The sequence below is a fragment of the Eretmochelys imbricata genome, chromosome 14 (assembly GCF_965152235.1).
Source record: "Eretmochelys imbricata isolate rEreImb1 chromosome 14, rEreImb1.hap1, whole genome shotgun sequence".
Taxonomy (NCBI): domain Eukaryota; kingdom Metazoa; phylum Chordata; order Testudines; family Cheloniidae; genus Eretmochelys; species Eretmochelys imbricata.
In genome coordinates, this window is record NC_135585.1 from 47039873 (window position 1) to 47110869 (window position 70997).

The 70997-nt window shown below is 51.5% G+C and overlaps 1 protein-coding gene across 1 annotated transcript; it reads left to right on the top strand.

The window, feature by feature from the left end:
* The first annotated feature begins 32730 nt into the window (after positions 1 to 32730).
* On the top strand, positions 32731 to 60288 carry LOC144274274 (butyrophilin subfamily 1 member A1-like). The gene is made up of 8 exons (XM_077832939.1): positions 32731 to 32893; positions 34268 to 34384; positions 40066 to 40413; positions 41419 to 41700; positions 45526 to 45642; positions 51927 to 51947; positions 52052 to 52078; positions 58535 to 60288. The coding sequence occupies exons 2-8, from the start codon at positions 34279 to 34281 to the stop codon at positions 59092 to 59094; spliced, it is 1461 nt and encodes a 486-aa protein (XP_077689065.1). The 5' UTR covers positions 32731 to 32893; positions 34268 to 34278; the 3' UTR covers positions 59095 to 60288.
* Positions 60289 to 70997: the final 10709 nt, after the last annotated feature.

Here is a 70997-nt window from a genome sequence, read left to right on the forward strand (position 1 = left end):
AGCAACGGGACTCCGAGTCCAGCGCTCTAGGCCTCGCTGCCTCCTTAGTACAGAAAAGGGTGAGAAAAATGATGAGGGACGTGGAGCAGCTTCTGTGTGAGGAGAGATTAATAAGACTGGGACTTTGCACCTTGGAAAAGAGATGACTAATGGGGGATAAGATAGAGGTGTATAAAATCATGACTGATGTGGAGAAAGTAAATCAGGAAGTGTTGTTTACTCTTTCTCATAACGCAAGAACCAGGGGTCACCCAATGAAATTAATAGGCAGCAGGTTTAAAAGAAACAAAAGGAAGTATTTCTTCACACAATGGAGAGTCAACCTGTGGAACTCCTTGCCAGAGGATGTTGTGAAGGCCAAGACTATAAGAGGGTTCAAAAAAGAACTAGATAAGTTCATGGAGGACAGGTCCCTCAACTGCTATTGGCTAGCATGGGCAGGGATGGTTTCCCTAGTCTATATTTTCAAGAAGCTGGGAATGGGTGACAGGGGATGGATCACTTGATTACCAGAGCTCCTGTGATTCTGGGTTGTTTTTTTTTTAAATCTCTCCACAATTTTGGTTGCAATTGAAACTTCTAGTTAAAGCGATCAGTGTGGGGGGAGGGCGGGGGCTGGACTCTCTGTTGCCTTGCACTTTGTTTGTGTCACCTTTACACTGATGCAAAGTGAGCATGAAATACCAAAAGAACTGCAGACACTAGTGTAAATGACACACACCAGGATCAGGGTATGGCTGGATTGGGGCCCAGAACTCTTCCCTCACCCACCCATCATGGCACAAGGAGTTTGATCCTGGGGCTCATGCCAACTGCCCATAAGGGGCAGCTTAGAAATTCTTCGGTTGCACAAAGCTGGTGTGTCTCCCTATGTCACCTGCCTCCTCCCAATCTTTAGTCTGGGGACTTGGTGTGGTAGCAAAGAGAGTGTGGTGCATAATGCTGGCTCAGAACTGCTGCCACGACAGCCAGTGTAACTTAGAGCAGCCTCAACGGTGCTCTAAGTTTTATGTCAGGTGCTATTTCAGGCACCAGCCAGCCGAATCTTGGGGGAACAAAAGGGTGACTTCAAGCCCCCTTTTCCCATCCCTCTCTGCTGAGCCAAGTGAAAACTTGGCACTGCTGAGAATTCAGACCCAGGCATAAGGCAATGGAGAACGCCAATCTTTCTTCTGCTGTGAAGAGCTGGTAAAACTCAAAGCCCAGATGACACCGTTATTAAGCCCATTATTTTTTTCTCTTTGCTATTTAAAAATAATGAGATGCAAAACCAATATGAGTGCAGCAGTAATGTTGTATGGTTCGGACACACAAGTTTCCTATGACAACATGAACTTGATCAACTTGCATGTGTGGAGCATATTTTTCCTCTTCCTGTTGTTCTTGTTGTATTTCAAAATTTACCACCCAGGGTTCTTTGTGGCACGTAATGCGGCTTGTATTAAAAATGCCACAAACGCAAACTTACAGGAATGGGCCAGAACTTGACAGCTTACAGGAGTGGCCGCTACAGGGATCAGGGCTGATTTTAGAGGGCACAATTTTCAAAAGCACCGAAGTGACTTAAGTGCACTTGGAAATTTTACCTCTAGTCTTCCTTATGAATTAATTTTTTATTTTATTTCTTTTTTTAAGGGAGCTGTAGCCTGTTTTCCACAGGGTCAGTCTGAGTTCAAGCCAATGCCGTAGGGCATTTCAGGCTGCTGTCCTGTCTGGTCCAGCCCAGGGGACAATAACTGATGCTTCCAGGAAAAGCAAGAACCCGCTGTAACATACATGGCTAGTTTTACCATGCTGTAAATGGAGGTGGGGAATTCATTACTGACCTCCGTGGCATTCAGACTATGTCCTGAAGCATGGGATTGGGCCAGAGGGACAGCTAGCGCTGGACACAGTGTCTAGGGTCTCAGAGTGGGAAGTTCCTTGGAGAATTCCACTGGGTGGGAGACTCAGCTGTGAAGGGAGGGGGCGGGCAGGAGCATCTCATAAAGCCAAGATTGGAATAACTGAAGTAATGTTCCTTTTACATGGAGCCTCAGCTCTCTGGAACCTCTGCAAACGCTTTAGCCACGTGTTTAACTCCATCCATAGGAGTAGCCTTGGATCGCAGTGGGAGGGCTCAGGTGCGTACGTGTTTGCAGGATGGGCGCTCAGGGCAGTCCCTGACGCCAGGGCAAAGTGGATGTGAAGTGCCACTGTCTGGATTTGGGAGCCTGCCTGCACAGCAAATCCACTAGCCGCTGGGTGCATGACTGCAAGGCGCTGGGATGGGGAAAATCAGCCCTGGGTGATTATTTCGAGTAGAAAACCAGAGCCATTTCTGGGGTCTTTCAGCTTCTAATGCCCTTTCCCTTCTGCAGCTGGATTTAAGCCTATGATAAAATCCTTCTCAATGCCCAGTCAGTGCCATAAATCACTGGACTGGGTGCAGGAATCAGTAGGCGACGTTCTCTGGCCTGGGTTATGCCAGGGCTCAGACTAAATTATTCTTCCCAAAACTTTTAAAAGCTGAGACCCCTCCTCAAGGCAAAGAAACCAATCATGCCCCTCACCCATCAGCAATGTGTCAGCGACCCCACCCCCCATTTTCATGGATACATCTTCAAACCCCACCCCTCCCAACACGGCTAGCCTTTCCCCACGCTTCAGGAGACGCTGGAGGAGATGATCCTAACCGTCCCCTCTAACCTTAAGAGCTGAGGGACCCCATCCTGGAGCATCTTAAAAATCACGGTTCCCAGACTCTGTAACGGGGCTGCTTTGCCGGGCTCACCTTTCTCCCTCCGTCAGGTTGGCCGATGGGGATAATGAGCCTGGAGATCTCATTCCCGCTGCTCTGAGTGGTGCCCATGTGCACACGAACCAGCTCAGCTCTTCCTGTATCCCAGGAACGTCTTCATCTTCTGGGATCCTCATGGCAGCAGTGGGATGATTTAATGGAGTCCCTTAGTCATGGAGCCTTTCTCTCTCTTTTGTTTCAGAGCCAGCGTCCTGGAATCGTCTCCTGGTGCGTGGAGTGGTGGCAGAGGTGGGGGTGCTAGTCTCACTATACCGATGTGGGGTTTGGAAAGGTAGAGGGAAAGTGTTTGCCTACTCGCGACTCGTCTTCAGGAAGCTGCTGACTCATCCCTCCCCGCAGCCTGGAAGTCGGCAGGATTCCCAGGAATCTGAGCTCCCCGCAGTGTGTGACAGGGACGGGGACCAGGCCCAGGGAACCAGAAACAGGAATCGAGACCCAGCCCTGGAGAATGGGGAAGGAGACCTGTTTGCAAATTCGTATCCTGTCTGCTGAATTGTTCACGTCCAGACCCTCCCCACAGTTCTAAAAAAGTCGAAGCATTTAATTTAGACGCTTTCCAAACAAACCATTTTGATTTTTCAGTTTGAAATAATTTTTTGTTTAAAAATGTCCTTCAATTTTATTTTAAAAATTCAAAAAGTTACAACCCTTGAAATGTGCCTGGGTCTCTTTGTTTTGTTTTTTTTTTTAAAGCTTTTTGGTTCATCAAAAATTTGGAAAAATGTTAGTTTTGTTCAACCTGAAACCGTTTTTTTCCATCCCTTTTTTGGAATTGTCAGGAACCAAAAAATTCTGTTTGCCCAGCTCGAGGGGCAGGTGAGGATTTTGGCTGTTATATTGTGGGTCTCTAAGTCTCCTTGTTGCTCAAAGTTTTCTTACTGCAACAAATTAATTTGGGATAAGGGCAGGATGGGCAAAAGCTTCCTAAAAGTGGGGGGGGGGCTGCTGGCACCCAAAATGTTGCCCAGCCCCTGTGCCATCCCTTCTCCTCGAGGTCCTGCCCCCTCAAACCGCCCCTTTCCCTGAGGCCCCCCCTCACACCGCCTTTCTCCTGAGCTCCCACTTCACGCCACCCCTTGCCCCCAAAACAGTGCCCCCCCACTCCCTTCTCTCCCCCATCATCCAGTCGCTCACACTTATGGCCAGTAAAAAGTGGTGGGCCCTGGTCTCCCCTGTTCCGGCACCCCTGGGTGAGAGTGGGAGAGGATGAAGAACTCCTTTCAAATATAACTCCCCCCCACCTCAAAACAGCACAATTTGCCAGCAACAGCAAAACATGCACCTAACCAACCCGGGCCAGTCACGCTGTGTTGTGTGTTACATTCCCGTCCTGGGGCGATTTATGTCTTTCAGAATATGAACCCTGCAGGCATGGGTGTTTCTCTGCGTAATGTGACCTCAGTGCTCCTCATGAGAGCCGTTGTTTGTAAATGTTTCAGTAGCAGACATATTTATCATTCATGTACAGACAGACATTTATTCACAATTAGAACTGGTCAAAAATAGCGAGGGTGGAGAGGTTCATGAAAATTGAAGAAGAAACCACTCCCCCCCCCATATTCTTCAAACTTATTTGGAAATGTTTTTAATTATCAAATTTTTGTTTCGTTTTGGTGGGAAAAACTCCATGTTCTCTCTGAAATGGGCAGAGAAATCCAAAATGTTTTTTTTAAAGAGGTAACTTTTTTCAAATGATCAATGTAATCCAAAGTGGCATTTTTAGTTAAAAGGTTGCATTGTCAGTGTAAAACCCTTTTGAACCAGCTCTGTTACTGTATAACAAGATGAGTTTATTTTCGTGATGCATTGTTTGGGCCAGGTTCCCAGTGGCATTTCAGTTTTTGCACAGCCCTTCTCTTCTTGCGTCTGCACCTCTCATAAGCTGTGGCCTTAATCTTGGCCCTGGAAACACTTACGTGCATGTTTCACTTTAATTACTGCTGTGAATAATTCCATTTCAATGGGACAACTCTGAGGTCGGGTTTATGCTACGGCCCTATATCGGTGTAACTATGTCATTTCTTTAATTTTCTTTCTTTTATATGTGAAAGTTCTTGAGAGGTTAAAGCAGGTAAAATACATGAATAGGTTCGGACAGACCGAGTTTGTCAGTGCAAAGTGACAGCAGAGATGTGGGATCTGCTAATTTTCCATAAGTCTCTCAGCGTTACCCAGGATAACTTTGGGGATCTCTGTCTCGCATCGGGAATGTTCCCTGAAAGTGTCCAAACAGCTCAGAGATACAGAACCATTTCCTGGATCCATTCTTATAGCTGTCTTCCCCGGAAAGCAGTCTGGCAAGTGTTCCTGTCAGCTCATTGCTAAGTTATCTGTCAAAACACTAGAGTTTTCAGGTGCCTAAGTAGCCCCTGGAATCAGGGTGAAATTATCCTCCCCGCCACCACCAAAATTTGAAATGGTGCCCCTGAGTGCACGGTACCCTACCGTGCTTCCCCCATAGGAACTGCATGAACAGGCAACTCTGCAAGTTATCTGCATGCCTCTGCAAGTGACCCCCATGCCTCTCCATTTCCTTGGCCACATGTATCTTGTCCCCATGCTGGCGGCTAATCCAGAAAAAGAGGGAAAGAGCTCACCACTGCGACCACCTGAGGGAGGTGTTGGGTTGAGATCAGCTGGTCAAAGCAGGCAATAGGGACAGAATCTGAGACTTGAAGCTCCTCGAGTGACCTCTGCCCTTTCTAGACCTGCCCTTCAATCACACACAGCGATTGTAAAGTTGAATGTGATAGTAACTACACCCATTTTAAACCCTTCACCACACAAGACAAAGCCCGTAGGATTCATCGTGAACTATTTATTTCTCCTCCCCTGGCTCCCTGCAGCCACCAGCCACCCTGGAGCTTTCCCTCCTCTCTCCCAGGCTGGGCTCACTTGATCACACGAGCTCAGCGGAGGGTCCAGCTTTGCTCTTTCGCTTCCATTCTTCACGTCTTTGGGTGGCTGCATTGGCAGCTGAGCAGCCTGATGGAAACACTGAGTCCTCTGTCTCAGCAGGCAGGCCCAGCCGCCAAAGCCAAAGACTCCCTGAGAACAGGGGGAGGTTCGCCTGAACTCTCAGGAGTGGAGGCTGGGCCCATAGGGTAGGGTTACCATATTTGAACTTTCAAAAAAGAAGACACTCCGAGGGTGCAGGGGGAGTGGTAGCCCTGCCACCTATCTACTCCCTCCCACTTCCTGCCCCCTGACTGCCCCCCACAGAACCGCCAACCCATCCAACCCCCCCTGCTCCTTGTCCCCTGATCACCCGCTTCCAGGACCTTGCCCTCTATCTAAGCCTTCCTTCTCCCTGTCTCCAACTGCCCCCTCCTTAGACCCCTCCACCCTAACTGCCTCCCTAGAACTCCACCCCCTACCTGTGCCCTGACTGCCCTGCCCCCATCCGCACCCCCGCCCCCTGACAGACCCCCGGCTCTCCCACACCCATCCAACCACTCCCTGTCCCTTGACTGCCCCCGCAGAACCCCCAACCCATCTAATCCCCCCTGTTCCCTGCCCCTGATTCCCCCCCTCGAACCTCCGCCCCATCCAACCCCCCCACTCCCTGTCCCTTGACTCCCCCGACCCCTCTTCATATGCCCACCCCCTGACAGGCTCCCCTCAGAACCCCTCACCCATCCAACCCCTCCTGCTCCCTGTCTCCTGACTGTCCCTTGGGACCCCATGCCCCTTCTCCAGCCGCCCCGGCCCACGTACCCTGCTGCTCAGAGCAGTGTGTCTGGGGTGCGGAGCCAGACACAGTGCCATGCTCCCCTGCAGAGTGCGCAGCTCCCCCCCCCGCCCCCAGAGTGCTGCATTGGGAGGGAAATCCTCAACCTTTGGAGAGTTTTACAAATTCCTCCCGGAGGGCGATTTAAAACCCAAAAAGCCGGACATGTCCGGGAAACTCCGGACGCATGGTAACCCTACCCCAGGGACTCCAGGATCTGCAGCTGCTGCCACCTGTATGGTGAATCCTCGGACTCATCACCAACCAGCTCTTCCCCATTCTGCAACCTGGCCCCACGGTCTGACCGTGCAGGAGAACAGAAACCCTTTGGGACGGCAGGAGAGTCTCCTCAATGCCGCACTCTTCGCATGGCTTCCCGCGGTCACCGGGAAACAGGACTGCCCTGCCCCAGGAGTCTCTCAAGGAGCTGCCGGCGCAGTCACTGGGCACCCACTCGTAATGGTCTCGGGCAGTGGCATTGCAGAGGGAGCTGAGCAGACCGTCCCTTCTGTGACTTCCTGAATTGCTGCCAGGACGGATTCTCCTCTGCGCTAGGGAGAGTCCCCAAGGACAAGCAGCTGTGGTGGGGGAGGGAGCAAGACAAGCACTCCCCCTGAGCCCTTGACTAGCAGGCAAGCAGGACTCTGGGAGCCAAGGCATCGGTGTGTCTTGCTGGGAGAGCAGAGCTGGAGAGCAGAAAAGGGCATTGGAGGAATTGTAGAAAAGTCAGTGTCATGGCTGGGTCATGGGCAGCCAGACCTAGTGGTCAGAGGCAGAGTCCACACTCACAAGACAGGAGTCGAGAGTCAGCTGGGTCACGACACTGGAAGAGCAGAAGCAAAAGACCAAATTGTGTTCAGAACCTCAAGTCAGGTGAGTCACCCTGAGTCCGGATGCCAGGAAATCAAGCCTGGGGAGTGGGAGCAGGAACAGCCAACACACAGTCCAGAGCCGGGGAGGAGCTCGGCTGTTCAGACAGCTTCTTCTTTCTGCTGCTGGTTTAAGGAGGTCCCGGGGACCGATTAGCTGCTCTGGGACTCTGCCAATAGGAGCCTCAAACTGGGTCTGGACTTCGTCAGTCCTAGGTAAGCAGTTTTTCGTAGGCTTCCAGGTGGCGTGCTGGAGGGTGGCTGCTCCCAGGAACCCTGCAGACCCGGGTTAATGACCCATGGGTCAGGACAGTGAGTGATCTCTCCCCGCTCAAACCTCCTGCACGAAACAGTCTCCAGGGTCCCGGATGCATCCTCTGAGAAGAAAAAAACACAGTCATGAGGACAAATAGGCTATGGAACAGGAGCCCCCTCTTTCTTGCAACAGCCCCAAGTGTCCAGAAGAGTGGATGGTTCTTACCTCCAGGAGATGCCTGGGATCTTCCATCTAAGCCTTAATGGGACCCCTGTTGCTTGGTCTGACAGGAGGAGATCATCTGTCCCCACTGCTCCCTGCGCTGGGCTGGCTGCAGCACACATCTGTGTAAGAGGCTGAGCCAGAGAGATGTTACAATCAGGGTCCAGGCAGCCCAGAAGGAGAACAGAGGGTCTGAAACCAGAAGACGAAGCAATCAAATCAGCGGATTCGACAGAGAAGTTTTCTACCCTACAGGGACATCAAAGAAGGTCTCTTAGGAAAGCTGAGATGTTAGTCTGGAAACTTCTGAGGCAAAGATTGTGACTTGTTAAGATTCAGTTTTAGTCACTACAAAGTGTGTTGTGTTTTGTTTCTCTCTTTGAAATGTGTCTCTTTCTCTTGCTTAGTATCACTTAAATCTCTTCTTTGTTATTATGCTTCCCAAACCACCTCAGTGTTGTGTGTTCGAGTGAAGTGTGAGTCTCCAGCCTACCCAACAGGCTGAGCTGTGCCCTGTCTCTCTGAAGGTAGGGAATAATTTCTGAGCGGTGCTGGGCCCAGAGTCCAAGGGCAGTTCACCAGACATCTCGTGGGAAGCCCAAAGAGACCAAAGGAGCAGGAGAGATTCCGGCCCCACTGACCCATGGCAACTTCCCACAGAAGAGCCTACACAGGGCTCTAGACACAGCCAATTTGGGTGTGTACCAGAGTTCACTCACCGCTAGATGCTGGCCAGGCCTCGTGTCATTGCTTTCTCGCTGGGCTAGCAACCCCACTGATACTCACTCTTGCAGTTTGTTGGCTGGGAACTCAGCCCTCCAACCAGGTGACTGTCCTTTACTCCACTCCTTCCTGGGTCGTGCTCCTTGCAAACAAAGTCCCAAAATGTCTTGAACAGAAACAAGGCCTTCCACCCTCGTGGGGAGTTCTTCCTCAGCCTGATTTCGGTTCGGCCTGCCCTTCTTGGGTTTCTAGGGTCTTCTATGTCCCCTTCCTTAGGGACGGTGAGAGAAGCCAGTCCTACCCTGGACTCCAGGGTTTGGCCCAAGGCCATCTCCTGAACAGCTGGCTCTGCTTCTGGACTTTTGCTGCTGTTTTCCCTTGTTTCCTCTCAGGTGGGGCTCACTTGGTCATCAATTTGGCCTAGCCCCAGGCTAGGCAGCCATAGGCCAAGCCACCCTGTTAGATACCCTCCTCCTTCAAATCCGGTCCAGCCCGGCTGACAGGTTTGCTGAGGGGATGGTGAAACCCCATTGCTGATCAGAAGGAGGTCAGAGTCTGTTCTCTAGGAGCTGAAGGTCCGTTTGTCCTGCTGCGGGAAGTGGAGCTGGAGAGCGGAGATGTTAGGTGAAAGAGACTGCATGATGGAATTGGAGACTGAGGGACGGGAGCCTCCTCCCAGAAACGCTCCCAGGAGAACAGGTTTGAGGAGGAGTTCTCTGGGGAGCCTCTTGCTTGGAAAAAAACAAGGGTGGCACATTGATGAAGATGTCTCTGTCCCAGGGATGGGGGAAGCTCCCTGCCAGGCTATGCAGCAGGGATCCCATTTCTCCCCAAGAAACCCATTTTGCCCAAAGAAGTCAATGGCTCTTACCTCCAAGAGGGAGCGGGCTCTTCCCTCTCAGCCTCTTTGAGAACTACCACTGCTTGGCTTCCTAGGACAAGGGACCTGTCCCCACTGCTCCCTGAGGTGCTTCAGCTTCTGACTGCACCCATCTGGGAGGCTGTCACATATGCCAGGGCCTAGAAGACATGCGGGGAGGAAGCTCCTCTTCATGTCAGACTCTGAGAGCCCAGAGAAGGGCCAAAGGAAGAATAAAGGGCAGGAGATGAAACTAGCCCGGAGCCTCTGTCCCATCCTCACCTCCTCAAATGTGGAGCTTCCTGAGCTTCAGTTGGGCAGACAGTCTGTAGCCCTGACGCAAAGGTCCTTCTGCGCCATATGGGGCAGGAAGATCTCTGCCTGGGGGAGCACGGGAAATGGGATGGGGGTGAGATCAAGGAAAGAGGGGAGGGATATGGGTGTGAGGGAAAGAGCTCCTGCCCCAGATGAAGGAATTCGGGGGGCCGCGGGAAGGACACAGCTCCACAGAGAGGGGAGAGAGTTCCTGTGAGTGCCAGGGGCCTCCATTTCCACTTCCACTAGCCCCCCATTTACAGTAAGACAGAGCAGTACCTGCAGCAGGGAGCGGGACTTGCTGAACAGGGAGGGGAACCTTGAAGAGCATCAGATGAGCCACAGCCCTTGCAGCACCTCGGGCATCTGGTGCAAGTGCCGGATCATGTGAAGCTGGCACATGACCTTGGCTGTGACATCCTCGTGCTGCAGGGGAACGAGAACATGTCAGAGACTGAGACACTCCCCAGGAATCAAGAAGGATGAAGGGCACCTGGAACCAGCACCATCATTTCCACCCAGCAGCTGCTCATGACTGAGTGGTAGATTCACCCTCCTGACCCCCAGGATGGAGGCTTGCTGTCCTCTCTAGTGACCTTCAGTGCCAACCCCCCTCCTTGTAGGGTGAGCTCCTGCCACTTCCCCATCAGTGTCCCTGACAGCTGTTCCACCTCCAACCTACCTGGGGACACCGCTCAAGTTCGGAGAACCCTCTCTTCCATCCCTACCTCCATCCCCACCCAGGTAGGGCAGGGAGGGGGCTCTAGAAGGATGGCGGGGGGAGGGAGGGATTCTGGCAGCAGTGAAGTGGGATGGGGAGAGCTTGAGACCTTTCCCCAAGACACCCCAGTGACAAAAGCTGAAACCACAGGATGGCAGCCCTGGTGAATGGGGCAGGTCAGCAGCCCCTGACGACTGAATCCTCCCAATCTCTCGAGAGCGGGTCCAGCCCTACCAGCAGCAAGACCAGCTTTCCACGCCCATGTGCCTCAGTCAGTCACCATCACCACTCAGTCCTTGGCCTCCCAGGATGCCAGGGATGGGAGCAACTCTCGATGGTGGCTCGGGTGACATGGACACTAGGCCATGGGGAAATGGGTGCAGCTCTGTGGGGTAGGAAAGGTTCCCAGAGGGCACTTAGGGGACTCTCCTGTCCTTCCCAGGAGTGATAGCAGAGCACCACATCCTAAGAACAGAAGTCCATGAAGGCCAGAAGTCCCCACTAGGCTCCTTGCTACCAGGCCAGCAAATGGCGAGAGGATGGGAAAGAGGCCCTGGGCCCCACTCCAAGCTTCTGAGTCGATTGCAGCTGCTTACCGTGTCCCCCATCAGTTGCTGGGCTTCCCCCAGGAGGGAGTAGACCAGCACCAGCCCAGCCTGGCTGACACGCAGCAGGGGGTCGTGGATGGCCAGCAATGCTGTCTGTACGAAGGATCTTCTCTGCCCGACGGAGAAGAATTTTCCAAAGACCTAAAACCAAGAGGACATGAGGCTCGAGTAGATTGCCCAGAGCCAGCCTCCAAGTCCTGGCGGTACAATGGCGTCTAGTGCCCCAAAGGGCGGGGAAGAGAGCTGCTGTGGCCAAGGCACTTCATTCCCAGGGCTCAGGGAAGCCCCTTTATTAAAAGGTGGCAGATGCTGAGGGACCAAAGCCTCCAGTGGCTCTTTCGGGAAGGCAATTTAGGGCAGGGGCCAGGATGGGCTGGAAATGGATCTCTAATGTGTGTGAGCAGGCCCACTCTGCTGTGCAGGGCACAGAGACGACAGGGGACTCTGTCTTGCTTCCAGCAGAGAGATCTCCTGCACCTCAGCAGCTAGAGGAGTGTGCGTGTGTTGTTGAGGGGAGGAGGGGGTTGGAGCTGACAGACCAAAGGTCTCTTCCCCCAGCTAAGTGATTTCTCTAGTTGCTGGCTATGGCCTCTGCAGCTCCTTGGTTTCTTCAAGGGGAATCCAACCTGCAGCCTGACAAGAACAAGGAGACTCATGGCCCAGTCCCAGTGTGGGACCTTTAGCACCAGCTGGTTGCTGGATGAGGAACTCTGAGCTGGAAATAAGGAGCGGGCTCTTTTCCTGTCTCCAGGAGGCATCCACTGCAGGGAGCCCAGCCAGCCCCACTCCCTGAGCTGTGTCATGCCCTGGCACAGTGCCCTTACCTCCCCCACTCTGGCTGTGTTCTTGTAGCCCAACAGCCTGCTGTCCTGGTGCCAGTCATAGCACCAGAGATCCTCCACGTCATGTATGGTCAGGCCTGGAAGAGAGAGAGAGAGAGAGAGACTTTTCTCCTCATTCTGGTTGCAGTTTCTGTGTCCTTCCAATCCCATTGGTGGCTGCACAGTGGAGTGGAGAAGAACAGAGGCAGAGAGAGACTTGTCCTCTGGCTGGGGTCAGTCTGAGAGAAATGGTCTAGGGTCCCATTATCCACCTGTGGTCACTCTCAGTCCCCTATTGGGTTCCGTGTCCCAGTTGGGTTCCTTACCCCTCTGTTGGAGCAGCAGTTGGTAGAGCCGGTAAGTCCCCTCCCTGGCCTGCCGGCTGATGTCCTTGTCTGGATCGCTGACCAATAGAGCCAGCTGGGCCACATGGCGACCCATCTGAGGGAACTCGGCTGAGATCTAATGGAAGGGAGAGCAGAGGGGACTCCATAAGCATTTTCCTTTCAGCTCCCTGTCCCCCCTGGGCCAGAGGGCTCCTTCTTCTTAGCCCCTCTGCAGGAGATGCTGGGGGAGAGGAGCTTGAGATTGACCCTTCATTTGCTCTGCTGCCAAGGGAGCCTGCAGCTGCTTTGGGATGCCAAGCAGGGGCTGGAGCATGGGTCCCTTAAAGGCCCAGAGACAACACTGAACCAGGACAAGAAGAACTTGACTCAAGCCGAGCTCAGTTCTGCTCTGACTCTGCCTCCCCATGAAGAACCCTCCTAACCCACAGCCCCGGCGGCAGCAGCAGATCCTGCAGCCCACTGGAGCCAGACCGTCTCCGCGTGGAGCCAGCAAGCTGGGCTCGGAGCTCACTTACATCAAACTCAGGGAGGGTGACTGTGTATCTCAGCAGGGCTGTGCTGCTCCTGATAGCCCTGGCTCGCTCCTGCGACACCCTGGACACGACCCAGAGGTTGACATGCTGTGGGGAAAGGAGGCAGGTCAGACTCGGTGGCCAGCTGCTCCTGCTTTGCAAATTAGCCCCATGCCCCCAACCCCAGGGACCTGAGACATTCTGCGCAGGGGGGAATAGCTGAGTCATTGATGGCAGAGCTTTAGAAGGGGATTCTTTCCCCCAGGACGCAGCTTGTACCCTTCAGGTCACAACTTGTCAGCGTCTCTTTAGATTGGGACAATGTTCGGGGTCGGGGCTGGTCCCATCCTCCCAGAACTCCTGATTCCTAAACAGTTCACCAGAGAGAAGACTGAACCCTTGCCCCTTCCCTGCTACGCAAATCCTTGGGGGGATGTAGGGAGTGACTGAGAGCACAATCCCCCCAGGAATTTCAGAGCACATCAGAGGGAAGGGCTGATTCCCTGGGCTCCTCCTCTTTCTCTAGGAAGGAGCATGTGCCTCTTCTCTGAGAACCATCTCCCCAATCTCATGGGCTCTGTGTGTTGGAGGGGTGGGGGAAGGGTGGATTTTCAGACTCTCACTCCCCAAGACAGCCAGGAGCCCTGTGCTTAGTGCTCAGCAGAACCAGGCAGAGCTCTGGCTTGGAGTCCCAGCTCCTTCCTCTGTCCCTCAAGAAGGAAGGACCTGACACTACATTGCACTGACCTCCCCAACCAAGGACGGCCCACTGGGGACCCAGCTAGGAGGACAGAGTAGAAAATGCATCTTCCAGTCTCTCCTTACCAGTCCCCCAAAGAGTTACGGTCAAATGGGGCTCACCTCCAAGATGAAGTGGAGCCTGCCTGTGTCTGGGGACTCTGCCAGCAGGTTCCCCAGCATGGCATCCAGGACCTCTGGGATGACTTTGTGCAGAGCCTGCAAAGCATGGGTCAGAGTTAGGGAATCTGGGCCTACACCTGCCACAGGATGGGAAGAGGGGTCTCTGGGAAGCACTGGGGAGACTCCCAAACACATCTCCCGGCCTTTCTCCTTCACATCCCACTGCAGGCAATTTGCAAGAATTGATGACCCCTGGACCTTTGATCCATGAGCTTAGCAGGTCTCTGCAGAGGGCCTTGTAGGCAGAAGAGTATGAAACAGCCAAGTTGCTATGGATGGAAGCTGGGCTTCTGGGCCAAACACGGCTTATGAAAGAAAGAAAGAAAGAAAGAAAGAAAGAAAGAAAGAAAGAAAGAAAGAAAGAAAGAAAGAAAGAAAGAAAGAAAGCAATCCCCCAGGGAGGGGTAATCTCTTCCCTGCTGGAGGGAAGGATCCAACCCTGAAGCTTGTTCCATCTCTGCTACCCCACCCCTAAATCTGGAGCTCCAGCGAATCAAGGGAGCAGGGACCAAAGACTACTCTGGAAGAGGAGGAGGATGGAGGAGGTACCTGGATGCCGGTGGTGTCCTTCTCCGTGCCCAGGGTGAAGACAGAGAGAAGGGCAGCTCGCAAGAGGTGGGTCTCTAGGGCTGGCTCCAGGGCAGGTTTCATGGTGCTGGCAAGAGAGAGGAGCTGGTATTAGACTGTGCAGTACGGGGGTGCGACTGTCGCCAACACGGACACCAAGCCACAGGGATAGAGGCACAGGCTGGCGAGAATGGAAACTGAGGCACTGAGCTCGGGAATGACAAGGCCAAGGCGTCACAGACAGACAGTGGCAGGACAGGAATAGCTCCTGTTCCCTGGAGCCTGCTGCCCCTCCTGTATCGGAGCCCGGGAGTGAGCCCCTCCCCAAGGCCCCTGTCATGTTCTGGGAGTGAAAAGAAGAGCCCCGCCAGGAGAGAGTGACCCTCCCCACCCCACCATCTCTGCCAGAGGCGCCACTCTTGGGAGGTGACCTGGGCGGGACAGTGACGGTGACTCCCAGCCTTGGGCCTGAGCAGCACTGGGGTGAGGGGAGTCGGCGGGGTGTGGGGGGTGGGGCTGTCTCAGTACCAGAGGTAGCCCACTGCAGCCAGGGAGTGGGCGAGGACGGCGCTGGGTGACGAGTCATCGGGAAGCTCCTCGATGAGCTCCTGTGAGACGCGAAGGAGACAAAGGAGCGTGTGAGATTCAGGCCCAATTGATACCTCCCAGTGAGGAGATGACACAGCCAGTGTCCCATATGGCCAGCAGGATCCCCCACCACCTCCCGCTCCTCCCATTCCTTTCTCCCCATTAGACTTGTCCCCCTTCCCGGATTCCTGCCCAGCTCACTCCCAATCCCCTTCTCTCCTCCTCCCTGTCAAAACTGCCCCCATTCAGCCTCATCCCGACGACCGAGCTGGGACCATGAGATTCCTTGTCCCCCACTCTCAGCTGCCCCCCAGCCCCACAATTCTCCCCCTCCCTCCAGCTGCCGTATGGCGTGTCTCACTCACCACGATCCTCTTCACCACAGCCGCCTTGCAGCAGCGCGGCTCCAGCGTGTCCTCTCCTCTCTCACGTGCAGCCAGACATGCGGGGTAGATGGCCTGAAGGAACAGGAGCTGCTGCCCCTCATCCTGGACCCACCAGGAGTGGGGTATAGCGAGAGAGAACCTGTTAGCTAGGGACCTTCCTGCCCCACCCACACCAGCTCCAGGGCTCAGGCCTCAATGGCGGATTGTGGGGGCCCGCCTATTTTCCAAATCCCCCACCGCTCCTACACAAGCAGGATCAGGAACTGGGACAGTGCCTGTGGCGGGGGATAACTTTGGCAGTTGTGGGACAAAGACCCCCATCTTGGGGGTCCCACATCATGGATGTAAAAGGGCCCCATTAGGGGTGGTGGATCTTGAGGGACAAGACCCTGGGCAGGGGGTGGGGATGCTGGGAAGGGACAGGGCAATCTTGGTTCCAGCCCAGGTGGGGAACATTTGTACCTTATCTCTGCACTGGAGCTGCTCTCGGATGACCTTGAGAGCAGCTTCATCTTTGGCCATGTCCACCCCTTCCTCCTGCTCCGAATCCAGGGGGGTCCCTGCACCAGGGAGGGAAGGACAGGGGCATGGTGGGCAGAGCAGGATTCAAGACCCCCCTTCCCACCTCAGGCACCCAGGGCAGATGGGGCCCCAAACCTCCCTCTCAGGGATGCCTTCAGCCCCCAACAGCTTCAGAAGCCTAGAGCAGAGCCCCCCTCCACTGGACAGGACTCCAGGGGAGGTGCCGATTCCCCCAGCCCCGGAGCAGCAAGGACCAAAGTGGCAGCAGCTCTTCACACCCCCACCCCCAGGTCCCCGTGCAGAAGGGGCAGCTGTGTGACGGCTGCTGCTGTCCGTGGGGTTCGCGGGGCTCAGGCCAGACACCTGGGTTGGGGACCCCCCCCCCATATCCCTCGGAGAGCGTCTGGGCCCAGGATGTTCACATCCCGTCCTCACCCCTCCCGCAGCCCAGCCTGGCTCCTCACCTGGAACAAAGCAGTGGCCTCCATCGGCCTGGCTGCTGCCAGAGGCCCAGGTGCTGCTGCTGTCCCAGGCTGAGCTGCCGGTGCTCGGACAGGGACCTTCCGCCTCCTGGCCTGCGGGGGCTGGAAGGTCCTCAGAGACCGGGCAGGGCGATGCCTCCTGATGGGAAGGAGGGCTGGGCTCCTGGGGCCGCTGCTGCCCACACAACAAGCCCCAGAGCCACCCTGCCCGGCGCCCCTCCTGGGCTGGGTCCTGTCTGCAAAACCACAGCCTGGGCCAGCTCCACTGGGGCCTGGTCGGGGCCTCTCCCAGCTCGGCGCCTGCGCCGGGAGCCGGGGTCCTTTTCCAGAAGGCCGGGCACTTCCGCCGTCTGGCCTGGACGGGACCTGCTTCCCCGCCAGCAGGGACGCAGGGCTTGCTCTGCCCCTTGGGAAGACGGCAGCTGCTTCCCTCAGGCTCTGGGGCCACCTGCAGAGCCTTCCTCCGCAACATCCGCAGGAGCCTGGCCATCCTGGAACCGAGCGGGGAGCAGGGGTGAATCTGGGCTCAAGGCAGCCTTTCACTCATGGGCCTTTTCCGTCCCTCCTCCTCCCTGCTCCAACCACAGCAGCCCCTTCTGCCCCCACAGGAGTGCAGGGAGTGCCATCTACACACACGAGCAGGAGTTCATTGCATGATCCGCTCCCAACGTTCCCCCTCGTAATCCCTGCTGCTGCAATATCCAGGAAGTCTCATCCTTTTCCAGCAATGGGGTCAGTCCCAAAGACCATCGGTTCCTCTGGACAAGCAGCCCCCTCCTGTCGTCCCAGGCCACTCTCCCACCCAGGCTAGAGAAGGAACAGAACCCAGGAGTCCAGACTTCTCCTGGGAAACCATTCCCCACGTCAAAGACACAAAGACCCTAGGCACAGGAAGACCAGGGCCCTCCTCGTTCCCCATTGATTTCCAGACTCAGCAGCTCACAGGGTCTGGCCCAGCTCCGAGACTCTCAGCCTGGGGAACAGTGTCCCACAAGGGAAGGGCTGGGAGCCCCATTGCTGGAACCTTTCCAAACACACTGGAGACGGCTCTGGAGAAGCCCCTGCCTGGCCTAAGAGTGAGGGGCTCTTGGGGGCTGTTTGCAAAGGAAATCCCCCTTTGGAGACAGTCTCTCCCCGTTTCTGCCTCTCCCCAGACAGACAGAGGAAGCCACCGAGGAACCCAAATGCCACTCACGTGCTCTCAGTGATGGGATTATGGATGGCGGATGTTCAGGGTCAGCAGACGTCCCACGCCCTCCTCCTCACTCTCCAAGCCCAAGGCAGGCTGGAGAGGGTGGTGACCTCTGGAGTTACCCTGCCTAGCCAGCAGGCAGGGTGATGACACGAGGGCGATCGACCGGCTGTGAAAACAAGAGTCTGTCTTATTGCCAAGGGATGGAGAAACTCAGCCAGCAGCAGGGGGGCGCAGAACACTGCCCTAGGGCGGAGGTGACAGCGCCTCCAGGATCCTGACATCCCAGCACTTTACACACCTTCCTGGAGCCTCCCAAACCCACTGGGCTGTAGCCATGGGACCCCAACCCTACTGACGGCAAACGGGCCTCAGCTACAAGCATAGGGTCACAATGAGTGTCAGAGCCATGGATGGACCCCTTCACTAACCACTGCCGCACACTCCCTCCCACAGCTGGCAATTGAAACCAGGCCCTAATGTTTGGTCCCCCTGCCTTTGAGAGAGAGTGTCACTCCTGCTTCCATTGCTGCTTATTGATCTGTGGGACTTTGGGCAAGTTGCTCCCCCTCTCTATGGCTCTCTGGGACTTACATCCCTGAAAGGGCTTTAAAAAAAACAATGGTTCAAGTTTGGCCCCAACTAGTTCTTGTTTCTCGAGACTAGCCATTTCAGCAAAGTTTAGAATTCTTGACATTCAACACCTGGAAACATCCCTTTCTCCTTCGCAAACGGCCTTAACATCCGTTATCTCACCCAGGCTCCCTGCTGCCTGGAGTTAGAGAATTGACCCTATTCCCATTGGACCTACCCAAGGTGTCACACAGCAAAGCGGTGACGGAGCCAGAAAGAGAAGACAACAGTCCTGACTCCTGTTCTGACTAACAGACAACAACCCCCCGGAGGCAGGGATAAAGCCCAGGAAATCAGGTGTGAACATTTTCATGGAAACCATTTTCTGTCAGAAAATCGATTCAGACAAAACCACTTTGTTTCTTGAAATCATAACAAGTAGGATGAAAATTCTTTGAAAAAATATTTGTTTGCAAAACAAGAGAATCTCCTGTTTGTCACAGTGCATTCAACTGTCTCGTCGTACACAAAGGGGAGACACTATGATCTAGCAAAAAGTAAAAGGAGTACTTGTGGCACCTTAGAGACTAACGAATTTATTTGAGCATAAGCTTTCGTGAGCTCCAGCTCACTTCATCGGATACATCTGTAGCTCTCAACAGCTGTAGCTCACGAAAGCTTCTGCTCAAATAAATTGGTTAGTCTCTAAGGAGCCACAAGTCCTCCTGTTCTTTTTGCAAATACAGACTAACATGGCTGCTACTCTGAAACCAACTATGATCTAGAAAATTGGATGAGATGCTTCAGTCTGAGCTAAGTAGTTGCTGCTCTTCACAATTTCAAAAGAATAAAATACAAATAAAAGAGAATATTAGGTCATAATCGGATATGGCTCAGTGTGATCGGACACCTCCTAGTCTGCACTGCTCCGAGTGACACTCTTTAGTGGATCCCCAGCATCCACCCATGGCGAGGTAGGTGGGAGAGGATTGTTCTTCGTACTTGACAGAAGGAGAAATGAAGGCTGAGAAAGGAGCAGGGAATTGTCTTAGCTGATGCAGCCAGTCAGTAGCAGAATTGCTCTCAAATGAGCTACAGACCAGCAATTGTTCCTAGTAATTATGCAGGAAGCATTTGAGAAGAATTGGAATGTTCGAGAGGATCATGAACTGCTCCGAGACAATGAATGGAGAGCAGCATCCACATTGGTCAGACATATAACTGGTTGTGACTTATTTGCTTGGTCATAAAAAAGAACAACAAAGACCAGAGTTTCCTCCCTGTCAATAGCCCCCTCCTCAGCTGATCAAGGTTGAGACTTTGAGGGGTGGGAGGCTAAGGGTTCTCATCAAATAGCCCAAAGAATGGCCCTGATCACCACCGAGGCGATCACTCTCGGAGCCCTATTCCAGTCTCCTCTCTGTGAGGGCCTCCCAGAACCCACCCGGCCCCCGCTCCACAAACAGAGCTGGTGGTGGGAGGAGAGCAGAGGAAAAGGACAAAGAAAGCAAGAAGAGAAAGGTAGGAGGGACAGAGGAAAAGGGAAAACAAAAAGGACAAACCCCAATGTCCCCAGTGATTCTAAGGGACAAAGTCCTAGGTCGGAAATAAAATGCTGCCCCCACAATCGAGTCTTTTCGTTTCCTAAAAATCAGCCGGCACCTGATGGATCAGACTGAAGAGGTTCCAAACCTCTCCGAGGCTCTTACCTTCTATACAGGACGTCTGTTTTTGAGCAAAACCACTACAAGAAAAGGAGAAAACTCCAAAGAGGGTCCTCCTTGCGCTCACGAATGTGAAAGTGAATGCTCTCTCAGTCCTCCAGGAGAGACCTCGAGAAGGAGACGTGCTGAAGCAAAGCCACAGGGATCTCCGAGGTGGCCCCTGTCCTGCACCCCTGTCCTGCCTGGCTGATGTCAAGATCTCTCTGTGAGGTCATCGCCTCCCCACCACCTTTGTCCAATAGGCTGAGGTCCTGCCAAAGGCCCTTGTCATGTCACTGCCACACCCACCCCTCCCCTGCAGTGCTGATGTCCTGCCCCTGTCCAGCCACATTGGATGTTTCAGCTGCTTCCCCTGGATCACCCCACGCAATGAGCGTTCATTGTGGGTTCAAGTCGAACAAAGTAAAACATCAGAGGCTTCTCCCCATGCTATGCTCAGTTTTTCATAAATTAGCAGACTTTATGGACAGAAGAGACAATTAGAGCATGTCATCTGACCCCCTGCCTATCACATGCTTTCTGGAGAGCATAGTAGCTAGTTTTTGACTACACACGTTCCAGAAAGGCATCTAGTCTTCATTAGAAGAGATCAAGAGGTGGGGTATTCCCACCACTTCCCTTTCTAGTTTCTTCCTTTGGTGATTCATCCTCACGGTTGAATATGTGTACCCTCTTTCTAATATGAATTGGTCTCTTTTGAGTTTCCAGCCACTGGGTCTTGTTATTCTTTTCTCTGCTAGATTAATGAGCCCTTTCATACCCGATATTTTCTCTCCATGAAGTCACTTTGACACTTCAATGACGTCACCTCCCGATCTTTTTTATCATCTAAACAGGCTGAACTCTTTCAATAGCTCGTGAGCAGGCATTTTTCTCCAGCCCTCAAAACGTTTCATTGCTTTTTGCTGCCCCATCTCCAATATTTCCAAATCTTTTTTCAAAGGTGGACGCCAAAACTGGATGCAGGATTCCATGATCAGTCTTCCTCATGGTGTTTCACCCATAACTATTTCACATTTGGGGACAATGTATAGCTTCAAACCAGCGGCACTGCTTTGGGTACCCGCATGGCCTCACAGTATGCCCATATTTTTATGGCTGACTTAGAATAACGCTTCCTCAGCTCTCGTCCCCTAATGCCCCTACTCTACTTGTGCTACATTGATGACACCTTCATCATCTGGACCCATGGAAAAGAAGCCCTTGAGGAATTCCACCATGATTTCAACAATTTCCATCCCACCATCATCCTTAGCCTGGACCAGTCCACACAAGAGATCCACTTCCTGGACACTACGGTGCTAATAAGCGATGGTCACATAAACACCACCCTATACTGGAAACCTATTGACCGCTATACTTACCTACATGCCTCCAGCTTCCATCCAGGACACACCACACGATCCATTGTCTACAGCCAAACTCTACGATACAACCGTATTTGCTCCAACCCCTCAGACAGAGACAAATATCTACAAGATCTCTACCAAGCATTCTTACAACCACTATACACACCTGCTGAAGTGAAGAAACAGACTGACAGAGCCAAAAGAGTACCCAGAAGTTACCTACTACAGGACAGGCCCAACAAAGAAGATAAGAAAACGCCACTAGCCATCACCTTCAGCCCCCAACTAAAACCTCTCCAATGCATCATCAAGGATCTACAACCTATCCTGAAGGATGCCCCATCACTCTCACAGATCTTGGGAGACAGGCCAGTCCTTGCCTACAGACAGCCCCCCAACATGAAGCAAATACTCACCAGCAACCACACACCACACAACAGAACCACTAACCCAGGATCCTATCCTTGCAACAAAGCCCGTTGCCAACTGTGTCCACATATCTATTCAGGGGACACCATCACAGGGCCTAATCACATCAGCCACACTATCAGAGGCTCGTTCACCTGCACATCTACCAATGTGATATATGCCATCATGTGCCAGCAATGCCCCTCTGCCATGTACATTGGCCAAACTGGACAGTCTCTACGTAAAAGAATAAATGGACACAAGTATTATAACATTCAAAAAGCAGTCGGAGAACACTTCAATCTCTCTGGTCACTCGAACTCAGACCTAAAAGTGGCAATTCTTCAACAACAATAAACTTCAAAAACAGACTCCAAGGAGAGACTGCTGAATTGGAATTAATTGGCAAACTGGATATAATTAATTTAGGCTTGAATAAAGACTGGGAGGGGATGTGTCATTGCACAAAGTAAATCTATTTCCCCTTATTTCCCCCCCTACTGTTCTTGTCAACTGCTGGAAATGGCCCACCTTGATTATCACTACAAAAGGTTTTCTTCACCCCTCGCCCCCTCCCCCCCAGCCCCCGCTCTCCTGCTGGTAATAGCTCACCTTTCCTGATCACTCTTGTTACAGTCTGTATGGTAACACCCATTTTTTCATGTTCTCTATGTATATAAAATCTCCACGCTGTATTTTCCACTGCATGCATCCGATGAAGTGAGCTGTAGCTCATGAAAGCTTACGCTCAAATAAATTTGTTAGTCTCTAAGGTGCCACAAGTCCTCCTTTTCTTTTTGCAGATACAGACTAACACGGCTGCTACTCTTCCATGCCTCCACCCACTTTAACCCAAAACAAACTCAGGTTTTGGGTCAAAGGGGGTAGAGGCATGGAAGAGAGTATACAGTGAACAAAAGATTGATTTTAAAAGTGTCAGAACAATATTGTGAAACCAGGAAATTCCTACCATCTTGACAATCTTTCCTGAAAAACCCTTGCATTCCAAAAATAGTCACTTTTCTGCAGACAATCCTTCCTTTGGAAAAGATTTTCAACCGTGTTTAGAAATCGCTCCCAGGTCAGTGTCTCTCTGAGTGTGGGGTGCACTCATTTGCCCTCCCCTTCCCCTGGGGATGTGTATGAAGCACTAGTTAGAGGGGTACAGAAGAGGTATAAATAAAGATGATTAGGTCTTGACGAATACACATGTGGAGGGTGTGTGGGGAGAGAGACATGACTGATTGTATTGCCCTGAAGCAGTGCACAGCTTCTGAAGGTTTGGTGAATGCTTCTGTGGGGATCTGATTCTGCAAACCAACTTCCAGGAGCATCAGATGTGCATCTGACAAGGCCCTGCTCCCTCCTCATGTCCAGGCCTCCTGGCCAGTGGCTTGGCATGAGCAACTCTAAGGCTGGACTGCCATTTTCCTACCCCTGCCTCTATGGGCATTGTGAGCAGCTGCACTGCAGCACATCCAAGTGGCTAAAGAACAATCAACAGGCTTCACTCTTCTTCACTCTCTCATGTCTGTAATCGCGTGACCAAAGTTGCAATTTTACAACAGAAAAACTTCAGAAACAGACTCCAACGAGAGACTGCTGAATTGGAATTCATTTGCAAATTGGATACAATTAACTTAGGCTTGAATAGAGACTGGGAGTGGTTGAGTCATTATACAAGGTAACCTATTTCCCCTTGTTTATTCCTCCCCCTGGTTCCTCAGACATTCTTGTTAAACCCTGGATTTGTGCTGGAAATGGCCCACCTTGATTATCATACACAGTGTAAGGAGAGTGATCACTTTAGATAAGCTATTACCAGCAGGAGAGTGGGGTAGGGGGAGAGAAAACCTTTTGAAGTGATAAAACACCCATTTTTTCATGGTCTGTGTGTATAAAAACATCCTCACTGTATTTTCCACTTTATGCATCCGATGAAATGAGCTGTAGCTCATGAAAGCTTATGCTCAAATAAATTGGTTAGTCTCTAGGTGCCACAAGTCCTCCTTTTCTTTTTGCGAATACAGACGAACACGGCTGCTACTCTGAAACCTGACTACACAGAGTGCTGTCAATTGCACAAAGATAAAATGGAGAAATGTTGTGTGTGTTTAATCTCTTTCAGTCAGTGGGCTCTTAAATGTTGCAAATAATTTCTAGCTCAACCAGAAGTTAGGGGCTTGAGGTAGGAGTCTCCCAGGCATGGTCTTCACTGCAAAAGCGTGTTTATTCATTTCAACAGCAGATGTAGTTAAGGCTCTGGTGCCTTGTCCAATCCAGGATCAGGATGCTAATAGAGTATATGGCCACGCCCCTGTGTGTATTGCAGTCCCCTTGCAGAGGGCTTTTTTCCCGGGTTTTTCCTTGGCCTAGCAATGGGGGAAGACATGATGTGTGTGAAGAGGGGAGTTCGGGCTCCCCGCTCAGCTAATGTACAGAGAGGGGGAGATGGAGCAGGGACCTGACCCGCAAGGAGTGCTGCAGCCATGAAGTCCCTGGACGAGGTAAGCTGTGATCTTCCTACATAGCAGTGGCTTGTGAAACTGACTCCCAACCCCCTGCTCTGCAAAGGGGGACACGGGCTTGGGTGGAGATCAGAGGTTATTTGGGAGACCCTGATATTGCAGCAGCCCTATTGTTGCTTTTACAGCCCCCAAAGGTGGGCTAACGGGCCTCCCAGGACACATGAATGTTGTACTATTATTTGCAGATTTAATAATTTTATTAAGATGATGTTGAAGTAAAAAGAAAACGGTACAGAATTTAAGCATAGAAGTTTCTGGTTATCAGGGAATAAGGTACAGATTCTCAAGGGGTGCGAAATTCGGTTTAGGAACAGATGGCGTAAGGAATACATAATCTGCAATCTCCCCGATTGGGGGTAAAAGTTTAACGGGTCAAAGTACAGACATTGAGATATGGGGTCATGTTGTTCATATAATGGCTATGTTCAGGTGTGGAGTATAATGAGTGGATATGATGATGAGGATGGATTTACCCTCATTTGGTGGGATTTAATGTTCAGTGATGTGTGGCTCCCACAGAACAGAATCCCATTGTGCTCGGTGCTGTATCTGTGTGTAGTAAGAGACTGTCTCTGCCCTGAAGAGCTGTGCTAGGTGCTGTAGAGACACTTAGTGGGAACTGCATGGTCTCTATCCTTAAGTTGGTATGATCCAGTTTCACGTGTCACCAGGAAAGGGATGAACAAAATACCTGAAAGGAGGATAGGTGTGTTACTGCCTCAGTTTCCATAGATACAGGTTTTTAGGTCTACTTCTGAGTCTTCAGCTTGCCTAATCCCTATGGTATATCACAGCCCCAGTGCATGAAATGCAGCCACCTCTGGGTTGGGGCAGCTGGCAATAGCCATGCAGCAAGGTTGCCCAGGGATTGTGTAGGCATATTCTTAATATTTGTGATTCTGTTCATAATAAATTGTAAGCCTGCAATATTGATTTATAGTATTTGAAAATCTGCATTTATAACATTTATAATTCTTCCATTTGACATAATTGTAAATCTGCAATATTGATTTACAATTCTGTATTAAAGCTTGCAAACCGTACCTTGCAAACCGCTCAATTGGCTCTGCTTTCTCTGAAGTGATACTTTCTCTCACTGGTTATTAAGATTCACGCTTGTAAAACTAAACTGCTCAATTGATTCTGCTTTCGATGTATTGTGACAGGTTTCAGAGTAACAGAGTAACGTTAGCCGACGTTAGTCTCTAAGGTGCCACAAGTACTCCTTTTCTTTCTCTGTATTGACGCTTTCCCTTGATTGTAATTGAGATTGACGCTTATAAATGTAAACCAATCAATTAACGTGACTTTCTTAAATGGTTATGTTCAATTGGCTCTACTTTGCAAACGGATACTTTGTGATGGAGATTGGCATGCTTTTTTGTAACGCCTGCGAAGAGCCGAAAATCGGAGAGGCGCTCATAGAAATGTCAGATAGAGACTCCCACCCTCTATAGTTTGGATCAGGAATGTTAAAAAACGGGGAGTCTCAAATAAATAACACCTTTGTATGATAAAAGAAAGTCAATACCGAAGGAATGTTAAGAGACAGGGAATCTCAAATAAAATAACAATGCTCAGTGCAATGAGAAATGTGTTTTTATTAAAGTAAGGAATGTATGTGAATGAATGGTGGGTTTTGAATAATCAGGGAAGTGCCAGCCTAGGAATTTAACATCAATTGGCCGAAGAAGACGCCAGGTGGAGACAACCAGAGAACCCCACCGGAGGGCAAACTGGGATCCATCCGACCAATTCAAAGGATGAAGAAAGCTGATGAGCACCTGACAGCCGTCCTGGAGCCGTCATGACTAACAATATGACAAAGCAAATTCCACGGACTGGCACAGGAAGAAATTCCTATGAAAATGGACACTAAGGACTGAGAACTTTGAGTCTCCAGTTCTGCCACTACCCTTCAGGAGCATCGGATGCGCATCTGACACGGACTCGGCTCCACTCTCGTGTACAGGTTACCTGGCCAGTACTCTGTCACCAGCAACTTCTAGGCTGGTAACTAGAACTCCTATGCAGAACTGGTATGAATGAATGAATGAATGAACGAACGAATATATATATATATAGTTAAGTAAGGAATAAGTAACAATACGACAGTGTGAATTTCTTTTTATTATATTTACAATAAATGTGGCATTTTGCCTGGTCCCTTTAATAAGATCCTGCTGGTTTTTATTTTATTGGTACGACACTTGCCCAGGGGTAGCAGATGGTGGGGGATGGGGGTCATTCACTCCTGTCAAAATTTCGACCCCTGTGAAATCTCAATGTAAACTATGGAGAGGACAAAATAAAAAGAGATCTTGTTCTAATTTAGAAAATGTGATGATCTAAGGTGTAAATATCAGAATATTTTAATTTACATTTTAACAGTATTTCAAAAAACAAGCATCAAGACATACTTTAAGAAGTAGAATTATTTACATTTATTTTGTGATTCTTCCCTGAAATCTCCATTCAAGTTGAACTTCTGTAACTAGCATCATTTATATTTCAACTGCGTCATTTCAAGAAATTCAAAATAGTTATGCTAACAAAATAATTATTAAACTGTCAGACTGGTTTGCTCAGTTACAATGTACAACATGTGTCATAAACATCACAACTACACAACACACATGTGCAGCTGCTCTCTCTCCTCATTGTCTGGGCTGGTTCCCTCTGGAAGGCAGGGCACATGCACCCACCTCCCACAGGACTGGCACTGCACATTTGAAAAGTAACAGGTGAAAAAAAAAATGGTGCCACAGAATTAAGCAAAATATTTCAGTTAACGCTCACCAGGTTCTACAACAACGTTCCTGTTCATTGACGTTATTTTTAACATTCTGGCTACATACAGTCGGTAATCAAGTTATGACCCTCCCTTTCTTCTTCTCACATCAATTAACAAAACAAGGTCCCCAACCCCAAATGCTATTTTCCTATATATAGAAATCTCTTCTACCATATTGTTTTTTGTTTGATTTTTTTTAGAAATATTATTTGCAACGAACATGCTGTCAATGTCCACTGTTGATTTCAATGTACTGCAGGGCTCTTTGTGTTCTTTGTTATAAAGACACAACAAATTTAGTCTGGTAAAGAAATAGAGAAGGGATTGTGTTCCTTAACTGAATAATTACAAATTAACTTAATTGTATTAAAGACTCTGGGACTTAAAGACACTTACCATGCAATTCCGTGAAAGTTCATTGGGAAACCTTTCTTCTCAGCCATACATCAGTCCAAAGGGTGTTATTTCTGTTGTCATGTGAGTTTTAGAGTACAAAAAAACAAAAGTTGTTCCAGGAAATTCATCACAATTCCTCTGGGTTCTGTCCACCACCTTCTGGAATGCTCTGTAAGAATAGTGATTGATTGGTCTAATTCCTTGAAATTAGTGATTTCGCCTAACTTCTTGAAGAGAGAGTTGAGCAAAGTATGAGAGGAGGCACATCACATGGCATTGCCAGGACTACTGTTTGTTTTAAATGTGATGTCATATGAACATTTTCAAAGTAACAATTTAATTTTGAAGATTATTCGTTATATGCAATTTATGGCAGAGCGCCCTCTCCTTACTTTGATTATTTGAAAATAAACACCCTTAAATTATCTTGTGATGGAGTCATTTGGCTTTTCATCCAGTCTGCTGATTTCTAGGTGGCCTGAGCCGGTGAAGCTACATATTATCCCCAGTTTTTCACACAGGGAAAGGTTAAAATGAAAATACACGATTTTTCCATAAAAATTCCTTCAGAAATACCTGTGTTCTTTTCCCTATTTCCCACTGAAATTATGGGTAATTACTGGGGTTTTTGATCCAATCGTATTGTGTTATTACATGGGAAAATATGTCTGTAAGCAGGTTAATGTACAAAACAATTGTTAGTATCTGAGGAGCCATAATAATGTGTTGTCACTAACAATTTACAGCACAAACTATCCCGACGACAATGGTGGTCATGTTCATTGGTAAATATCTGACTGTGAATGGGCTCCTCCTTCAGCTCCTGGAGCCCGTGGCTGGCAGGCCTCTTTGGGAATTAAGCAGCCTGCACAGACCACCACCAAGCTACTTGCACCAAGGGTCTTTATTACTGCAGAACTACTAACTGTGGTTTATAACCTATTATTTAAATCAGCTTCTGTACCAAATGACTGGAGCATACCTAACGTGATGCCAATTTTTAAATAGGGCTCCAGAGGTGATCCCAGCAATTACAGGCCAGTAAGCCTGATTTCAGTACCAGGCAAACCATATTAAAAAACAGAATTATCAGACACATAGATAAACATCATTTGTTGGGGAAGAATCAACATGGATTTTGTAAATGGAAATCATGTCTCACCAATTTACCAGAGTTCTTTTAGGGGGTGTCACCGTGCCTCCATGGGTCACAATTGAGGATACCAAATTCAGGACAAACTACTGAAAAATAGGGCAGATACACCCAAAAACTGGTGGTTATTCTCCCATAAGATATACCAAACCAGCGACAAAAGCAAACTTCTGTTTCACCACACTGGCTAACAATTCAGAAAAGCAGTTTCCTTAGGTATTCTAGTCCTTGTGTCACCACCCAAAAAAAAAAAAAAAAAAAAAAAATAGATTTAAAGATGAGTGGGTCTTTAAAACCAATTTAATCAAATAAAAGGTTCTTCTGGTCCCAAAGAGCCAGCCACACACACAGGTTAATATACAACACATATCTTACCCAATAATCACACTGTTGCCAATTCTTTAGTAACTAAAATCTAAAGGTTTATTTATAAAAAGAAAGAAAGGTGTCAGTTAAAATTGGTTAAAGGAATAAAATACACACAATAATTGCAAAGTTCTTGGTTCAGGCTTGTAGCAGTGATGGAATAAACTGCTGGCTTGTTAAGTCTCTGGTTGCTTCCAAATCATGGGAAGGTCCTCAGTCCTTTGGTTAGAATGCTTCCATTCGAATCATAGGACTGGAAGGGACCTCAAGAGATCATCTAGTCCAGTCCCCTACACTTATGGCAGAACTAAGTATTATCTAGACCATTCCTGACAGGTGTTTGTCTAACCTGCTGTCAAGGTTTCTTCCCCACTCTGAACTCTAGGGTACAGATGTGGGGACCTGCATGAAAACCTCCTAAGCTTACTTTTGCCAGCTTAGGTTAAAACTTCCCCAAGGTACAAACTATTTTACCTTTTGCCCTTGGACTTTATCACTGCCACCACCAAACGTCTAACAGGGATATAATTGGGAAAGAGTCCATTTGGAAACGTCTTTCCCCCCAAAATCCTCCCAAACATTACACCCCCTTTCCTGGGGAAGGGTTGATAAAAATCCTCACCAATTTGCATAGATGAACACAGACCCAAACCCTGGGATCTTAAGAACAATTAAAAAAGCATTCAGATTCTTAAACGAAGAATTTTAATAGAAGAAAAAGTAAAAAGAATCACCTCTGTAAAATCAGGATGGTAAATACCTTACAGGGTAATTGGATTCAAAACATAGAGAATCCCTCTAGGCAAAACCTTAAGTTATAAGAAGACACAAAAACAGGAATCTCCATTCCATTCAGCACAGCTTCTTTTCTCAGCCATTTAAACAAAACAGAATCTAACGCATATCTAACTAAGTAGATTGCTTATTAGCCCTTTACAGGAGTTCTGACCTGCATTCCTGCTCTGGTCCCGGCAAAAGCAACACACAGACAGAGACCCTTTGTTTTCACGCCCCCCCCTCCAGCTTTGAAAGTATCTTGTCTCCTCATTGGTCATTTTGGTCAGGTCCCAGCGAGGTTATCCTAGCTTCTTCATCCTTTACAAATGAAAAGGTTTTTCCTCTGGCCAGGAAGGATTTAAAGGCGGTTCGCCTTCCCTTTCTATTTATGACAGTAGCAGAATAAGGAAAATGGACTCTGAAAGCAGACTTTAACAAACGCAGAGAACTAGCAACTAAGGTCCCATGCAGGGGTGAAAGTAGGCCGGTATAGGCCGGTACGGCATACCGATAAAAAGTGGCCGTTGGTACCGGCCCATATGCAGCTGACATTAAAGCACAGCTGCTGCAGCGCTTTAAGGAACCTGCTTAAAGCACTTTAACGTTGTTGCCCCTTTTGCCGCCGCCCCCAGCCACCATTGTGTGTGGGGAGGAAGGGGCAGCTGCTCCAGGGCCAGCGATTTAAAAGGGCCCGGAGCTCCCAACCACCACTGCAGTGTCAGTGACCGGAGCTCTGGGCCCTTTAAATCGCTGCCAGAACCCTGGGCAGCACGGGCCAGGCCAGGATGACCCCCGAGTCCTTCCCCTTCTGCCTGAGGCCCCGCCCCTTCCAGGGGCCCAGAACCAGGGCCCTGTACTGCTAAGTGCTTAATGTTACTTTCACCCTGGTCCCATGGGAAGAAAATCTAGAGGAAAAAGGAGCTCAGGAGAGCTGGCAGTTTGTCAAAGAGAGTCTACTAAAGGCACAACAGCAAGCTATCCTAATGCGAAGGAAAGATTGGAAGAACAGTAAGAGGCCAATATGGCTCCATCAGGAGCTTTTTAATGACCTGAAAATCAAAAGAGAATCCAAGAAAAAGTGGAAACATGGACAAGTTGCTAAGAATGAGTACAGGAGACTAGCACAGGCATCTAGGGACAAAGTGAGAAAGGCCAAGTCAGAAGCCAAGTCCCACCCAGCTAGCTAGGGACAAAAAAGGCAGTAAGAAGAGGTTCTCTAAATATGTTAGGAGCAAGAGAAAGATGAAGGAAAGTGTAGGCCCCCCTACTTAGCAAAAAAGGAGAGCTAATATCTGACAACCTCAAGACAGCTGAGTATCAGGAATCAGAGCCTGCAGCAGAACCAGTCTCTGGGCAACCTAATAAGTGCAGCTGGTCTGGACTAGGCTGCTTGATAGGCTACAGCACCTGATTGGTTGCAAAATTCAGCAGACCGGCTCTTAAGCCCAGCTGCAGTTCAGAGGCTGCTCAAAGTATAGCCCATGATTGTGATAGCTTCTGCCCTGTCCCTGTTTTGCTTTGTTCTAGCTAACCCAAGTCTGACCCCTTGACTCAGATTCCTGACCTCTGACCTCAGCTCTAATGCCTAGCTCTGACATCAAGCCCCTGACTCATGTTTTGACCCTGGGCTCTGACTCCTGCTCTGACCACTAGGCATAATTGCCCATGTCCTAGTCACTGACATTGAGGTGGATCATGCCTATTTTGCTTCATTCTTCACAGAAAAGGTTAACTGTGACCAGATACTCAACATAATTAATATTAACAGCAAGGGGGGAGGAATGCCAGCCAAAATAGGGAAAGAACTGGTTAAAGAATATTTAGATAAGCTAGGTGTAGTCAAGTTGGTGGTGCCTGATGAAATTCACCTGTGGGCACTTAAGGAACTGGCTGAAGCAATCTCAGAACTATTAATAAAAAGAAGGAGGAGTACTTGTGGCACCTTCGAGACTAACTAAGATCTGCTGGTCTGCCTCTGAGCAGATGGGCTGAATTGGGCCCCCAAGGGAAGATAAAAGCAGAGGAGCACCTAATTTCCCCAGGTTCATGAGTGTTAGGGAGTGGGCAGAACACAGCTGCGGGGGTGCCTTGTGGGAGGCAACAGGGCAGGTGTCTATAGGCAGTTAGAGGACTGCTACTGTAAACCAAGTGAGTTTAGGTTTTTGCTACTAGTAGCAAATTCCGATGTGAAGCAGTTCCTGACGTGCTGACCAGCTTCAGCTGCCTGGATCTCAGCCCCTTCCCCACCTGGGCTTCAGGGCTGGAGTCTCCCCCTCCCCCAGGCCCCCTTCCTGGATCCCTCCTCCTGCTGTATGGAACAGGGAGCAATAATATAGGAGTAAGCCAACAAGGGCCCGATCCTGCAAACCCTCCCCTTTGACCCATCAGGTTGGAGTCACGGGGTGCTGCTGTGACTCAGGGCTGCTGGGGAGATGAGGGGCTGCAGGGGGTGTCAGTGGCTGGAGGCATCTGTGCTGAGCAGCAAGGAGACGGCCCCGGATCTGGGCTCTGCTCCCCCTCCCCCGCTCCTGTTTGGGAAGGGGCGCGGCTGGGGGGAGGGGCACTCCGGTGATTTATGAGAATCCAGCTCGTGGCTCAGAGCCCAGGAAGCCCCCGGGACTCCGCCTCTCCGGGCTGCTGGTGACCGCGGAACAGCGACGGGACCCCCCCGCTGCCTCCTCCCAGCCTCCTCCTTCTGCACCAGCCCCGCCCCCGAGATTTCCCTGGAGCTCAGACTGGCCATTAAAACTCCCTCCAGGGAGGGACCAGCTGCAGCCGGGCAGGTCCCGAGTCCCCTTCAGTCCGATCTGACCCCCCCCCGCGACCCCCCATTGATCCGCTCCTGCTTCCCACCCCGGTCCCACTCAGTCACTCCGGATTTCAGCTCCCCTCCCCCCGCAGCATCCCCCGTCCTCATTCTGCCTCCACCCAGGGCGGGGGCGGGGTGACCTGGCTGGTGCTTTTTGCTGCTGGTGCTTCGTTCCCCCCCCCCCCCCGACAGGGCTGTGGGGACGGGGCTGGGCGGGGGAATTACTGAGAGCCCAGCGATCCCTGGGGGGCAGGAACAGGAGCCGGGGGGGGCATTGACACCCCGACACTGGCTCCCCCGGCGAACTGCCCCCGCGCCAGCCCCAACCCCGCCAGCTCCGAGCCCCTGGGGGGGTGGGGGGAGCTGGGACTTTCAGAGCAATTTGCTCCGCCCCACCCAGCCCGGGCCACGGACCGTTACTTTAAGTTTCCGCTACTTTGGTACTTTCAGTTTTGAAGCGGGGGGGGCTCGGCCCCGTCAATTCAGCTACAGATTCACACAAATAAGGATGGCGGGGCCGGTCTCCAGCCCTCCGGCTCCGTGACCCCGTGTGCGGAACCGGGGCTGCAGCCTCGGTGAGTGACCTGGGGCCTTATGGCGCAAGCTCCCCGCAGGGAATGGCCGGGTCCTCCCCCCCCCCTTTGTTATTTCCAGACTCGGTGAATCCCTCCCAGCCCCACCCCAGCCTGCAGGGCCATCGCCCCGGGGGAGGGCAGGTGCTGTTACCGCCGCTGCCCATATTACAGGTGTCTGCCAGGGCAGGGGGAGCTTCTCCGCCCCCCAGAGCTCTGTCAGTGGGCGTCACTGGGGGGAGGCCGCGAGTCTGAGCCCTGGAGCCCTGGTCAGGCCCCTTCCTGGCCAGTGCTGGCCGCTCTGTGGGCAACACTGGCCCCGGCGGCTGTCCCAGCGTAGGGGAAGTTACAGGCACAGCCTGGTTCCCTGGGAGGGTTTTACACCACCGCCAGCCTGGCCGGGGCCGCACGGCTGGGTGCGGCGTGAGCCTAAAGCTCTTTGTCTCTGAGGGTACGTCCACACTGCGGCTGGGAGGTGCGATTCCCACCATAGACGGGCAGACAGACACGTGCTCCCTCTGCTCAAGCTAGTGCAATGAAAGTAGTGGTGTAGCTGAGGGTTGCATGGGCGGGGGCTTGAGCTAGCCACCCAAGTACGTATCTGGGGGGGGGGGGGTCCAGGTGGGTTTGTTTTCAGGCACGTCACCCGAGCTGCTGGCTCCGCTACCCCAGCTAGTGCTACGTGCTAGTTTAGGTGTGTTCACACCAGGAGAGCTATCACATGTCTGTCTATCCCCCCCCCCCCGGGAAGCTCGCTCCCAGCTGCAGTGTAAATGTCCCCTGAGAGAGGTTTCAATGTTACAGGTCCCAGGGGGCACAAAGCTGGGGTGACCCTGGTCAGAATTTATCCCTGACATTTGCACCCAGGCCGGAGGCAATGAGGGTGGGTCACTGACATATAAAATCACCAGGGCCGGGGACTGATCTGGGAGATCCCCAGAGAGCCCTGACCTGGGACAGGTGTGGTCAGGCGATGGAGCCCCTTTACCACAGCAATCAGTGGCCATTTATGCCACGCTGGCTTGTTTTCCTTAATATGTCCCATTCCACAGCGGTGTCTGAATGCCCCAACTGAGATGGGCATCCCGTGGTGCTGGATACACCAATAGTGAGGGACCGTCCCTGCTCTCGAGAGTGTATTACAATCTAAATATGAGGTGCAGCCATGGTGTGAGCTATGGACCGGTTGCTGGCACAGTGACATCTAACCCTGCTCAGAGCCAGGGCAGACGAGGACTATGGGGGAAATCCCTTCTCTTCGGGTGCATTGTAGGCAGCTGTGAGGCTTGTTACCTCCTCCCCACTGCCCCGTGGCACTGTCCTGTCGCTGCATCACACTCACTCACCATCTGGTTTGTTATTTCTGCTGTTCCCCAGACCAAGCTACGATGACGGGGAAGGTTCCCTCGTTCTCCCCCGGCTCCACAGTGAGCTCCGCTCTGCCGGGCTACGTCGCTCTCTGCCTCGCTCTACAGGTTCACCGGCTGGCGTCAGGTAGGAGCTCCAGCCTCCTCGCTGGGTTTGCTGCTGTTGCTATTGTTGGTCATCGTCCATCTCACATCACTGCCTTGTCTTATAAGCCACGTCTGCTCAACCTGCTCACAACCAGCCACATGGAGAAACCACAGGGGACGTCTGGGTCCCCAGTAGCCATGTTTGCTACCTAGACACAATCTTGTCAGGTCTAGCTACACACACGCTGCTGCAGTGACTGGAGGCTTCTAAGACAAAGAACACGGTGAGCGCCATTACAGGGCTCACAAACTCTTTAAAGGGACACTACCAAATTCCTATCTACTGCACTGCCAGACTGACTGAAAGTCACAGATCAGACTCTTCAGGCACAAACAGATCATGAATCCCCGACTCTCTCTGGTTATGAAATGAAAACCCACAAGTCATTCATACTGCACTAGACACATCTGACTCAGGCTGAGAGGGAGACCTCCTCTTACAATGAGGATGGGAGGATATTTGCTGGCTTCTTCATTCTGTACCCTTGGGGAAGGCCTTATAGGCCTGGTCTACACTGGGGGGGATCGATCTAAGTTACGCAACTTCAGCTACGTGAATAAAAGCTGAAGTCGACGTACTTAGATTGACTTACCGCGGCGTCTTCACTGCGGTGAGTCGACTGCTGCCGCTCCCCCGTTGCCTCTCACGGCGCAGGAGTACGGGAGTCGATGGGAGAGCGCTTGGGGACGGATTTATCCCGTCTGGACTCGACGTGATAAATTGATCCCCGCCGATCCGGCGGGTAGTGAAGACATACCCCTAGTGACCCACTCCACCCCTGGGGCTGCCTGCACAGCTTCTTGGGCATTTTGATTCCCTCCTGCTGGGGTTTCTGTAATGATCTTGGGGCTCATTAAACAACAACTCAGTGAAAGGGAAAGGAATAAACCTTTTAATAAAACAAACTCGACAGCTTTTGTGGTGAAGAGCTGAACACAGCTACACTGAATTCTCAACCTCAGATTCCAGGGCACATCTCTAAATTCTGATGCTCATAATACTGTCCCTCATGAGGGAGCATCTCGAAGGGCATGGCTACACTTGCAGATGTAGAGCACTTTGAGTTAAACCAGCCTTTGGAGAGTGCACTAGGGAAAGCGCCGCAGTCTGTCCACACTGACAGCTCCAAGCGCACTGGGCATGGCCACATTTGCGGCACTTGCAGCGGCATTGGGAGCGGTGCCTTATGGGCAGCTTTCCCAGCATGCAAGTGACTGCAAGGTGCTTTTCAAATGGGGGGGGGAGTGTGACCGGGAGTGTGTTGTGTGTATGTGGGGAGAGAGAGAGTGGTTTTTGGGGGAGGCTGAGAGCATGTCAGCAGGCTGTCTTGTAAGTTCAGACAGCAGCAGACCCACCTTTCCCCCCCCACCTCTCTCTCTCTCACACAGCACTCCACACTGATGTTTGCTTTGTCTCGGAGCAGAGAAGTAGCCGGTTGTCAGAAACGGAGCTTTGAAAGGGCACATCCGCATTCCTGCAGTGATTCAAAAACAATGAGAAGAGTGGCCACGTGACTTAAGGGGATTATGGGACATTTCCGGAGGCCGATCAGAGCGCAGTAACGCAACACCTCGTCCACACTGACGCCTGGGCGTTGTAGCCAAGGCGCAGCAAACGTTATTCCACTCGCCGAGGTGGAGTACCAGGAGCGCTCTAGCTGCAGATCAGAGCGCTTTACATGCCTTGCCAGTGTGGATGGGGAGTGAGCTCGGGCGCCCGGGGCTGCTTTAATGCGCTCTAACTCGCAAGTGTAGCCAAGCCCTTAGTTATAATCTTCCACAAACGTATCTCTATATCTTCCCTCTTAAAAAAAACAATTAGCTGTTTCTATATATGTATATAAGAGTTAACAACTACCCAATAGCACATGCATTAAATTCTCAACCCATCTAGTCTATTTCCATAAATCACCTCATAAATTACCTAGAGAGGTGAGGTTACCAGGACGTCTCTCTGGAGTGAGTCTTTACCACTCATTTTCCTCAAATTTCTCTTCTCCAGGCAGGTTAGCAAGTCTCTATGGGCCTTTCAGGACATTTAATCTCCCTCTCTGATCTTCTCATTGGAGTCTGAGTTGTTCTCCTTTGCCTGTTGATGATAAAGGGATCAATCAGTTGGGAAATGCCACAGTCCACGTCGACTGTCAATGTATTGGAACTTTCTGGGATTATACATAGATCCCTTTGATTGCATCAAAATGTGTCCCCTTGATTTGTCTGGACTACAATCCATGGCAAATTGCCTAAAATCTGCAATGGAAAATTGCAGCCCATTATCGCTAAAGACTTCATCTGGAATTCCATGTCTGGAGAGGATTCCCTTCATGTCATCTATCACTGACTTACCACTAGTACTGTGCAGTGTGCAAATTTCTGGATACAGAGAATAATCCTCTGTGACTATGAAATAATCCTTTGATTGCCAGGTAAATACATCAGTACCTGCCTTCTCAGAAGGTCTTTGTGGAACTGGATGAGGTCACAGTGGCTCTGCTTGTTCCCTTGTTGACTTGTATTTCAAGCATGAACAGCAGTTTCCTACCACTTTAGTGATGATGTGATTGATCCGTGGTCAATACAGCACCTCTCATGCTCGTTGTTTGTACTTCTCAATTCCTTTTTGGCATGTAATGTTCCTCCAATTTAGTCAGTATTTTACTTAACTTCGTGCTTTCACCTTCTTCAAACGCAAAGCTGTTGTAAATATCCAATGCTTCCGCCTCAACAACAGGCAAAAAGATTGATCATTTTACTTGATCATTTTTCTCTTCTGCCCCTCTGGCTACTAAATACAAGTCAAATCTCTTTCTGAATTGTTTCCAGTTCTCTGCAACATTGCCTGACAATTGCAGACTGAATGGAAGTTGCGACACATCCATTTTTGGCTTTTTTCCCCATTTTAAGCTATTTGAGCTACTATTTTGCTCACAAAATACATACAAAAGCCTTTGTTCTTCTCTGTTTGCTGCTGCATGTACTCCCCTTGCCTCCGCTTTCAGTTGCAAACACAGGAGTTAACTTCAAAATGACTGCAGTCTCCTTCTCGTTCAGCACTTCTGACACCATGTAATGATCTTGGGGTTCATTAAACAACAAACCAGTTTATTAGGAATAAAACTTTTAATAAAACAAAGCAGAAAGTTTCTGTAGTGAATTGCTGAACACGGCTACACTGTGTTCTCAACCACAGCTTCCAGGGCACATCTCTAAATTCTTGAATTTCACAGGTGCCAACTTTCAGCTTTCCCCGGTGGGGTGTTCCACCGTGGCTCTGTCCCTTTCCCCAAGGCCCCACCCTCGCTCCACCTCTTCCAGCCCCTGCTCTGCCCCCTTCCCCAAGGCTACACCCCCACCCTGCCTCTCCTGCCCCAGTTCAGCCCCCTCCCCCAAGCACGCCCTGCCCTTCCTCTGCCTCTTCCCGCCCCTGCTCCTCCCCTCCACCCCAGAACCCCTTGCCTGCCGCTGATCAGCTGCAGGTAGGAGGCGCTGTGGGGGAGGAGCTGATCTGCAGGGCCCTCTGAACACCTGATCGGCGGGTGGCTGGTGGGTGCTGAGCACCCACTATTTTTTTCCGTGGGTGCTCCAGTCTGAAAATTATAATTATACACATCTCTGCATGCCCCAGCTGCAGTCACTGTGTTAGGTGCAGCTGGGTTGACTGGTGGAGACATTGGCTGGAGCAGCTTGGTAGAGCTGTGCTTGTGATCTGAGGAGATCCAGATCTGAGTCCCGTCCCCCCGCCCAGGCATGTGATGAAAGGAGAGAGGTGCAGGTGTACCTTGAGGGATCCTGCATCCCTTAGTTCAGCCCTGAGCTGTGTAGTTGTCAGTAGCAGGGCTCAGGGGCCTGCTTGCCACGGGGATTGTCTGTGTGTTTGACAATGGGGAAGGGGACATATAGTGCTAGATAGAATCCTGGGAGTGTGGGTGAAGGGGCTGTTAAAGGGGGTGAAGGTTTGTAAAATGTAAGAAATCTGGGGCTGTTTCTGGGCAGTCGCTCAATGTTGAGGGCAGAACTGGGTGGGTTGCTCCTGTACAGCGCAGTTCACCTAAAACAAATGTTCCCTTAGCAAGGAGAAGGTGTTTGTGCTTCAGTTGTCATGTGCCCTGATCCCTGAGGGACGTGCTCTATCTGCACAGGCAGGGTGTGGGTCTGTGCGCCATGGGTTTGTTAGGTCATTGCTCAAACAGGGCAGAGTTAAGGTCGCTTCGGCATGTACCTTAACTCTGCATTTGCTGGTTTTCAGAGGCCTGAGTTTTGCTGAACTCAATTTTCTGGAAGGACGTGAGATGCCGCTGGGAACTTTAACTCTGCATTAGCAAAGATTTTGTCAGTGACTTTCCTTCCTAGTTTCTTGAACAGAAAGAGGACTCTTTGTAGTAGACAGTAGTGGCCATTTAGGAGGTTGTAGTTCTCACTTAGGTTTGCAGCTGATACACGACTGTGGCTCGATAATAACAAAAAGCCCTAGCTTTTATATAATGTTTTTCATCAATAGAGCTCAAGGAACTTTATTCATTATTCCCATTTTACAGATGGGGAAACTGAGGCACAGAGCAGTGAAAAGACTTGCTCAAGGTCACCCAGCAGGCCAGTGGCAGAGCCAGAAATAGTCCGAGTTCAGTGGTCTCTCCGCTAGGCCACATGGTTGCTATGCTGTTCCTCAGCACTCCTTGCCCCGTCGACACTTTTTGTTACAGTGCAGTGGGGATAATGGGGTTGTGTTTTGAAGGGTTTACAGTGTGTAGTTGCTAACAGGGCTGGTGAGAGAAATCTGAGACACAGTCTGTATCCCAGCATCATGACAGTTCTTACAGTGATTGTAAGTGTGAGATAAAACTGCTGAGTCTGTCTCCTTCTCCATCCCCTGCCCCACCATCCCTCACAACATGTAGCTCCCCCTTCCCCCTCCAACATTCCAGCTCTCCCTCCCCTTCCCACACCGTTAAGCCATTAGTTAGCACTGTCGAAGCCTTTAAATATGTAAGATGTTGCTCTTCGCTGTCTCCAGATGGGATAGACATACCTGCGCTAGTTCTGATCAAGCTATCGTGCTATAAATGGCAGAGTAGACACAGTGGCATGAGCAGCCTCCCTGAATATGTACCTAGGGTCCTGGGCAGGATCATACCTGGAGAGCTAGCCCATCCGCCCGCTCACACCACCACGGCTACGCTTTCTCACACTAGCTCAATCAGAACTAGTGGGTGCATGTCTGCCCACACTGGAAATTATACCTCCAGCTCAAGGTGGAGACGTCCCCTCAGTGTTACCAGCTCGCAGAATTTTATCACAAGTCTCATGATATTTGATGTGTTTCTTTAAGCCACAAGTCCTGCAGGCCTGTGATTAGGTGAGAATCTCAGCTTTCAGTTTGCTTTAAAGTAAGTGTCTGTCTGTCCCTTGTGGTTGCAGATAAATGCTTGGAAATGTGACCCCAGTCAACTTTAAAGGTTCAGAAATCAGAGGGCAGAGAACAAGCCCAATTTTATGATTTAAAAAAAATCTCTATTTTTAAGCCAATCCCATGATTTTTCGGGGGGTTGACTCCTGATTTTTGAACACTTCAAAGATGGCAATAAGCACACAGCTGCACTTACATTTCTGCCTGTCTTGGTTCCTCTCCAATTTAATTTTCTTTTCCCCTGAAACATTTCACAGCACGGTTCACAGTGACTGGACCTGACCATCCGATCACTGCCTCCCTAGGCAGGGAGGCTGTCCTGCCCTGTCACCTCTCCCCCAGGATGAGCGCTGAGGACATGGAGCTGACGTGGTTCCGATCCCAGTTCTCTGCAGTTGTGCACCGGTATAAGGATGGACGGGATCAGTATGGAGAGCAGATGCCAGGATATCAGGGAAGGACAGAGCTGCTGAAAGACAATATCACCAGTGGGATTGTTTCCCTGAGAATACGCAATGTCCAGGTTTCTGACCATGGACAGTACACGTGTTTCTTTCAGTCCAGTGTCTCATATGAAGAAGCCTCACTGGAACTGCAGGTGGCAGGTCTGTAGCTTGTTTTACCTCACTAGCAGTGTAATAAACGGGGCAGGAGAGCTCATTGTGGGAGGACTCTGGATGCTTCTCATTCACACATTGATACCCAGAATCCCCTTTCAGACTCTAGTTACTGAGCAGCAGCTGCTCTCTGAGAATGAACTGGAGGAATTTCACATCTGTGCTCTGCACTCTGTATATTTTTCTAATCTTGGCTTTGTTTTAACTAGAATGGAATAGAGTTCAAACATTCCTCAGCCATTAAAACAGCCCCACCATTCCCATGTCCCAGGCTCTATTTCTATCAGGTGACTTTCCCAATTTTGCTTATTTAAATACACCGTGTGTTCTGTACAGCATTCCCAAGATGTTTCCATTTTATGAACCAGAGTCAGGTTGGTGCCGAGTGCTGGTGATTCCCCGTGAAGTGCCTGAGCTGTTCAGCATTTCTCAGGAGCTGGCCACGTATTTATTTATTAACTTGCAGTTTTCTCTGTTCGCTTTCTATTGGAATTGCCTTATTATTTTCCATCGATGATAAGCTCAGGATCTAATTTCCACAGATAGAAATCAGGTTTCAGAGTAGCAGCCATGTTAGTCTGTATTCGCAAAAAGAAGAGGAGTACTTGTGGCACCTTAGAGACTAACCAATTTATTTGAGCATAAGCTTTCGTGAGCTACAGCTCGCTTCATCGGATGCATCACTGTATTTTCCACTGAATGCATCCGATGAAGTGAGCTGTAGCTCACGAAAGCTTATGCTCAAATAAATTGGTTAGTCTCTAAGGTGCCACAAGTACTCATCTTCTTTTTTAGATAGAAATCAGTATCAGGAAATTATAGAGGAGGGAAAAGATCTCCCAACCCTCAGATAAACACTTGCCATGTATGGTTACATAGTTTCCAGCGACCCTGGGTTCTGTGCATGCAGAGGGAGAATTAATTCATTCTTCCTCCTCTGTTCTCTTTGCTAAATGCATAGAATTAACACAGGTTTATTCCATTCATCTCTAGTTTCAGGCTCTGACCCCCACATTTCTGTTGCTGGTCACCAGGATGGAGGGATCCGGGTTGTGTGTCGATCGGCAGGCTGGCACCCAGAACCTGAGGCTCAATGGAGAGATCACCGTGGGCAGTTGCTACCATCTGCCTCTGAAAAAATATCTAAGGAGGCCAATGACCTGTTTCAAAGCCAGATTTCTATTGTTATAACAGAACATTCCAACCAGGACTTGTCCTGTTCTGTCAGGAGCCCGCTCCTCAATCAAGAGAAAATATCAACAGTTTCCATAGCAGGTCAGTGCCCGCCCACACTGCACCGGGGATAGAATGGATGTGGCAGATGTCAGTGGGGTGTTGTATGATTGTGTGTTTATATATTTTTTCTAGCTATTCTCCTAGGAAGGCTTCATGTAGCACATGCCAAAAAACTAAATCAGTGTAATAGAACCACCAGGGACCCAGGCCTGCAGTCCAGATCCAGGCAACTCTCCCACTGGCTTAGCTGAGAGCTCTGTCTGAGTAAAGACCGAGGGACCAGACTGTCACTATTATATTTGTGACCCGAGGTGCCTAGGGTAGCCCACACTGAAAATGTTAAGGTCAGGGTAGGCTGTAAAAAGGAGAGCAGATTCTCCCAAAGAGCCAGCCACATTACCAGATCAATACAAGTTTGGATTTTACCCAAAATACCACGCTGCCAGCCAATCCTGCAGTAACTAAAACTAAGGTTTGTCATAAAAGAAAAAAAGGAAAAAAACAAGAAGAGAGTTATTAAATGGTCAAAGCAATCAGATGCATACATATGACTTCGGAGTCCATATAACAGGTTCTTAGCAGCATTAGTGATTTTTCTGGCTTGTAAAGTCCCTCTGGAACACACACGTGAGGTGTGTGGTTGACTTGTCAGTTCGTAACTATGGTGTTTGTAACTCTGAGGTTCTACTGTATCTAAAAGAAGTGCTGTCATTCAACCGCAGCAACTGGATTTGAAGCAGGAATTAATTCAGGGCATTTCTTTGGCCTGTGTTGTGCAGGAGGACAGACTAGATCACGGGTTCTCAAACTTCATTGCACTGTGACCCCCTTCTGAAAACAAAATTTACCACACGATCCCCCCTGAATCTGAAGCCCAAGGGCTTAAGCCGTGGGTGGCAGGGCAGTAGCCCAAGCCCTGCAGCCCTGGGCTGAAGCCACACTGAGTCTAACGCTGGCCCTGGCAACCCCATTAAAACGAGGCCGTGACCCACAGTTTGAGAACCACTGGACTAAATGATCACAGTGGTCCCCTCTGGCCTTAACAGCTGTGAATCGATGACCTTATATTTTAATAAAAAGAATAAATACCGAGACAGAGGAATGTGAAAGAGTGTAGGAGAGGAGGGGAGGTGCCACTGTTCTACACAGTGGCAAGGAATGACCGGGTCCAGTTTGGCTGCACCTGAGAGATTTAAGAGAGTCAAAGCCCTGGGCAGTGTGGCTTTTAAGACCTCAGGGAGCGAGATAACAGAAACAGGAATCAGCATGAGGTCTCCCTCCTTCCTAACACAGTCTGCAGAGCGCTGGCCACAGGCCACCAGGAACGTCAAGGGCCAGTGCTCAGCCCAGCCATGACTAGGGCTCTAGTTTTGTACCTATGGTATTTTCCAGGGGAAAACATCTGTGGGGGGCGGTTGAATGTCTAAGCTCCTGCTGGCGCGTGTTTCAAGGACACATCCTTTGGTGAAAGGGCATTTTCACTCAGCTGTACTGGTGCCACCTCAGCTTAGAGTTTATAGTTTTCAGTCTGGGAATCTCTACGTGAGTGAACGTACTTCTGCATGTGGTGATCGATTGGATGATGAGTTTGTAACCAGCGAGGCTCCCCCTTCCCTTGTGTCCTCTGTGTGTGTGGGTCACACTGATGTGTTGTGGGAAAGGGGATCCACACCTCTCCATCCAGCCCTGGCATAGGGTCATGGGTTCAGAGGTAACTCTGGTTTCACTAGTTTTTTCTGTTTCCTGCATGTTGTTTTCTAAAAATTCTGACATTAAGAGTGACATTTTCACAAGCACCTAAGTGAAGTGACTTGAAACTCTCATCCCCATGGTCTCTGCTCCTTCTGGGCCCATCTACGCTACAATTACAGCCATGGCAGGGTGTCACCCAGACCCAGCTCCAATCTGTAGTGTAGTTGGGATGTTAGCCATATTCCAGAGCTAAGATAAGACTTGGACTCCCCCTGGCTTTGTAATAAAGCATGGGGGCAGGGGCAACAGAAAATCCCTAAAAGTGGGGGGGCCACCAATGCCTGAACCGTGGCCCTGCCCGCACCCCACCCCTTCCACCAAGGCCCTGCCCCTTCTCCCTGAGACCCTGCTCTCATGCCGCCTATTCCTTCCGAGGCCCCACTCCCACGCCGCCTCTTCCCCCCCATGACCCCACCCCCGCTCCTCTCTGGTCCTCCCCCCATTGCTCGCCCTTACGGCCGGTAAAACGTGGGAGGGCTATGCTTTTAAAAGTGATGGGGCCATGCCCCCCAGGCCTCTCCTGTTCCTGTGCCCCTGCATGGAGGAGCCGTATCTCACCAGGACATCCATCGGGAGCTCCCATAGGATTCCTTCAGCCAGTCATGCCGTGTTGTCACTGATCACCAAAATCCAGCATTTCCCCTCAGTGGCCCAGATTCACAAAGAGACAGAGACATTGTGAGACTGAGCATTGCAGTGCTTAGCTTTTAGGGACCTAGAAATCACTGGAGCAACACTGGGATCCACAAAGCCTGACTTAGGCACCCAGGCTCCCTGTACAATGGATGAGGAGGGACCTAAGAACGGGATCCACAAAAGCAAGTACACAAGGCGGGGAGCTGCCTTAGCTAGCCATTGGGAGATTCTGATGAGAAGGGTGTTTCCTAAGCCCTGCCCCTTTCCTAGAGTTCAGTGTCAGATGCAGGGAGGCACCTATCTCGGCTTGTGATCCAAGAACTGGAGCTACTTGAGATGGGTTGCCCCACCCTTTTGTGTCACCTGATGTACTGGGGTTCCACTGGGCCTGCCTGTTCCTGCATCCGATGAAGTGAGCTGTAGCTCACGAAAGCTTATGCTCAAATAAATTGGTTAGTCTCTAAGGTGCCACAAGTCCTCCTGTTCTTTTTGCATATTTAATAAGTCATAACCTTTCCAGTGATATCTCACATGATCCATTTTGCATGAAACATATCTTAGTTATGCACTATTCATATTATAACCATATCTCTATAAAGAATATGGGGCATAGTGCCACACCCCTCACCTGGGGTCAGGCAGCTTAGGCAGCGAAGTTGTTTCTTGTGAGAACGAGCTAGGTGCCTGCTTCACCCTGCACAAAATGGCCAGAGGAGGAAGAACTCTCCTTTTGTCTTTTCACCCAGTGGTTAGAGAAAGAAGGGATTTGAAGAGGGGTTTCCCCCTTGCAGGGGAGTGCTGTAAGCACTGAGCTATGGGGATACTCTGAGGTGGGTCTCTCGGTCTCTCCTGTTAAAGCTGATACACTTTGGATAAATAATTATAGAGACACGGGAGCAGGACACTCGTCTCCCACATGGGCGCCTTAACTACCCGGCTATGGAGTCACTAGTACTGCCTCGGTCTGTCCCAGGGACTAAGAAGTAGATAGTACCAGCTGGAACAGTTTTAACCGGAGAGATTGAGGGTACTCCAGACACCAGAATGTGCCTAGCTCAGTGGTTAGCACATGTCCCTCAGCTATGAAAGTTCCCTGTTCAAATCCTGTCTCCCCATGCAGTGCAGGGAGAGAACTGAACCGGGCCCCAACATCCTGGGTGAGTGCTCCAACCACTAGGCTGGAAGGTATAAGATGGGTGACTCTACCTCCTCTGGCTGGATTTTGAATGGAGGCTGATGGAGAGAGGTATCTGGGTTCCTAGAGCGAGGCAGCAGTGAGCAGGCCCAGAGGCATGTGGGGAACTTTTACCCTGAAAGGTTAGGCGCTGAGTGAGTCAAGGTGCCTCAAGGGACAGGTGGAAGTCAAGCAGAGGTTTTCCAGGTTGCAATGGTGCTTAAAACTGGGGTTTAGGTGTCTAAGCGCCATTGTGGATCTGGGCCTCAGTGTTTCCAAACTAATGGTACTTTCCTTTGCAGAGCTGTTTTTCCCAAGGGTCAATCCCTGGATGGTGGCTCTGGGGGTGATCCTGGCTCTCCTGGCTGTTGTCATTCCCCTGTCCAGTTACTGCATCTGGAGGCAACACAGAGCGAAAGGTAAAGTGACAAGAAGGGAGAATTCAATGTGACCAGAGGGACAATGTCATTAAAAACAAACCATGGGACTGAATTGATTCAGGTAATTAATTCAGTGTTCTAAAGAGAGTTTGGAACAATGGGAGATGGACAGAGGCTGTGGGAGAAGGAGGGGTTGAATTAATTATTATTCAGAAACAAAAAAGCTTCATTTAATGTGAGTTACAGTTGCTCTCATCAATAAACCGAACCATAAAAAATGAGGAAATACAATGTAAATGATTAAAAGTCAAGTACAATCTCTAATAAAATAACAAAAAGCATATATGATATCTTTAGAAAATGAAACACCACTCTTCGCTCCGACCAGAATACATCCTAATGTATTGGTGTTAATATTTACTTTCAATTTTAATAACTATTGGCTTACACTAATTGTGTTATAATATTTTTTCTTTATTAGTTATTTTAATGGTCCTTAAAATGACCAAAACGTATGGTTAAATAGTGCCATTATTACAGTCATTGTAAAGATGACTCATTTGGGACATATTTCTTATTTATTGTATAAATATGTTTCTTATCTTTATCATCTGTATAGAATGTTTGGTGGTGGCGCTCGGGCTCAGCCTTTGGCCCCAGCAGCCCCAACAAGTCTAATGCCATCCCTGGCAACCCCATTAAAATGGAGTCGCGACCCCCTTTGGGATCCCGACCCACAGTTTGAGAACTGCTGCTGAAGCAGGCTGGGCAGAAACGCTATCCCACAAGGAGTGATTTCGGCTCTCGCCATCACTTAACAAAACAAAAGACTCCTAATGGAGCCTTAACCAGCTTATCTTTGAACAGTGGGGAGGAGCTGGTTAGCCCTGCCTAGGGCTATGTCTACACTACACAGCTTTTAGCTACATGGCTGTATCGCTACAGCCGTGCCGCTAAAACTTGTGCAGTGTAGCCGCTGTTTGTCGGCTCTCCTACTCACAAAAAATTTCCACCCCCCCACGAGCGGCATTTGCACTGTCGACAGGAGAGCGCTCCAGCCCACAACGCACTGTTCACGCTAGCACTTGTCACGGCAAAACTTTTGTCTTTTGGGGGGCGGCGGCGGCGGGGGGGGGGTTAACATTTCTGAAAGACAAACGTTTTGTTTTTTAATTGCCAGTGTAGACATAGCCTAGAGACTCTCGGGCAGAGCCCTGCCTCTCAGCAGGGACACCGGTCTTCACCCCCTCTTCCCTTTCACAAGGTTCTGGCATCCCAGCCCCCTGCTTAGCGAGCTCATTTCAATTAAGGGTGAGCCCTTCAATCAGGACAGGCTAAGCACAGTTCTGCTGCCCTTTACTCATACAATAAGGATAACAACATTTCATTACCACTGCACTCAGTACTAAAGTGATTTGTAACCCAGCACCAGCCAAAGTTGATCACTTTGGGCAAAACAGCTTTGTCTGCTGGCTACCTAGGCAGAGTCGGTGTGTTCATGTAAATACAATCTGGTCCTGAAACCTTTTCCCCTCCCCAACTAGCTGTCAGGGGAGAGCTCATTCAGACCCTGTTTACATCCTCCCCCCAGCTCAGAATGTGTTGTCCCAGCCAGTCACGCTCCAGATTACACCAATAGCATGAGTTTGCCCCAAAAGATCTGAGGAAACCTATACGGCTGCCACAAGCCTGTGAGCTGAGTGTGTTGCTTCTTCACTAATCACCCCAGGTGCATCATAAGTTATCCTGTTTACTGGCCTCATAACCCTGTCGCACCTATTGAGAGTGGGTATGGCAGGGGGAACGTCGTCTTGGGCTAGGGATGGTGAGTGTTCCTCTGAGGTACCTCAGCTACTGGCACATCCCCCTGCATCTCTTGTTCTGGTGCTGGAAGGTCTAGGGTACCAGGGACACCTTCCATTTGTATGTCCCTCTGTCCAACAACCTAGGTGTGTTATCACTGGCCTGTTTTTCTTCCAGGAGATCTGGGAATGTTGGTGGGACAAGCTCATAATCCCAGGCTGATCTCATTGTTGGCATGCGTGTGCCAGCAACAGGCCTAAATGCTTCTTCCATGGGGTTCAGAGCACTGTGCCCATGCTGTGACCTGGCTGCAGTAGTTCAGACCCCCATTGTAACCCTGTCAGGGACACGGTGGCTGATGATGTCATTATGCTTCTTGCGACAGTGTCCCTCTGCCCGTTTTCTCTTCTGTGCTGATTGCCTGCCAGTTCCAACCCCCTCCCACCCAGTCCCGTCACCCCAAACTCACCCGCACCCCCATCCTGCTCCCCTCCCTTCCATTACAGTAGAATGTCAGAGTTATGAACACCTTGGGAATGGAGGTTGTTTGTATCTCTGAAATGTTCATAACTGCACAAAACGTTATGGTTCTTTCAAAAGTTTACAACTGAACAATCACTTACTACAGCTTTGAAACTTTACTGAAACTGCCCATCACCCCAACTTCACTCCATCCCCCGTCCTGCTCCACTCCCCCTCCCTTTCCATGTAGCTCATCCCTCCCCCCTGCACAGCGCAATGTGACTGTTAAATCGTGGCACTGACGTGCCATTTGCACCATCACTCTGCTTGTGCGTTCTGCCCCTTCCCCCGCCCTGTGCCTGTCTTGTCTGGTTAGACTGAGCCCTTCGGGGCAGGGACTGGTGGCTACTCTGTGTCTGTGCAGTACCCAGCACTGGCCTGGGCTGGCCACTAGGCGCTGCCATAACACAGAGAGGGGAACGCACTTTGTTACTCATGTAGGCTGAATTGTACACCCAGGTGGGCCCACCGCCCACTACGGACACGTCCTTCAAACCCACACCCCATTCTGGGCAGATCCCTATTGATCTGGATGAAAATTGGAAAACCAAATTCCATTAAATGTGGCTTTTCCATGTTTCTGATTTCCACCAAAATCCATAGGGTTCTGCACAGGGCTGGAGTCGGGGAGGGGTCTTGCTGGACTGGGGACAAGTTACCTGGCTAGGGCAGTGGTTGGAGGGGAATGAGAGGCACCCTGACCCTCACACTAAACCCTAATCCTAACCCTGAGGTCACTGCTTCACCCTGTATCCTGAGATTTTAGTGCAAATCAGGCTTTTACAGATTTCCATTTTTCACCAAAATCCGGAAGGTTCTGCCCATTGATGCCTAAAACATGCCCTGAAACGGAGCTGATGGGACGTGGTTTTCGAAAGTTATCACATTGCAGACAGACAGACAGAAAGAAACACCATCAAGTTGAGTGTGGGGCCTCACTTCCCTCAGCCAATAAGAAGAAGTTGATTTTCATAAAAGCTTTAACCTCAAAGTAGTTGTTTTATTTGGGGATAATTATCTGAGCAGACCTTTAGTGTGTGTTCACTAGGACCACAATTCAGCAGGGTAGTTAAGCACATGCCGCACTTTAAGCCCATGAGTCAATCCATCCCGGTTCAGCGTGTGCTTAAGTGTTTCACTGAATCAGGCTCTAAAACAGAAGCACTAGCTGCTTCAGGAGAAGGTGCGAAAACCCCCCTAGTGGCTGATGATGGATTAACCTGCCCCCAGGGAAAGTTCCCTGCTGACCCCAGTCAGTTAGCAATTGGCTTGTGCCCTGAAGCAGGAGGGCGTTTCTCTACCTTCCAGAATGCTTGCGTTTTTTGAGAACTGTGATAAGTCTGGTTTCAGAGTAACAGCCGTGTTAGTCTGTATTCGCAAGAAGAAAAGGAGTACTTGTGGCACCTTAGAGACTAACCAGTTTATTTGAGCATGAGCTTTCGTGAGCTACAGCTCACTTCATCAGTGAGCTGTAGCTCACGAAAGCTCATGCTCAAATAAACTGGTTAGTCTCTAAGGTGCCACAAGTACTCCTTTTCTTCTTGTGATAAGTCTGGAGATTCCCATTTCCATATCAATGCCTGGGCTTTTTTGAATCCTTTGTCCATTTGGGTTTTTTTTCCTTTGTTTGTCTGTTTTGTTTTAATTCTACCCAGTATAAATCTGTATGTTCTCATTATCAGTCTAAATGTCCTTTTGTTTTACTCCTGCTAAACTCCTGGCCTCAATGCTATCTTGTGGCAAGTTGTTCCACAGGCTAAGTATGCACCCTATAAAACAGTATTTCGTAAAATCATACAATCATAGGACTGGAAGGGGCCTTGAGAGGCCATTTCCTCTTACAGTTTGAAATTTGCTGCTTTTCATTTTATTTGAGTATCCTCTTGCTCTTGTATTAGTAGAGAAGGTAGGTCTGAGCACCCAATTTCGCTCTCTCACTCAGTGCTTTGCATTTCTCTGTCATGTCTCCTATCCAAACTAAAATGTGCCACCTTTTAAAATCACTTCTTATACAGATGTGCCTTCAGGGCTCTAATCATTATTGTTGCCCATCTCTGTAATGTCCTTTCTGAGATGGGGTGACCAGTGCTGCGCACAGTGCTCAGGTGAAGGACTAGTTAAGTATATTTTTCTATCTTGTTCTTTCTGCATCCTAACTCTTCATTCTTTACACCATTGCTGACACTGAGCAGAGATCTTCATGGAGCTGTGTACAGTGAAGCCTGGGTCTCTTTCCTGAGTAGTTACAGTTAATTTAGCACCCTGTAACCTTTCTGAATAGCTGTACTTATTCCTTGCCATGTGCCTGACCTTACTTTGATCAATACTGAATTTCATCCGCCCTCATGTGGCCCAGGCTTGATACCTCTGAAATAACTCAAGATTTCTCTGGCCTCGTCTGACCTAAATAGTTCTGTGACATCTGCAAATTTCACCACCTCTCGGCTTATCCCTTTTTCCAAGTCACTGATAACTATACTGAACACCAGTCCTAACCGAAGACCCAGCTTTGAGGCACCCCACTGCGAACTCTGTTTCCATGGTAAATTTTCACCATGTATTGCTGCTCTTTGTTTTCTGTCTTTGAGCTGGTTTCTGATCCAGGACAATACTTTACCCCTCACCCCATGATGACTTAGGCCTGGGCTACACTAGGGGTGGGGTTCGAACTAAGATACACAACTTCAGCTACGCTATTCACGTAGCTGAAGTCGAAGTGTCTTAGTTCGACTTACCTGGCCGTCCTCACGGCGGCGAGTCGACTATGGCGGCTCCCCCATCGACTCCGCTTCCTCCTCCTGCCGAGGTGGCGTCGATTCGGGGATCGATTTATCGCGTCTAGACGAGACGCGATAAATCGATCCCCAATAGATCGATCACTACCCACCGATCAGGCGGGAGTGAAGACGTACCCTTAGTGTCCTTAATAACCTTTTGTGAGCAACTTTGTTAAAGGCTTTTTGAAAGTCCACATCAATGATGCCAGTGGGTTCTCCTTTGTGCACTATTTTACTGACATACTTAAAGCAATTTAGTAGATTAGTGGGGCACAGGTTTCCTTTCCAGCTCTGCTAGTCAGACCTTATCCTATCATTCTCATATAGCTGTCTTAGAAGTCTGTTTTCATTCTTGTTTCAACCCGTGTAGCAGGTAATGACGTAAGGCTCACTTGTCTGTAGTTCTCAGGATTACTCCTACCAAAATTTTAAAGTTGGCTACAACATCGCCAACCCTCCAATTCTCCAGAAGTGTAGCTGATGTTAATGAGATGTATATTATTGTTAGCAGCTCAGCCATATCGTCTGATGTCATTTGAGAGCTCCTGGGATTTGCCATCTGGCAGGGATCTACATTGCTCTTGGTGGCTGCTGGCTCTTCAGTTTGTCAGTTTGTTCCAATATCTCCTCTTCGCTCCGCGATCCCTGATCTTTATTTCCTGAACAGAGCAGCTCCAGGGCAGGTCTCTCCCCAGCAACCTCTGTGGTGGAAACTGATGCAAAGAAACCAGTCAGTCTCTCAGCATTGTCCTTCCCCTCCCCAATTGCTCCCTTTCCCTGCTACTGATCCAGGGGACCCATCGATTCTCTCACAGGCTTCCTGATTCTGCTGGACTGAAATAATTCCCTGGTATTTGTTTTATATCTCTGGCTGTTCACTCTGCTAATTCCATTTTAGCCTCCTAATGCCCATCATGCACTTCACCCGATGCACTGTATGCTCCTTTCTACTGGCTTCACAGGGTTAATATTTCCATTTGCTGAGGGATCCCTGTTTGGCTCTAACAGCCTCCTGCACCTGGCCAGGTGGTCGGGTGGGCTTACTGTATTTCTCCCCTTGCTGATTCCTTTGTTGCTCAGGGGGTGCAGGTGTCTGGCTGCTGATATAGCCTCCAGACTGAGTCTAAGGATTGTAACTTCCCTGCTTTCAGGTCTTTTTGACTCACTTCTCTTCTGCAAGATAAAGTGATATTGACTCATTTCTCCTTGTTTTATTTTTAGGCAAACTCCAGGCTGAGCTCAGTAAGTTCCATTCCCCCAAGTATCACCCTTGTCTGACATTGTCTCCTGCTCAGCGTGTCAGTGTTCAGGGGCATTCTCACCCCTCTCTCTGTGTTTGGTTTCAGGGTGGAGAAGCGCCCAGATCTACTCAGGTACTGTACATACGGCTGATGTTTTATCCATGGTGAGGCCCCACCTTCCCCTGGGATCTGTCTGCTCCTTTCCCTGCACGAAGCATTTTTCTGTGACATTCAATAGGCTAGAAACAGCAATATGACTGAGGTGGATGGAAAGGGGCAAACAAAACCCAGGTTTATTGCAGAGCAGGGACATGCCCCTTTGGGAAAGGGCTGATTAGTGATGAAATGCTGCCCCCTGGTGTCACCTTTGCAGGGGGTAGCTGGGGTCTGCAGGAGGGACATTCTTATCTGCCCATAATTGATCTGAACTGCCAACCTCTCTCTTCCCAGCAGCAGGATCAGACCAGGCTTTAGCCCACAATTTCCTTCTGGCGTAACGTGCCCAGACAGGAGCTGTTCAGTGTCCCCTTGGATTTTGGGGGAGGAAGGCCCTGTCCCCACTGCCAGGGCAGACAGGTTTTTATATCCAGCTTGTGACACTCCCCTGACCCAGTTACAACAAATTGTGCTGACACGGCAGCTTTCCTGCCTCACAGCCGCGACTCAGCTGCGTGTGCATTTGCTCCCAGCCTGCTGCCTGACTGTGTGTGAGCCCTGGTGCCTGCTGGGGGAGTCTGGGCAGCTCCCCGGCAGCTCCAGCTCCAGGGACTGTGTGCACACGTCACAGCACCACTGGCCCAGGGGTCCATGCGCTCCGGAGTGTCCTTTCTCACAGAGCTGGGAGGGAGGGGGGCACCCTGGAGAGTTACACAAACATTTTTAGGGGTCCTGTTAGGGTCGCCACCTCTGCTTCACGTACACCACCTGTCCCCCCACCCAGGGCACTTTGTCCCCACCCCCAGGAGAGGGCACCAGCCCCTGCAGACTCCTGTTCGTTTGGCAGCCCCAAGCACCAACCTCACCAAGTAGGACATGGCACTAAATTTACCCCGCTGCCCCCGGCAGTGAGCCCCCCACAGCCGATACCTGTGTGATGGTGAATGGTCCCTGCTGGCCCTGAGCTCCCCATTTCACTGACTGCTCCCAAGCTGTCCCGTCCCCGGGGCTCCCAGACACTCTGGACCCAGGGGTCCCTCTGTGCAGGTACCACCACCCCACAGGTCCCCTGCTACAACCACGAACACACCCGGGACTTGTAATGTCCTGGAGAGACTCACAGATTTCCCAGGACAGTGACCTGAACAAAGGGACGATCCTAGGAAAACCTGGACAGGTGCCAATCCTAGGTCCTGTCCACACAGCACAGAAACACTCAGCTGAGCCGGGTCCAGGCAGCCAGCCCCGTGCCAGCCCAGGCCCCTGGCAGGGACACTGAGCTGCCAGCTGCCAGGGTCACTAACAGTGTTAACTCTGCCATGTGCCACACGCCATGCTTAGATCCCTGACGGGTTTGTCCTGTTCTTACAAACCTCCAGTGGCGGGGATCCCGCAGCCTCCCTTGGACCAGGTCCAGAGCTTCACTGCCCTGAGAGTTAGGAAGTGTTTCCTCATCTCCAGCCTCAGTCTCCCTTGCTGCAGCTTGCGCCCATTGCTCCTTGGACAGGCCCTTGCCCTGCCCGCTACGGGCACTGGGGATGTCACCAGGTGTGAGCATCGCTGTTATCGTACTGAATGGCTGGGGGCGCAGGGCTGGCTCCGGGGTCAGTGAGGGCAGCTGGGGCCTTTCACTCCCCAGTCACCGATCCCAGCCCAGGCTCAGAGTCCGGCTCCCAGCAGACAGGAGCTCACATAGTAACTCATGTTAATGGCAGCCTCACCGGCCACCTCCGCAGGAGGCCAAGCCCTGAACAGGCCACAGGCACGGTTCCTCCCCAGGGAGAGGCTCCAGCAGGTGTCAGGGCTGAGCCATGTTGGCAGGACAGTTGGGGGCTCACACGGCCACCGTGACATCTTCAAACCCTCGATACCCAGAGCTCCGGCAGCTGGGGTGTAAAACCCCACTCTTACCCCCAGCACTAAACTCACTGGCACTGCCCCAAGGTCCCCTCTCCTCCTGAGGGTGGGGGGGTGAGTAAGGGGCACCAGGAGAGCGGGTGGCAGGGAGCCATGGCCCCATCACTTTTAAAAGTGGCCTCCCACTTTTTACTGGCCACAAGGGTTAGGGTTAGAGAGAAGCGACTGGGGGGACAGGGTCGTGGGGGGAAGAGGCGGTGCAGGGAGAAGGGGCGGTGCGGGGGCAGGAGCTTGGGGCAAAGGGTGGAGTAGGGGTGTGGCCTTGGGAGGAAGGGGTGGCACGGGTGGGCAGGGCCACGGTTCGGGCACCAGTAGCCCCTCTACTTTTAGAGAGCTTGCGTCACTCCTGGGGAGAGCACCATCCCGGATCCTGATCCCAGCGGCCACAGGTACCAACTTTCTAATGTACCAGGGGACAGTCGACCCCCACACTGCCCCAGGCCCCACCCCCACTACACCCCTCCTCCAAGGCCCCACCCCCACCCTTCCTCTTCCCGCCCCACTTCACCCCCACCCCACCACTTCCCGCCCTGTTCCGCCTCCTCCCCCTCAGCCCTCCTGCAGGTCACTGAACAGCTGATCACGGCAGGCAGGAGGTGCTTGGAGGGAGGGGCAGGCGCTGATCGTCGGGACCGCTGGCAGGTGGAGGTGCTGGGGCGGGGAGGAGCTGATTGGCAGGGCTGCCGGTGAGTGCTCGGCACCCACCATTTTTTTCTCGTGGGTGCTTCAGCCCCGGAGCACCCACAGATTCGGCGCCTATGCACATCTGTGTATTTGCCGGGTGCACAGAGCTCTCCGGGTGGAGACACTTTCTCACTGACCCAGGAATTGGTGCTGGGAGGCCCCATTGCCCAGAAGGCCAAGGGCTCTCGCTCCCCTGCCCTGGGGGTGAAGGGAGGGGCCTTGGGCTGCTGTTCCCTGTCCCAGGAATGGGGTGAAGGGGACATGGACACAGACACCGCTTGCGCTGTGAGGGGCAGACCTAGCTCCACGCTGGGCTTCAAAGCCTGAGCTCCAGCCTGAGTGTGAACGTCTAGGCGGCTATTTTTAGTGCCAAAGAGGGAGCCCCCACAAGCCTGAATCTGTCCACCCCGTTCGGAGACTCGCTGCCGCGGGCTGTGTACATGAACCCAGAGTGTGTCCAGAGTCTGGGTCTGAAAGTTCCCGGCGCGTCTGATCCAGGGCTGGTTAATGAGAGCGAGGGGGGTGGCTGGCGCAGTCGTTAGATGGAGACGCCGGGGCCCCTGGGGCTCTGGGACGGTCTCTGTGACCATTGTCTGCTCTGGGAGACGCCCAGGTGCAGCTGCAGAGGGTCTGTGCCGCCAGCATCGCCCATGGGACACTCGCTCTGGGCAGAGTTCAGGCTGATTTGTGGGGTCTCCATTTTCAGCCTGATTTATGGGCGAGATCAGGGGCTCAGGGGGAATTTTTTTACCCAGGGCAAATTAAATAGCAGCTCTGGAGTGTTTCACAGCTGATGTCCTGAGTCTGACCTGCCCGTAACTTTGCGTTTCTGGGGATGTTGAGAGTCACTCACTGCAAGTCACTGGGATTTGGGCTCCTCAGTTGCTCAGACAGGTTTACAGTGAAGCTGGGTGAAATGTTTTGGACAAATACTTTATTTGCTGCAAAATTATATTTCGGGTCGACAGAAACTATTCGCGAATCCATGTTGAGTTTGCTGACGAGTTTCAATCAACAGAAAGGTGCCGCCACTTCCCTTCCATCCTTTAGCCCTGTGGCTGGGCCCCCAGCGGGGAGCCTCCGGTTCAATCCCCCCGTGGGACGCCATGAGGGCTTGAGCTGCTGGGCTCTGGGGGTCTGATGTCGTCCCCCTGTGTCTAAACACTGCCCTGGGCACTGGGCCAGAGCCTGGGAGCGAGACTGACTCTGCAGCCCAGTGTGTCGGGCCCCGACCTGGGAGACCCAGAGTCCAGCCCCCCTGCTCCAGTCACCCTGTAATTATTGATCCATAACCCCAGTGACAGGAGGGGTTACGGCCCCTGGCACACCAGTGTCTCAGGCCATGTCTGCCGGGTTTTCCTTGCACCGTTGCAAACCCCCAGGGCAGACTGGCTGTGCGGATGTGAACTGGGACTGGCGCCTGGTGCAGCTTCCCCCAGAGGGAGGGGGCAGTAAGTGGGGAAATGCCCCGTCCCCTCCCCACTGTCCTGGCCTCATTAGCAACAGCCTATTAGTATGCATTTACCCCGCCCCCCCAGAATCCTCCACTGCACAGCCGCCCCAGTGAGCCTAACCCAGAGCACTGCCCCATGGCGGACGGACTGGGCCAGGAGAGGGGAGGGGCTGGCTGTGGGGTTTGCCTGGCTGGAAGGTGATCCCCATGGGGCCCGCCAGCATGGAGAGTCCCAGCTGCGCCCCCTGAGGCAGGGCTGCACCCCCAGTGTGTGTGGGGCCAGCACCAACCTGCTCTTAGCGAGAAACCAGCCACACATGACCCCAAAGCAAGAGAGATTCCCTGGGGCCTGCCTCTCCCTCAGCCCTCTGGCTCCTGCCCCTCCCTTACCCTTTTCTCACCCCTGTGCCCACCTGGACCCTGCGTCTATTCTGACCCCTCCTCCTCGCCCCTCCCCTTCTTCCCACCCACTTTCTGCTTCCCTAGGCCCCTCTGTCCCCCACTTTGCCTCCCTAGCATGTGCCCCTGCCTTCCGCCCACCTCTGCCCCACCGGAAACCCCCCTCCCTTCCCCCCCTGCCCTCCTGGCACCTTCCCCTCTCCCCCAAACATCCTCTGCACCCTGGAGTCCACCCATCACTTCACACCCCCGCTATGTCCTGGCATCCAACTCTCTCGTTTCCTTCCTCTGCTGCCAGGTCTCCCACCCCTTCCCTCACTCCCATCTGCTTCCCTGGTGCCTGCCACTGCCCTCACCCCCTCTGCCCCCGATGGCCGTCCCACCCCTCACCCTCTTCTGCTGTCCTAGCTTCTGCCCTTCTTACTCCCCTCAGCCCTCCTGGCTCCTGCCTCTCTCCCCACCCTCTCTGACCCCTGGCACGCACCCTTCCCTCATCCTCCTGTGCCCACCCCTCCTCTCGCCCCACTCTGACCCCCCGGCACCTGCCTCTCCCCAATGCTGTCTCCTAACACCTCCCTCTATCCACCTGCCCCTGCCTCTCTCCTTGCCTCTCTCTGCCCCCTGGTGCTTGTCCCTCCCCTCCTCTGCCCTCCCTGTGTCTGCCCTTCTGCTCAACCCCCTCAATCCCCCTGGCACCTACCTTTTCCCTTACCCCACACACCCTTCTGGTGCTGACCCCTTCCCTCCTTCCCCCTGCCCCCCCAACAACTGAATCTCCCCTTGTCTCCTTCCTCCCTGGTGCCCCCCCCACCCTCTGCCCCACTGACCCCACTCTCCTCTCGCCCCTCTGCCACCATCTTCCATGCCACCTTCTCTTTATTTTTCACCTCTGCCCCTCCCCTCGCCCTCTGGCTCCATGACACCTGCACCCCTCACCACCCCTCTAGTCCCCTGGTGCCAGCTCCTCCTCTGCCCCAAGTCCCAGCTCTACCCTTGCCCCATCTGCCTCCATGGTGCCTGCCATTTCCTTTGCCTCCTCTGCCAACCTGGTGCAAGTCCCTTCCCTCGCCCCCCTTTGGACCCCTGGTCTCTGCCCTTCCTCTCACCTCAGCACTGCCCTGCCCCTCCCCTCACCCTCTCCTTTTCTCTGGGTCCCACCCCTCCCTTCATCCTCCCTCTGCCCCCCTAGTGCCCACATCTCCCTTCACACTCCTCTGCCCCCCTAGGTCCTGCCCTTCTCCACACCCCTCTCTCTGCCCCCCTTCGGCTCACCTGCTCCCTCACCCCCCATTCTGCCCCCCGGCACCAGTGCCTGCCCATTCGCTACCCCCCATGGTTCCACCTCCCCACTCCTCATCATCTCACCCCCTGGCAGCTCACCCTCCCCTTGATTTCCCCTCCCCATTGGAGCTCCCCCATTCCCTCACACCCCTCTGCCCCCTGGTGCCCGCCCCTTCCCTTGCCCACCCCAGCCCCCTGGGGTCCATCCCCTTCTTCTCCCATGGAGCCCACCCCTCCCCCCTGCCATGCCCTGCAGCCCCCAGGATCCTGCCCTTCGCCCCCCCTCTGTTCTTATGGTGCCTGCCCCTTCCCTTGTCCCCACATTGCCCTTCTGCCTGCCCCACCCCTCTACCCCTCCCCCCTCTGCTCCTGTCACCTGCCCCTCCTCTCTACCCCTCCCCCCTCTGCTCCTGTCACCTGCCCCTCCCCTCTACCCCTCCCCCCTCTGCTCCTGTCACCTGCCCCTCCCCTTTCCTCTCCCAGCATCAGCCTCCCCCCCCCCCGCCCCCAGTGACACCTCCCCACCCCTCCCCTGCTCCTCCTGCCCTTTCCCCGTTGTCTCCTCACAGGCAGAGGGGCCCTGGCTCCCCTCAGGCAACAACCCCCCCCCAGCGATTAACGGGGACGCAGGTTAATTTCCCTTCGATCCCAGTGACCAGCCCCTGCCCCCGGCCCTGACTCTGTGACTCTCTCCCCAGTGGACGTGACTCTGGATCCAGACACGGCTCATCCCGAACTCGTCCTGTCTGAGGATTGGAAACATGTGAGACACGGAGACACACGCCAGGATCTGCCCGACAAGCCTGAGAGATTTGATACGTTCCCTGAAGTGCTGGGCGCTGAGGGGTTCGCGGGCGGGAGGCGTTACTGGGAGGTGGGGGTGGGAGACAAGACGAGATGGACTCTGGGGGTTTGTCGGGAATCTGTGAGCAGGAAGGGGTGGGTCACACACACACCTGAGGATGGATTCTGGGCCGTGTGGCTGAGGGACGGGGAATTCGCAGCCCTCACCTCCCCCCCGACCTCCCTCCCTGTGAGCGTCCGGCCCGGCCGGGTGGGGATTTTCCTGGACTATGAGGCGGGCGAGGTCTCGTTTTACAATGTGACTGACGGGTCCCATCTCTTCACGTTCACTGACACCTTCTCCGGGACGCTCCGCCCTTATTTCTATCCCGGTCTCAACGCTGGGCGTACAAACGCGGCTCCCCTGATCATCTGCCCGGTCCCGGCTCTGGCCGGGGGGAATCTCGGTCCCTGACAGTGACCCCGCGGCACAGACCGACCCCCCCAGCACTGCTGCTCCTCCCGCTCCCCTGGGCGGGGGCAGTTACTGCAGCTACTGGAGTTTTTGTGCTGACCGGACGCTGCCAGTTTCCCTTTTCCACTGGAGGGTCCAGTCGAAAACCGGACACCTGGCAACCCCCAGCCCTCACCTTGCCCCGTCCCCTGCCCCAGGGATAGCAGATGGTGGGGGATGGGGTCATTCACTCCTGCCAGAATTTTTAACCCTGTGAAATCTGAATGTAAAATAGGAAAGAAAAAAGATTATTCTAATTTAGAAAATATTATTGTAACAAGGTGTAAATACAAGAATACTTTACTTTAAATTTCACAGTATTTCAAAAAAAGGCATCTAAACATATTTTTAGAAATGGAATTATTTACATTTATTTTTTGATTCTTCCCTCAAATCTATATTGAAGTTTAACTTCTCTAAATATCATCATTTGTATTTTAACTGTGGAATTTCAAGAAATCCAAAATATTTATCTTCACAAAATAAACTATTAAACTGTCAGACGGGGTTGTTCAGTTACAATGTACGTGTGTCATAAACATCACAACTATACACATGTGCAGCTGCTCTCTCTCGCTCGCTCTCTCTTTCTTCCCCCTCTTTATTGTCTTGACTGGTTCTCTCTGGGAGGCAGGGCACATACACCCACCTTCTGCACTACACCTTTGAAAATTAATAGCTTAAAAATGATAGAATGCATTAAGCAATATATTTCAGTTAACTCACACAAGATTATATAGTATTCTTTGAACTTCTGTCAGCATTAATTTGTGTGATTTTAACTTTCTAGCTACATATAATCGGTAATGAAGATATGACCCTTCCTTTCTCTTTCTCACCTCAATTAACAAAATACGGTCCCCAACCTCAAATGCTATCTTCCTATAGATAGAAATAAACCCTGGATTTGTGCTGGAAATGGCCCATCTTGATTATCATACACATTGTAAGGAGAGTGATCACTTTAGATAAGCTATTACCAGCAGGAGAGTGGGGTGGGGGGAGAGAAAATCTTTTGAAGTGATAAACACCCATTTTTTCATGGTCTGTGTGTATAAAAACATTCTCACTGTATTTTCCACTGAATGCATCCGATGAAGTGAGCTGTAGCTCATGAAAGCTTATGCTCAAATAAATTGGTTAGTCTCTAAGGTGCCACAAGTCCTCCTCTTCTTTTTGCGAATACAGACTAACACGGCTGCTACTCTGAAACCTGGTTATGTAGACTCTCTCCTCAGGCCCAAAGCACTCCCAGCTATCACTTCAATCTCTCTGGTCACTCTCCAAGGAACTTCCCACTCCGAGACCCTAGACACTGTGGCCTGTAAATGCAGGTGGGGAATTAATTACTGAGCTCGGTGGCGTTCAGACTATGTCCTGAAGCATGGGATTGGGCCAGAGGGACAGCTAGCGCTGGACACAGTGTCCAGGGTCTCTTGGAGTGGGAAGTTCCTTGGAGAATTCCACTGGGTGGGAGACTCAGCTGTGAAGGGAGGGGGCGGGCAGGAGCATCTCCTAAACCCAAGATTGGAATAACTGAAGTAATGTTCCTTTTACATGGAGACTCTGCTCTTTGGAACCTCTGCAAACGCTTTAGCCACGTGTTTTACTCCATCCGTAGGAGTAGCCTTGGATCGCAGTGGGAGGGCTCAGGTGTGTAAGTGTTTGCAGGATGAGCACTCAGGGCAGTCCCTGACGCTAGGGCAAAGTGGATGTGAAGTGCCACTGTCTGGATTTGGGAGCCTGCCTGCACACCGAACTCACTAGGCGCTGGGTGCATGACTGCAAGGCGCTGGGCCAGGGAAAATCAGCCTTGGGTGGTCATTTTCAGTAGAAAACCAGAGCCACTTCTGGGGTCTTTCAGCTTCTAATGCCCTTTCCCTTCTACAGCTGGATTTCAGCCTATGGTAAAATCCCTCTCAATGCCAAGTCAGTGCCATAAATCATTGGACTGGGTGCAGGAATCAGTAGGCGACATTCTCTGACCTGGGTTATGCCAGGGCTCAGACTAAATTATTGTTCCCAAAACTTTTAAAAGCTCCTCAAGGCAAAGAAACCAATCATGCCCCTCACCCGTCAGCAATGTGTTAGCGACCCCACCCCCCATTTTCATGGATACATCTTCAAACCCCACCCTTCCCACCATGGCTAGCCCTTCCCCACGCTTCAGGAGACTCTGGAGTAGATGATCCTAATTGTCCCCTCTAACTTTGGAGCATCTTAAAAATCAAAGTTCCCAGACTCTGTAACAGGGGCTGCTTTGCCGGGCTCACCTTTCTCCCTCCGTCAGGTTGGCCGATGGGGATAATGAGCCTGGAGATCTCATTCCCGCTGCTCTGAGTGGTGCCCATGTGTACACGACCCAGCTCAGCTCTTACTGTATCCCAGGAACGTCTTCATCTTCTGGGATCGTCATAGCAGCAGTGGGATGATTTAACGGAGTCCCTTAGCCATGGGGCCTTTCTCTCTCTTTGGTTTCAGAGCCAGCATCCTGGAATCGTCTCCTGGTGCGTGGAGTGGTGGCAGTGGTGGGGGTGCTAGTCTTACTATACCGATGTGGGTTTTGGAAAGGTAGAGGAAAAGTGTTTGCCTACTCGCAACTCGTCTTCAGGAAGCTGCTGACTCATCCCTCCCAGCAGCCTGGAAGTCGGCAGGATTCCCAGGAATCTGAGCTCCCTGCAGTGTGTGACAGGGGCCCAGGGAACCAGAAACAGGAATCGAGACCCAGCCCTGGAGAAGGGGGAAGGAGACCTGCTAATGGAGGACAGATGCTTCCCCCAGGAACCCAGAGGAAGGGATCCATTAGGTGGGGACACGGGTGTGGTCCAGGAAACTGGAGCAGCATTGCCAATCCTCCAGGGTGATCGGGAGTCTGCAGGAATTAAAGATTAATTTTTAATTAAAGATCATCTCATGTGATAAAACCTTCAGGAATACGTCCAATTAAAATTGGCAACCCTAAACCAGAGTGGGGGGAGGGACCCATTAAAAGGAGACAGACTTGGGCTGGGGAACCAGCTAGAAGAGCTGATCCCTCTTACGATGCCCCTCAACGGTGGGGACTAGACTGGGCGAAACTTTTCATTTAAATCTATTTTAGGTGAAAAATGCAGATTAAGGAGTTTGCGAATTCATATCCGGTCTGCTGAATTGTTCACATCCAGACCCTCCCCCCGGTTCTTAAAAAGTCGAAGCATTTCGTTTAGACACTTTCCGAACAAACCATTTTGATTTTTCAGTTTGAAACAATTTTTTGTTTAAAAATGTCCTTCAGTTTTATTTTAAAAATTCAAAAAGTTACAACCCTTGAAGTGTTCCTGGGTTGTTTTTTTTTAAAAGCTTTTTGGTTCATCAAAAATTTGGAAAAATGTTACTTTTGTTCAACCTGAAACCAGTTTTTTTCCATCTCTTTTTTGGAATTGCCAGCGACCAAAAAATTCTGTTTGCCCAGCTCTAGGGGCGGGTGAGGATTTTAGTGGTTATATTGTGGGTTTCTGATTCTCCTTGTTGCTCAAAGTTTTCTTACTGTAACAGATTTATTTGGGATGAGGGCAGGATAGGCAAAAGCTTCCTAAAAGTGTGTGTGGGGGGGCTGCTGGGACCCAAACTGTGGCCCAGCCCCTGTGCCACCCCTTCTCCTCGAGGTCCGGCCCCCTCAAACCGCCCCTTTCCGAGGCCCCCCCCCATGCTGCCTTTCTCCCTGAGCTCCCACTTCACGCCGCCCCTTGCCCCCAAAACACGCCCCCACCCCCTGCTCCCTTCTCTCCCCCTCATCCAGTCGCTCACACTTATGGCCAGTAAAAAGTGGTGGGCCCTGGTCTCCCCTGTTCCGGCACCCCTGGATGAGAGTGGGAGAGGATGAAGAACTCCTTTCAAATATAACTCCCCCCATCTCAAAAAAGCACAATTTGCCAGCAACAGCAAACCATGCACCTCACCAACCCGGGCCAGTCACACTGTGTTGTGTGTGACATTCCCGTCCTGGGGCGATTTATGTCTTTGAGAATGTGAACCCTGCAGGCCTGGGTGTTTCTCTGCGTAATGTGACCTCAGTGCTCCTGATGAGAGCCATTGTTTGTAAATGTTTCAGTAGCAGACATATTTCTCATTCATGGACAGACAGACATTTATTCATAATTTGAACTGGTCAAAAATAGCGGGGGTGGGGAGGGTCATGAAAATTGAAGAAGAAACCACTCCCCCCCCCCATATTCTTCAAACTTATTTGCAAATGTTTTTAATGATCAAATTTCTGTTTAGTTTTGGTGGGAAAAATGCCACATTCTCTCTCAAGTGGGCAGAGAAATCTAAAATGTTTTTTTTTTCAAAAGGGAACTTTTTTCAAATTATCAATGCAATCCAAAGTGGCATTTCTAGTTAAAAGATTGCATTGTGAGTGTAAAACCATTTTGAACCAGCTCTATCACTGTATAACAAGATGAGTTTATTTTTCATGCTGCATTGTTTGGGCCAAGTTCCAAGTGGTATTTCAGGTTTTGCACAGCTCTTCTCTTCTTGCGTCTGCACCTCTCATACGCTGTGGCCTTAATCTCGGCCCTGGAAACATTTACGTGCATGTTTAACTTTAATGACTGCTGTGAATAATTCCATTTCAATGGGACAACTCTGAGGTCGGGTTTACGCTACGGCCCAATATCGGTGTAAGTATGTCATTTCTTTAATTTTCTTTCTTTTATATGTGAAAGTTCTTGAGAGGTTAAAGCAGGTAAAATACATGAAGAGGTTCGGACAGTCCAAGTTTGTCAATGCAAAGTGACAGCAGAGATGTGGTATCTGCTAGTTTTCCATAAGTCTCTCAGGGTTACCCAGGATAACTTTCGGGATCTCTGTCTTGCATCCCCTTGTTTTTTCCTACCCCCCCCCCCCCCCCGCCCCCAGACATTCTTGTTAAACCCTGTATTTGTGCTGGAAATGGCCCACCTTAATTATCATACACATTGTAAGGAGAGTGGTCACTTTAGATAAGCTATTACCAGCAGGAGAGTGGGTTTGTGTGTATGTGGGGGTAGGGGGTGAGAAAACCTGGATTTGTGCTGGAAATGGCCCAACTTGATTATCATACACATCGTAAGGAGAGTGATCACTTTAGATAAGTTATTACCAGCAGGAGAGTGGGGTGGGGGGAGGTATTTTTTCATGCTTTGTGTGTATAAAAAGATCTTCTACACTTTCCATAGTATGCATCCAATGAAGTGAGCTGTAGCTCATGAAAGCTTATACTCAAATAAATTGGTTAGTCTCTAAGGTGCCACAAGTCCTCCTTTTCTGTCTTGCCGTGGGAATGTTCCCTGAAAGTGTCCAAACAGCGCAGAGATACAGAACCATTCCCTGGATCCATTCTTATAGCTGTCTTCCCTGGAAAGCAGTCTGGCAAGTGTTCCTGTCAGCTCATTGCTAAGTTATCTGTCAAAACACTAGAGTTTTCAGGTGCCTAAGTAGCCCCTGGAATCAGGGTGAAATTATCCTCCCCGCCACCACCAAAACTGGAAATGGTGCTCCTGAGTACATGGTACCCTACCGTGCTCCCCCATAGGAGCTGCATTAACAGGCAACTCTGCAAGTTCTCTGCATGCCTCTGCAAGTCACCCCCATGCTTCTCCATTTCCTTGGCCACATGTATCCTGTCCCCATGCTGGCGGCTAATCCAGAAAAAGAGGGAAAGAGCTCACCACTGCGAACACCTGAGGGAGGTGTTGGGGTGAGATCAGCTGGTCAAAGCAGGCAATAGGGACAGAATCTGAGACTTGAAGCTCCTCGAGTGACCTCTGACCTTTCCAGACCTGCCCTTCAATCAGACACAGCAATTGTAAAGTTGAATGTGATAGTAACTAGACCCATTTTAAACCCTTTAGTAACTAGACCCATTTTAAACCCTTCACCACACAAGACAAAGCCCGTAGGATTTATCTTGAACTATTTATTTCTCCTCCCCTGGATTCCTGCAGCCACCAGCCACCTTGGAGCTTTCCCTCCTCTCTCCCAGGCTGGGCTCACTTGATTGCAGGAGCTCAGCGGAGGGTCCAGCTTTGCTCTTTTGCTTCCATTCTTCACGTCTTTGGGTGGCTGCATTTGCAACTGAGCAGCCTGATGGAAACACTGAGTCCTCTGTCTCGGCAGGCAGGCCCAGCCGCCAAAGCCAAAGACTCCCTGAGAACAGGGGCAGGTTCGCCTGAACTCTCAGGAGTGGAGGCTGGGCCCATAGGGTAGGGTTACCATATTTGAACTTTCAAAAAAGAGGACACTCCGAGGGTGCGGGAGGGAGTAGTAGCCCTGCCACCTATCTACTCCCTCCCACTTCCTGCCCCCTGACTGCCCTCCACACAACTGCCAACCCATCCAACCCCGCCCTGCTCCTTGTCCCCTGATCGCCCCCTCCCAGGACCCTGCCCTCTATCTAAGCCTTCCTTCCCCCTGTCTCCAACTGCCCCCTCCTTAGACCCCTCCACCCTAACTGCCCCCGTAGAACTCCACCCCCTACCTGTCCCCTGACTGCCCTGCCCCCATCCGCACCCCCACCCCCTGACAGACCCCCGGCTCTCCCACACCCATCCAACCACTCCCTGTCCCCTGACTGCCCCCGCAGAACCCCCAACCCATCTAATCCCCCCTGTTCCCTGCCCCTGATTCCCCCCCCTCGAACCTCCGCCCCATCCAACCCCCCCCTGCCCCCGGCTCTCTGTCCCTTGACTCCCCCGACCCCTCTTCATATGCCCACCCCCTGACAGGCTCCCCCCAGAACCCCTCACCCATCCAACCCCTCCTGCTCCCTGTCCCCTGACTGTCCCTTGGGACCCCATGCCCCTTCTCCAGCCCTCAGGCCCTCGTACCCTGCTGCTCAGAGCAGTGTGTCTGGGGTGCGGAGCCAGACACAGTGCCGTGCTCCCCCGCAGAGCGCGCAGCTCCCCCCCGGCCCCCAGAGTGCTGCATTGGGAGGGAAATCCCGGCCCTTTGGAGAGTTTTACAAATTCCTCCCGGAGGGCAATTTAACACCCCAAAAGCCGGACATGTCCGGGAAACTCCGGACGCATGGTAACCCGACCACAGGGACTCCAGGATCTGCAGCTGTTGCCACCTGTATGGTGAATCCTCCGACTCATCACCAAACAGCTCTTCCCCATTCTGCCACCCGGCACAACGGTCTGACCGTGCAGGAGAACAGAAACCCTTTGGGACAGCAGGAGAGTCTCCTCAATGCCGCACTCTTCGCATGGCTTCCCGCGGTCACCGGGAAACATGACTACCCTGCCCCAGGAGTCTCTCAAGGAGCTGCCAGCGCAGTCACTGGGCACCCACTCGTAATGGTCTCGGGCAGTGGCATTGCAGAGGGAGCTGAGCAGACCGTCCCTTCTGTGACTCCCTGAATCGCTGCCAGGACGGATTCTCCTCTGCGCTAGGGAGAGTCCCCGAGGACAAGCAGCTGTGGTGGGGGAGGAGGCAAGACAAGCTCTCCCCCTGAGCCCTTGACTAGCAGGCAAGCAGGACTCTGGGAGCCAAGGCATCGGTGTGTCTTGCTGGGAGAGCAGAGCTGGAGAGCTGAAAAGGGCACTGGAGGAATTGTAGAAAAGTCAGTGTCATGGCCGGGTCATGGGCAGCCAGACCTATTGGTCAGAGGCAGAGTCCACACTCACAAAACAGGAGTCGAGAGTCAGCTGGGTCAGGACACTGGAAGAGCAGAAGCAAAAGACCAAATTGTGTTCAGAACCTCAAGTCAGGAGAGTCACCCTGAGTCCGGATGCCAGGAAATCAAGCCTGGGGAGTGGGAGCAGGAAGAGCCAACACACAGTCCAGAGCCGGGGAGGAGCTCGGCTGTTCAGACAGCTTCTTCTTCCTGCTGCTGGTTTAAGGAGGTCCCGGGGGCCGATTAGCTGCTCTGGGACTCTGCCAATAGGAGCCTCAAACTGGGTCTGGACTTCGTCAGTCCTAGGTAAGCAGTTTTTCGTAGGCTTCCAGGTGGCGTGCTGGAGGGTGGCTGCTCCCAGGAACCCTGCAGACCCGGGTGAATGACCCATGGGTCAGGACAGTGAGTGATCTCTCCCCGCTCAAACCTCCTGCACGAAACAGTCTCCAGGGTCCCGGATGCATCCTCTGAGAAGAAAAAAACACAGTCATGAGGACAAATAGGCTATGGAACAGGAGCCCCCTCTTTCTTGCAACAGCCCCAAGTGTCCAGAAGAGTGTACGGTTCTTACCTCCAGGAGACGCCTGGGATCTTCCATCTAAGCCTCAAGGGGACCCCTGTTGCTTGGTCTAACAGAAGGAGATCATCTATCCCCACTGCTCCCTGCGCTGGACTGACTGCAGCACACATCTGTGAAAGAGGCTGGGCCAGAGAGATGTTACAATCAGGGTCCAGGCACCCCAGAAGGAGAACAGAGGGTCTGAAACCAGAAGACGAAGCAATCAAATCAGCGGATTCGACAGAGAAGTTTTCTACCCTACAGGGACATCAAAGAAGGTCTCTTAGGAAAGCTGAGATGTTTGTCTGGAAACTGCTAAGGCAAAGATTGTGACTTGTTAAGATTCAGTTTTAGTCACTACAAAGTGTGTTGTGTTTTGTTTCTCTCTTTGAAATGTGTCTCTTTCCCTTGCTTAGTATCACTTAAATCTCTTCTTTGTTACTATGCTTCCCAAACCACCTCAGTGTTGTGTGTTCGAGTGAAGTGTGAGTCTCCAGCCTACCCAACAGGCTGAGCTGTGCCCTGTCTCTCTGAAGGTAGCGAATAATTTCTGAGCGGTGCTGGGCCCAGAGTCCAAGGGCAGTTCACCAGACATCTCGTGGGAAGCCCAAAGAGACCAAAGGAGCAGGAGAGATTCCGGCCCCTCTGACCCATGGGAACTTCCCACAGAAAAGCGTACACAGGGCTCTAGACACAGCCAATTTGGGTGTCTACCAGAGTTCACTCACCGCTAGATGCTGGCCAGGCCTCGCGTCATTGCTTTCTCGCTGGGCTAGCAACCCCACTGATACTCACTCTTGCAGTTTGTTGGCTGGGAACTCAGCCCTCCAACCAGGTGACTGTCCTTTACTCCACTCCTTCCTGGCTCGTGCTCCTTGCAAACAAAGTCCCAAAATGTCTTGAACAGAAACAAGGCCTTCCACCCTCGTGGGGAGTTCTTCCTCAGCCTGATTTCGGTTTGGCCTGCCCTTCTTGGGTTTCTAGGGTCTTCTATGTCCCCTTCCTTAGGGACGGTGAGAGAAGACAGTCCTACCCTGGACTCCAGGGTTTGGCCCAAGGCCATCGACTGAACAGCTCGCTCTGCTTCTGGACTTTTGCTGCTGTTTTCCCTTGTTTCCTCTCAGGTGGGGCTCACTTGGTCATCAATTTGGCCTAGCCCCAGGCTAGGCAGCCATAGGCCAAGCCACCCTGTTAGATACCCTCCTCCTTCAAATCCGGTCCAGCCCGGCTGACAGGTTTGCTGAGGGGATGGTGAAACCCCATTGCTGATCAGAAGGAGGTCAGAGTCTGTTCTCTAGGAGCTGAAGGTCCGTTTGTCCTGCTGCGGGAAGTGGAGCTGGAGAGCGGAGATGTTAGGTGAAAGAGACTGCATGATGGAATTGGAGACTGAGGGACGGGAGCCTCCTCCCAGAAACGCTCCCAGGAGAACAGGTTTGAGGAGGAGTTCTCTGGGGAGCCTCTTGCTTGGAAAAAAACAAGGGTGGCACATTGATGAAGATGTCTCTGTCCCAGGGATGGGGGAAGCTCCCAGCCAGGCTATGCAGCAGGGATCCCATTTCTCCCCCAAGAAACCCATTTTGCCCAAAGAAGTCAATGGCTCTTACCTCCAAGAGGGAGCGGGCTCTTCCCTCTCAGCCTCTTTGAGAACTACCACTGCTTGGCTTCCTAGGACAAGGGACCTGTCCCCACTGCTCCCTGAGGTGCTTCAGCTTCTGACTGCACCCATCTGGGAGGCTGTCACATATGCCAGGGCCTAGAAGACATGCGGGGAGGAGGCTCCTCTTCATGTCAGACTCTGAGAGCCCAGAGAAGGGCCAAAGGAAGAATAAAGGGCAGGAGATGAAGCTAGCCCGGAGTCTCTGTCCCATCCTCACCTCCTCAAATGTGGAGCTTCCTGAGCTTCAGTTGGGCAGACAGTCTGTAGCCCTGACGCAAAGGTCCTTCTGCGCCATATGGGGCAGGAAGATCTCTGCCTGGGGGAGCACGGGAAATGGGATGGGGGTGAGATCAAGGAAAGAGGGGAGGGATATGGGTGTGAGGGAAAGAGCTCCTGCCCCAGATGAAGGAATTCGGGGGGCCGCGGGAAGGACACAGCTCCACAGAGAGGGGAGAGAGTTCCTGTGAGTGCCAGGGGCCTCCATTTCCACTTCCACTAGCCCCCCATTTACAGTGAGACAGAGCAGTACCTGCAGCAGGGAGCGGGACTTGCTGAACAGGGAGGGGAACCTTGAAGAGCATCAGATGAGCCACAGCCCTTGCAGCACCTCGGGCATCTGGTGCAAGTGCCGGATCATGTGAAGCTGGCACATGACCTTGGCTGTGACATCCTCATGCTGCAGGGGAACGAGAACATGTCAGAGACTGAGACACTCCCCAGGAATCAGGAAGGATGAAGGACACCTGGAACCAGCACCATCATTTCCACCCAGCAGCTGCTCATGATTGAGTGGTAGATTCACCCTCCTGACCCCCAGGATGGAGGCTTGCTGTCCTCTCTAGTAACCTTCAGTGCCAACCCCCCTCCTTGTAGGGTGAGCTCCTGCCACTTCCCCATCAGTGTCCCTGACAGCTGTTCCACCTCCAACCCACCTGGGGACACCGCTCAAGTTCGGAGAACCCTCTCTTCCATCCCTACCTCCATCCCCACCCAGGTGGGGCAGGGAGGGGGCTCTAGAAGGATGGCGGGGGGAGGGAGGGATTCTGGCAGCAGTGAAGTGGAATGGGGAGAGCTTGAGACCTTTCCCCAAGGCACCCCAGTGACAAAAGCTGAAACCACAGGATGGCAGCCCTGGTGAATGGGGCAGGTCAGCAGCCCCTGACGACTGAATCCTCCCAATCTCTCGAGAGCGGGTCCAGCCCTACCAGCAGCAAGACCAGCTTTCCACGCCCATGTGCCTCAGTCAGTCACCATCACCAGTCAGTCCTTGGCCTCCCAGGATGCCAGGGATGGGAGCAACTCTCGATGGTGGCTCGGGTGACATGGACACTAGGCCATGGGGAAATGGGTGCAGCTCTGTGGGGTAGGAAAGGTTCCCAGAGGGCACTTTGGGGACTCTCCTGTCCTTCCCAGGAGTGATAGCAGAGCACCACATCCTAAGAACAGAAGTCCATGAAGGCCAGAAGTCCCCACTAGGCTCCTTGCTACCAGGCCAGCAAATGGCGAGAGGATGGGAAAGAGGCCCTGGGCCCCACCCCAAGCTTCTGAGTCGATTGCAGCTGCTTACCGTGTCCCCCATCAGTTGCTGGGCTTCCCCCAGGAGGGAGTAGACCAGCACCAGCCCAGCCTGGCTGACACGCAGCAGGGGGTCGTGGATGGCCAGCAATGCTGTCTGTACGAAGGATCTTCTCTGCCCAACGGAGAAGAATTTTTCAAAGACCTAAAACCAAGAGGACATGAGGCTCGAGTAGATTGCCCAGAGCCAGCCTCCAAGTCCTGGCGGTACAATGGCGTCTAGTGCCCCAAAGGGCGGGGAAGAGAGCTGCTGTGGCCAAGGCACTTCATTCCCCAGGAGGCTTTCAGGGTCCCAGGGCTCAGGGAAGCCCCTTTATTAAAAGGTGGCAGATGCTGAGGGACCAAAGCCTCCAGTGGCTCTTTCGGGAAGGCAATTTATGGCAGGGGCCAGGATGGGCTGGAAATGGATCTCTAATGTGTGTGAGCAGGCCCAC

Excerpts from the sequence above, each read along its gene's own strand:
- LOC144274274 (XM_077832939.1), top strand. The coding sequence starts at position 34,279 with ATGACGGGGAAGGTTCCCTCGTTCTCCCCCGGCTCCACAGTGAGCTCC. Across the intron at positions 40,414-41,418 it reads ACTGGAACTGCAGGTGGCAG|TTTCAGGCTCTGACCCCCAC; the intron begins GTCTGTAGCTTG and ends ATTCATCTCTAG. Across the intron at positions 52,079-58,534 it reads AAGCGCCCAGATCTACTCAG|TGGACGTGACTCTGGATCCA; the intron begins GTACTGTACATA and ends CTCTCTCCCCAG.